The sequence below is a fragment of the Cryptomeria japonica genome, chromosome 10 (genome assembly GCF_030272615.1).
Source record: "Cryptomeria japonica chromosome 10, Sugi_1.0, whole genome shotgun sequence".
NCBI classification, from domain to species: Eukaryota; Viridiplantae; Streptophyta; class Pinopsida; order Cupressales; family Cupressaceae; genus Cryptomeria; species Cryptomeria japonica.
This window is the reverse complement of record NC_081414.1, coordinates 326941577-327013665: the sequence shown is the minus strand read 5'-3', so window position 1 is coordinate 327013665 and position 72089 is coordinate 326941577.

Here is a 72089-nt window from a genome sequence, read left to right as displayed (position 1 = left end):
CCTGAGTCTATGTCATAACATGAAGCAGTCTGGTCGGTTCTCCCGCGTGACCAATGGATACTGTCGACTCTGCATCACAATTGGGGCATATTTTGTTAGTTTTAGGGTTTTCTCCTAGGGGTTGCATTTCCTCATTTCATCCACAAATCAGGGTGTTTTTAATCTATTTTGACCTATCCTATTCTTATCCCCCTTTTCTGGATCATTCGCATGCCATTTTTGACTAAATTAGGGTTCACACTGCACAACTGTGCCTGTGTGATAAGTCCTACACCTGTGTAACATAACCTACACCTATGTCCCCTACACAAGTGCAGAAGACCCTACACAAGCACAAAATTTTCCCTACACAAGCACAGAAGTCAGTTTCTGCATTCCTTGTGGGCCCCGCAATGTCCCGCAAGCTAGTCAAATTCATAAAATTGAAAATATGGGTTTTTGAGATACATATCGCTACTCCCGCATCGTCCGGTCATCTATAGGTGTGTACACATTCCTCAAGGTGATCTGCCATTGGAAAGTTTGTCATCTCTCTACAAGTGTCCTTTTCTAGAGCAATAAATCCTCCTCTTTGGCTAGTGCAAATGAGCAATTTTCACTCTCTTTGTTTCATTTATAGATCTTTGTCAGTTCATAGATGGGCGTGCACCCTCTCCATCTTATGTTGGTTGCGGTCTTTTGAACCTTAAATTGCTTGTCCTTTGTGTATCCGATCTTTGATTGTCGGTCCATTCGATCCTATCATTTTTATCAATCAACTGGTCTCTTTTTGCATGTTTCCGACCAGTTCCTTGAGGGGGCATGCGTATGTCATTGTCAGTTGTCTGGGGCATTTTCATTATCTTTCTTTGAAACAATGCTTAAAATCACATTGTCTCAAAGAGGGGCAAAATGTAGATGTCTAAAAATGGTCAATGCTTGCGGAGTCGTACTTTAACATTTGTGCATTGCCATATCTTAGGGTTTTTGCATCGCATTAACATTTCTCCTATGATTCGCACTTGGTCTTTATCATTTGCGAGCATCGAGTCATTCTTATACATTCTTCATTCATCTCACTTTCAAATTTGGTCTTGTCGATAACAATATTTGTCATGATTTTGGTCAATCTTATCCTGTCGTATCAATGTGCAAGCTCATTTGTCATCAATCTTGTTGTCTTGTGATCGATTTGTCATCGATCATTGACATTTTCAATCTTGTCGTTTTGCAATTTATTTTGTCATCGATCCTTGTCTTCTTGTCAATTTTGTCATTTTTGCGATCAATTTGTCATCAATCGTCGCCTTTCTCAATTGTGTCAATTTGGATCAATTAGTCATTGTTCCTCGTCAATTGGCACATTTATCAATCAAATCTCTTATCAGCATTGGTCATTTATCAAGTCAAAATCATGATCAAATCGAATCAACGTCAATTATCTTTTGTCAAGACCTAATTGTCATTCTTGCATTTTCTAATTCATCTTCTAGGGTTTCATTATTTATTCATAATATCTTGTTTGTCATTTTCCCTCTAGGTTAAATAATTTATTTATTTATCCTAAGTCTTCTTGTCACAATTAAATGTTTATTTAATTGGCTAACTAATTCCTCCCTCTTTGTGAATTAATTAATAAATGAAAAATTGTTAATTAATTCACTTAATTCCTAATTTCCTCATTTCCTAATTTCTCCTAATTCTTAATTTCCTAATTTTCATCAATTTCTAATTCCTAATTTCCTAATTTCTATTTCATCTAATTTCAATTCTCTCGTATTTTCCTCCTAATTTCATGGGAATGACATTTCAATTTGTCATAATATGTCATAATTGACAATCAATCAATTTTGACATAGAAATTTGTCATAATTTTGTCATAATTATCAATCAATCAATCTTGCATAGAAAGTGAAAATTTGTCATAATTTGTCATAATTGACATTCTTGATTTGCAATTTCCATTTGAATCTTATTCATGCTAATCTTGTCATCTCTCCAATTTGTCTATAAATTCGATGAATTTCTTCAATCCCAACTAATCACTTTTTCGAATCGATCCCCAAATCAATCACGCTTCGAGTATTCTTGCACTACTATCTTGTCTACTTGCTTTCATATCATGCTTATGCACTAGTAGGTGAGATCCACAAACAAAGCTATTTGAAGGAGAAAGAAGGACAATGGAGCCACATGAAGGAGACATCCAAGTTTGCAATGGTTTGTGTTTGGATTGATGCCTTGTTTTCATGTCTTTATTGAGCGTAATTAGGATTTGTCATTGCAATTGAGCTTTCATGTTTGAGCTAGCTTAATATTGATTTGCTTTGATGATTTCTGATTTCCTAGCTACAACTGCATCTCTCCAAAAGGTGTGAGCAACCTTTCCTTGAATCAATATTGTTCTTGCTACTTCAACCATAGTCCAGTTATTCCTCTCTGCTAGGCCATTCTGTTGTGGAGTCCGAGGGGCAGATAGTTGCCTCTTGATGCCATGTTCTTCACACTACTTGTTGAATTCACTGGAAGTGAATTCCCCTCCTTGATCAGTTCTAAGGCACTTGATCCTTTTACTACTTTCTTTTTCCACTAATGCTCTGAAAGCTTTGAACTTTCCAAAAACTTCAGACTTATCCTTCAATAATGTGACCCACATCATTCTTGAGTAGTCATCAGTGAGAATCATGAAATACCTATCACCCTACACACTCCTAGTTTTCATAGGACCACACAAATTAGAATGCACAAGATCAAGTAAATTGTCAGTAGTGAAAGGTTTACCTTTAAAGGTTGAGGAAGACATTTTCCCCAGTTGACACTCTCTACACAAGGTATTTTCCGGTTTTCTCAGCACCGACAACCCTCTAACTGCCTTGATCTTACTAGCCTTCACAATGTTATCAAAGTTTACATGGAAGAGTCTCCTATTCCATATCCAACTATCATCAAACTTGGCCATAAGACATGTACTGATATAGGTTACCTTTGGTCTGCATGCCGGTGGCCACCAATTTAGCATTCTTTCCTTTGATTTTGCACACTCCATTCTTGAATTCGAGAGTGAGACCACTATCATTTAGCTAGGCAATACTTAGAAGGTTGTGTCTGATACCATAAACCTAATACACATTGTCAGCACAACTCTTTCCATTCAGAGAGATGGACCCTCTACCTTTGAACATACATGGTGCATCATTACCAAAGTGCACCACACCACCATCGTACTCTTCCAAGGATAGAAACTTGCTCCAGTCACTAGTCATATAGTGAGAACAACCACTATCAATAATCCACTCATTGGAATTATCAAAGCAGGAGACAAGAGCCTTCTTGACTGACACATCTTCCTTTACAGCAACAAACACAATATCTTCATTTTCTTCATCTTCTGATTCCTCATCTGTGACACCTTCATCAACTGCCACAAAACAGTTTCTCTGGTTTCCTCCTTTTGAATTTCTTGAACCTTTCCTATTTGTACTTGTTGTCACCATTAAGATAGTTTATAGTAATATGTCCTATCAGATTACAAGACAAGCATTTCAAAGGGAGCTTACCTCTATATTTACTGATTCACCTTGAACAAACACACTGCTTCACTTTAATACATATACCGGTTCACAATGTTATACCAGTTCTCACATATACCAATTCTTGGTAACATACTGGTTCTCTCTTCTCAACATATTGACATCAATGACAACATACAATGTCATCATGTCCTCATATCGGTTCACATAATGCCAATAATCTCCCCCTTTGGCATTGATGGCAATATACAAAGATATCTCTCCACTTCACATGTTCTCCCCCAATTTCTGCAGATATCTTCTCTACTTAACTTCTTCTCTCCCTTTCACAACAATGCCAAAGTGGAGGCACAACCTTCCCTGTTCCATTATGCTGCTCCCCCTGAGGAGTAGCATCCTTCAACACATCAATCCTAAAAAAAAGATTGACTATGCAATACCCGACTAATGTGGAGCATATACCTTTAGTTCATCTCTTGAAGGGGCAGCACCCCTAATTCACCTCTTAAGTACATAAATGTAGCCTTTGGGAGAGGCTTGGTGAATATGTCTTCTAACTGCTCCTTACTAGAAACATGTTCTAGTGCAATCTCTTTATTTTGTACCTTTTCCATCAAGAAATGATACTTAAGCTCAAAGTGCTTGGTTCTAGAAGGTAAAACTGAATTCTTGGAGATGTTAATTTCACTAGTATTGTCACAAAATATACTTATCGGTTCAGATACAGGAACTTTGAAGCCATTTAATACATGCTTCATCCAAATTGTCTAAGTGTAGTTCATGAAAGCTGCAACATACTCTGCTCCATCTGTACACTGAGAGATACAACTCTGCTTCTTACTCATCCATGAGACCAGTCTACCACCAAGAAAGAATGCACCACCAGTTGTGCTCTTCCAGTCATCCACATTACCTGCCCAATCAACATCTATGAATACTTTCAAGTTGAAATCCTTGCTATATGGATACCACAATCCATAATCAATAGTTCCCTTCAAATACCTAAGAATCCACTTGATTGCAACCAAGTGGGATTCTCTTGGACTTTTCTAAAACCTTGCAGTAATGCCAACTGCATGTGCAATATCGGGTCTTCTATGCACTACATAATGCAACTTACCAATAATTGATCGGTATTCCTTCTAATTAACCAATGTTGAGTCATCCTCTTTGGATAGTTTACAACCAGTCACCATCGGTGTACCAACCGGTTTGCTATCTTCCATGCCAAAGGTCTTCAACACCTCTTTGACATACTTGGACTAGGTGATAAAGATTCCATCTTTCATCTATTGAATCTATAGTCCAATGAAGAACTTAATCTCCCCTATGAGTGACATCTCAAACTCTTTATTCATCTCATCTACAAACTCATAAATCATCTTGTCATCTCCACCAAAGATAATGTCATCAAAAAATACCTCACAGATCAGGATCTGTTCTCCTTCAAATTTCAAGTAGATATCTCTATCTTCGCTTGTTCTCTTAAATCCAATCTTCACAAGATGCGAGTGCAGGCATTCATACCATGCTCTAGGTGCTTGCTTTAGACCATATAAGGCTTTATGTAGCCTACACACCATGTCATTGCCTTCAGATAGGGCAAACCCATCTGGTTGCTCTATATACACCTCCTCTTCAAGTACACCATTTACGAATGCAAATTTTACATCCATTTGATATACTTTGAATCCTTTAAAAGCTGCATATGCAAGAAGCATACAAACTCCTTCCAATCTAGCTATAGGAGCAAAGGTTTCTCCATAGTCTTCTCCTTCTTCTTGGGCATATCCTTTACACACCAGTCTGGCTTTGTTTCTTATCACTGTACCATCCTCATTCAGCTTATTTCTAAAAACCCATTTGGTACCGATGACATTTTTATGCTCCAGTCTAGGTACCAAAGACCATGTACCATTTCTTTCTATATGGTCAACTTCCTCTTCCATTACCTTGATCCAGTCTTCATCTTTATGTGCCTCTTTGAATGATTTAGGCTCAAATTCAGAGATCATACATGACTTTTCTCTGACCTTTCTTCTTGTAAGGATTCTTGCATCCTTATCTCCTATGATTTGCTTAGGATCACGATTTAGCTTGACATACCGAGGAATGGTCTTAACAAATTCCTCTTGCTTTTCTTTTTCATCGTCATCTCCATCAGTATCAGCATCTACATCTATCGGTGTAGGAACACTGTTACTGGTACTTGGTTGACTGGCACCTGCTTCCAAGAAGGTTACAACTGGTTCATTTATCGCTTGCTCACTGCTAGTTTCCTTAGTTTTCTTAGAGGTTTCATCAACTCTCACATTGATGCTTTCCATAATTCTCTGAGTCCTATTATTGAAACACTTGAGAGCTTTGCTCTTGGTGTAATACCCTAGGAATATTCCCTCATCAAATTTCACATCAAATTTGCTCTGGTGTTCGCTCCTCTTGATGTAACATTTGCTACCAAACACTCTAAAGTGGCTAACCACAGGTGTCTTACCGGTCCAATACTCATAAGGAGTTTTATCATTATCTTTCTTGATGAGTACCTGGTTCATTGTGTAGACTGTAGTGCTTACTGCTTCTCTCCAAAAGGTGTGAGCAACCTTTCCTTGAATCAACATTGTTCTTGCTACTTCAACTATAGTTCGGTTATTCCTCTCTGCTAGGTCATTCTATTGTGGAGTTCGGGGGGCAGATAGTTGCCTCTTGATGCCATGTTCTTCACAGTACTTGTTGAATTCACGAGAAGTGAATTCCCCTCCTTGATCAGTTCTAAGGCACTTGATCCTTTTACTGCTTTCTTTTTCCACTAATGCTCTGAAAGCTTTGAACTTTCCAAAAGCTTCAGACTTATCCTTCAATAATGTGACCCACATCATTCTTGAGTAGTCATCAGTGAGAATCATGAAATACCCATCACCCTACACACTTCTAGTTTTCATAGGACCACACAAATTAGCATGCACAAGATCAAGTAAATAGTCAGTAGTGAAAGGTTTACCTTTAAAGGTTGAGGAAGACATTTTCCCCAGTTGACACTCTCTGCACAAGGTATTTTTCATTTTTCTCAGCACCGACAACCCTCTAACTGCCTTGATCTTACTGGCCTTCACAATGTTATCAAAATTTACATGGCAGAGTCTCCTATGCCATATCCAGTTGTCATCAAACTTGGCCATAAGACATGTACTAATATAGGTTACCTTTGGTCTGCATGCCGGTGGTCACCAATTTAGCATTATTTCCTTTGATTCTGCACACTCCATTCTTGAATTCTAGAGTGAGACCACTATCATTCAGCTGGGCAACACTTAGAAGGTTGTGTCTAATACCATCAACCTAATACACATTGTCAACACTACTCTTTCCATTCAGAGAGATGGACCCTCTACCTTTGACCATACATGGTGCATCATTACCAAAGTGCACCACACCACCATCATACTCTTCCAAGGATAGAAACTTGCTCCGATCACCAGTCATATAGTGAGAATAGCCACTATCAATAATCCACTCATTGGAATTATCAAAGCGGGAGACAAGAGCCTTCTTGTTTGACACATCTTCCTTTACAACAACAAACACAATATCTTCATTTTCTTCATCTTCTGATTCCTCATCTATGACACCTTCATCAACTCCCACAAAACAGTTTCTCTAGTTTCCTCCTTTGAATTTCTTGGACCTTTCCAGTTTGTCCTTGTTGTAACCATTAGGACAGTTTATAGCAATATGTCCTATCTGGTTACAAGAAAAGAATTTCAAAGGGAGCTTACCTCTGTATTTACCGGTTCCTTTAGGAATTTTACTGGCAAGAAGAGTTGCAAATTCCATCGAAATCTCCTCATCATCCATTTCTCTACTCTGTCTTGGTTCACCACTAGTGCTTGCTTCTTTTCCTTTTCTGGATGTTACAACTAAAGCTTTGAAAGCTGATTCAGTCTTTTGAACACTACCATAAAAACTATTTATCTCATAGGCTTTCAAATTTGCAATGATGGAGTCTAGGGATACCTTAGTCTTGTCCATTGATCTCAACTCCTGAATAGAAACAACCCTTATTGCATAGACCGGTAATAAGGATCTCAGAACTTTGCTTACCACAGTGGAATCTTCCATTTTACCACCTGCACTCTTGATATCTCCGACAATATTTTTGATTCTTATTCCATACTATTGAATGGTCTCACCTTCAACCATCCACATGTCTTCAAACTTCCCTCTAAGGCTTTCTTCCTTAGCTTGTTTTACATGCTCATCACCGCCATAGATATTTTCAAGAGTATCCCATACTTCTTTGGGATTTACTTTATTTTGGACATCAATAAACTCAATGTCAGATAAACTACTAATTAGGGCTTCCATGACTTGCCCATTCTCTTGCATCTCTCTCTTTTGGTCATTGGTGAGAGTACCGGAAGGGGCAACATAAGCATTCTTAACATAGCTCTAGTGTTGAGCACCCATGCTTCTGATGTATATCTTCATTCTGTCTTTCCATATATTGAAATTATCTATGTTGAACTTTGGACCTTCCCTCTTCATCATTAGACTGGGATCTTTTCCTCAAGCGGTTAAGCTTATAACACGGAGGACCTGGAGGATGCTCTGATACCAATTGATAAATCAATGATGAATAGATAGTACCAAACCGGTACTAAGAGGGGGGGTGAATCAGTATAGACAAAAACACATTCCTAAAACTGGTTTGTCGGCAGACACTATGCTTTGGCAGACAAACAGTAACACCAGTCTTAAACAGAGTACAACCGGCAAAAACTAGAATAAGTGAGACAAGCATAAACCAGTTGACAATTATCTTTTCATACAATCTAATACTTCATTTCCATTTCACCCTAGTGCATGAATAGGTCATCTACCATCAAAATATATAAATAGCTAGATCAACATGATTTACCTTTAGACACAAATCATTTAAACCATCACATGAATAACACCACACATGACACATAGATTTTCACATGGAAACCCAACTGGGAAAAACCACGGTGGGGATGAATACCCACAAGCTATTTTTGAACTCTTTAGAAGTCCACTCTATTAGGAGCCTTGTTCGGTTAAAGACTAATACAATAGGTTCTATTAGGAACCGATCTTGTTAGGGATCACCCGGTTAAGGGATGGCTAGAATACCCGGTTAAGGGTTAAACCCTGTTAAAGGTTACCTTGTTAGAGGATTTCAAGAACTCAATGGTTTTGAGTCACCCTGTCAAAGGATTTACAGTAAGCCGGTTAAATCTACCTTGTTAAGGGATTTTCCAACTATTGAAGTGGTTAGAGATCAACAGGTATTACAATGATCTGGTAACAGCACTCAATGCCAATGTAGATCTACTTTAGCTCCTCTTCACCTTCTGCACTTACACTCTATAGGTATCACTTCTCTCCTTTGGTCTAGCAAGAATCACGTATCACTTTACTTGGATACACACACACAAATTTTTCCAACAACCTCAGAAAGAAACACAACATCGACCTTATAGGAAACAGATAGGTTGGTAGCATAAACCCTAAACCCTAAACCTGTTAGGTTAATCAATTCAAATGGTTTGATCCTGACCATTGAGCACATCACATTGAATGCAACAGTCTTGAATCGATCTCAAGACGTTCTCCATCATTCATTTACCACTGCTTTCATGGTGATTGATAACCCATCACGCATTTTCACTGTTTACAGACTTCACACATTCCCAAGGTAGATAGGAACAATATCCTTCATGCAAGATCCTTCATGTGCACAAGGCTGACATGGCAACATGACCTGTTCTTCATTACAATGCTAACTTATCACACAAAGTCACTAGTTGAGTCACATAGGCTTGAAGCACTTCAACTAGAAACCCTAAAGTTGAGACTCCCAACTAGTAGTCATACAAAGGTTCCATGTACCGGTTCCCATAACCACATGCCGATTCACCTTGAACAAACACACCGCTTCACTTTGATACATATACCGGTTCACAATGTTATACTGGTTCTCACATATACTGGTTCTTGGTAACATACCAGTTCTCTCTTCTTCAACATATTGACATCAATGACAACATACAATGTCATCATGTCCTCATACCAGTTCACATAATTCCAACACTTTAAACATCCTTGAGAAATAACAAAACCAAGGTAAACTAACTCTATCTTCAAAAACTCACATTTTCCAAGGTTGATCTTGAGTTGAGCCTCCTTCAACTTCTTCAAGACCATCTCCGCATGCTTAAGGTGTTCCTCCTTGGACATTCTAAAGATCAAAATTCATCAAGATACACAATAACAAATCTACCAATAAACTCAACTAAGACTTCATTCATGAGCCTTTGGAAGGTACTAGGTGCATTGGTGAGACCAAATGGCATCACCAACCATTCATATAGGCTTGCATTGGTTGTAAAGGTTGTCTTCCATTCATCACCAGGTTTGACTCTTATATGATGATAACCAGACTTCAAGTCTACCTTTGTGAAGTAGATTTCTCCACCTAAATTATCCAATAGTTCCTCAATCCTTGGCATGGGGAACCAATACCTTATAGGGATCTTATTTATTTCTCTTGAGTCAGTACAAATTCTCCATTTTCCTTCTCTTTTAGGCACTAACACAGTAGGAATAGCACATGGACTCAAACTCTTTTTAATAAACCCTTTGTCCAAGAGTTCTTGCACTTGTTTGGCGATCTCTTCATTTTGACTAGGTGTCATTTTATAAGTAGATTTGCCCTTGGTATCAAGTCTATTTGATGATTTACATCTCTCAGTGGAGGCAAAGAATCAATCATATCATCTCCTACAAATTCTGCATATTGTTTTAGTAAACCTTGCACTTCTTGAGGCACTTCACTCATTGGATCTGCCTTAGCTTCATCTTTAGGCTTCAACACTATAGCATTGCCCTGATGAACATCTTGCTTTAATACTTTGAGAAACTCTTTACCTCTCATCAGCATCATAGTTGATCCTATTTTCTTTTCCTCTTTTGGATCAAGTAAAGGATCCATCTGATATTTCTTGCCATTCTTGGTGATGAAATAGTTGTTCTTTTCTCCATCATGACTGGCTCTCGCATCATATTGCCATGGACAACCCAGTAGCAAATGACAAGCATCCATAGGAAATATGTCACATAGTATTTTGTCTTTATACTAACCAATTTCAAAGTCCACCCATGTTTGTTCATCAACTAAGACATGTTTACCCCGATTGAGCCATGATGCCTTGTAAGGAGTGAGGTGAGGCAATCTTTTCAATTTGAGTTTATCCACCATTTCAACTGAGACTATGTTCTCAGTGGAACCTGAATCCACAATCACCTTACAAATTGTCCCATGTGACTTGAAAGTGGCACTAAAAAAAAATTTCTTCTGTCGTGGCTCTTGAGATTGGGGTATCTTGAGCATTGTTCTTCTCATCATTAAGTTTTCTCCATTTGTCACTGGCCCTGCCTTGCTAATTGGAAAGGGGTCACTTTGAGTGTCCTCCTCTTGCACCAATTGAGTCCTTCTTTCATTCATGTATGAGCTTGTTGAACTGGAGGCTTTTCCTGGGCACATACTCATGGTATGTCCAACTTGATTGGAATGATAGCACCTACCGGTGAAGACTGTATTTCCTCTTCCTGAGTTTCCAAACTTGCCCCTAAAATTGCTCCTTCCTCTAAAGGATCCTCTAAATGTTCCTCTTTGTGAGTCCCCACTACCTTCTTGGTTGTGCTACTCTTCATTTCTTGATGTATTCTTCCCTCTACCAAAGGTTACTCTACCTCTAAAGTTTTTACCACCTCTATGTTTCTGATTTTGCTCACTTCTCCTCTTGATCTTCTCCTCTGCCCTTAATGCCAACTGAAAACACTTGTGAACAATGTCTAGTGTGAGGACACTTATCTCAACATGTATGTTTTGTATAAGGACATTCATGTACCTGGCCAACTTCTCTACTTCATTCTCATGCTTCCTAGCCCTCAAACTAAGTTTGTGAAATTCCTCAATGTATGCATTGACATCTACTTCCATTTGTTTCAGATTTTGCAGTCTCTTGTGGATTTGAACTTCATAATCCCCTGGTAAGAATTGAGCCTTAAGTCTTATCTTCATACACTCCCATGAAGTTATCTTCTTCTTACCTTCTTGAACCTTTTCTTCTTGCATCATGTTCCACCAAACCAATGCTGACCCTCTCAATCTTGACTTGGCCACATTGACTCTTTTCTCCTCTGCTACCTCCTTATAATCAAAGTGATTATTTAGAGCCTATATCCAATCTAGAAACTCCTCTCCATTAAAATTTCCTCTATAGGTGGGTAATCCATCCAATTTATCCTTGGATATGGATTTGACTACATCTAAGAATAGCTTTTGGTCTTGAGGCATTGCTATTGTTGCTTGTTCCTCTCCATCTTCCACTTCTTCATATGTCTCATCTCCCCATCCTGTCTTAACCTTCCCCTTCTCCTTCTTAACATCTCTAGTTCCTTTACTTCCTTCCACATCCTTTAATCCTTCTATCACCTCTGCCACCAACTATCGAATTACTTCTAATCATTGCCGTTGGAGGCATTGAACTTGCTTTTGATTCTTCACAATCTGACATACACCAAATCTTTCAAAGAATGGCTCTGATACCACTCTAATGTAGATAGTCTTGGAGCTTTTCCTATTCACCTACTTGGTTTCTTTCCTTACTCAACCCTCTAACTCCTCAACCCCATCCAATGGCACTTGATTGGGGTTTTGCTATCTAGACCTCCAAGGTCTAATCCATTTTGGCCAGCCTCCAAGGTATAGCCACTGATCTTAGACAATCAACTCCTCCTATTGAGGTTGTCACCTCAATCTCTCCACACCACTCCTAGGGTGCCAATAACTCCTGCAAGGATCATAACACACCAACTCATACAATGGGTTCAATATGCATTTAGATAGTGCCTTTGAAGTATTTTATGGTTTTTAGCACCTTTGGTCCCATCGCCAAGTTTTTCCAACCTCACTTTGACTCTACCAGTTACAAATAGGCCTAATTCAGTTAGCCCTCCTATACCGGTTTCCACGGCTTATTTTATAACTTCCCACACAAGGCCACAAACAAATTCCAGATTTGAGTACCCTTTTAAGAGTTGCATACAATACTGAACAATTGCATATGGTTTTCCATACAACTGTGGGAACCAAAACTGCCCTATTTTCAAGGGTTTAGGCCTACCCAAGTGATTGGGAAAGATGTCTTTGGAAAGATTCACTAGTAAAATAACCTGCTCAAATAAATTGAGGATCCTTAAAGAGTATTAATAGGGCTTTCAAACCATGGGTTCATTTCCCTACAACCAAACCACACATGCTCAGAATTGACACATCTTCTACTGTCCTAACTCACTAACTCCCAACAGTGAGCCTAGGGTTTCATTGTAGCTCCTCCATCAAGGCCTACAAAACAAAAAAACCTACTCTAAACTTATGTACAGACCTTAACCTATCATTCCACTTTATTTCAACAAGTTCCATCAATGGATGCCCAGGTTAGAGTCATTTTACTCTTAAACCTTACTTTGCAAGGGTTTTACACCTAGTTACAAAGAATGGATGATATCTCTACAACTAAAGACAATCAGTCATGCTAATCAAACTTATTGGAAGGTAAATTCAATAAACTCTCATGCCCTACAATGTGAGCCTTCTGTCAATTCCACACTGGACCATAACAAAGCAACAAAAAAGAAGAAAACTGTCAAAACGGTGAACGAAACAAGATTTCTTGAAAACACAAAACTTGTTCTTGCATTCCAAATTCTCCAAACTATACAATGAAGTATATTTTGTCTTATATGTTGATGGTTTAGTTGGTTGAACCAACTTTGCAACGCCGATCATAAAAAATGCAACTTTTGCAAAATGTTGTAAAATGTTGCTCAGCAACTTTTACATCTTTTTGACACCTAAGATGCAACTTTTCTTTATAGTGCATTCCAAGGCTTCTGAAGGCCCTCAAGAATCCTATAAGTCCTAAACACAAAACAATAGACCCCTATTACATGTTGACAATGATCTAGAGTACTACTCTTGTGATCAACCTTAGCATTACAACTTCTTAGGCTAATAGCATCCTGAACACAAATGACACAATCCAAAGATTGGACAACTCAACCATGGCTCTACTAAGTCCCAAATGGTTGGTCCATTATTACATCACAAAATAAAACAAACAAAAACTTAGAAGAATAGAAAATTGCATGCTTGGAGTGTTAGGTGCCCTACACCACTGTGTCTCACCAACAAGCACATTATTCCATCCATTGGAATGTGTGTTTTCATTTGGATTCACATCCTTTGGATTTGTCTGCTCCAACTTATTGGAGTTATCAACATTATTATTATTATTTTAAATGAGGTCAACATAGCTTATAGGCTAAGAATCAAGAGAAGCCAAAGGGGGACCTCATCAAAATAACATACTTTGATGGTAACTTAAGAGTATTCCTTCGTGATCAGCATAGCACCAGTGTCTAGAGGAGGATACACTAGTGGGGGAGTGTGGTCCCACCCTCCACAGGCTCCATGTGCAAGAATCAGAGGGTTTGAAATTTAAAAAATTTGAGCGGAAAGTTGCAGAGTGGTTAAAATTGTGTTAATGTAATAAATAGGTTAATTTTGTTAAGGTTCAATTAGAGATATGATTACATTTAAGATTAAGTTAGGGTTAAAATCATATATATAAACATTAGGATTCTTATATTATTATATTTTAATTATTATATTATTAACATATTATATTTATATACTATTAATACATGATATATTAAATATAATTCAAAAATTAAGTTTGGATTATGTTTAAGTTATGCATAAAGTTGGTGTAAGATTAGGCTTAAGTTAAATATGTTAAGGTTCAATTAGAGATATGATTATATTTAAGATTAAGTTAGGGTTAGAGTCATATAGATAAACATTAGGATTCTTATATTATTGTATTTCAATTATTATATTATTAATATATTATAATTATACTAGAAAATTATTGTATATATTTATATGTATTTATTATAATTATTATTTTATCAGTAAGGGGTTGAAACCATAAATGCTTTTGACTGGAGCTATGAACTACTGAGGCCACATTGTTTAGGGACCTCATCCTCAGAGCTATTTGGCATTAATGCCCTTATATCTCCTTTTTCCCATCCTCTGCTCCTTATCTCTCCACTCTACTCCTTATCTCTTTGTTCTGCTCCAACTTGCATCCACAAGGCTCGACCGAGTGGGAATAGGGTTCGACCCAACACATCAACTTGCTACGATTCGAACTTGGGAAGTGGCATAAATTCCACCTTGCAACTTGTTGTTGCATTGCAGGGACATCCTCATATCTATTATTATTATTATGTTGTTATTTATTAATTTATTATTATAAATACTATATTATTTTATTATCAAATTTTTATATCATTAAATTGCATGAGGATAACTAAAATAATATTATAATTATTTATATTTCTTATATAATATATACGTTTATTTATTTGTATAAAACTTTAAAAGATTTAGATACAAATTCTAAATTATTTGTTAAATATTGATTTATTGGATGTGTAAAATAATTTATTTTTAAAAAATTAAACATACTAAATATTATCTTAACAAAAAATTGCCTTTAAAAATTCATTTAGATAGTGGATACGTGAAATCTGGTAATACAATGTAAATTTTTTGAGCCAATTAGATTTGAGAAAATTAATTTTTGTAATTGAGAAACTTAAAAATCATGCATCTTAACTCCTTAAAAAATAAAAAATAATATCAAAAGAAAACAATCATAGTTCTTATTGGTAGAGAAGCAATTGAATAATAACGGGTTAACAAAAACTGATTGCAACCAATTGTAATAGTACTAGCCTAATGAAAAGTACTAATAATACTATTTTATTATTATATTATATTAAATGATGAGTATACGATATTATATCATTTTAATTTTAGTTTAATGGAAAATTACAAGATTTAACAAACAAAAATATTGGACAGCAATCTAGTGAAAAATTTAAACATAATGAATATTGTCTTTACATGAACTAAAAAATTGTAATTAGATGTAAATTTTTTGAGCCAATTAGATTCGAGAAAAACAAGTGCCACATAGTGGTGAGTACTTGTTGTTGTAATATTGTAATAGAATTAATAATATTGTAATATTGTAAAATAACAATGGGAGACATGAGATGGGCATAACGCACCAAGTTATTGTCATCGCTACTTCACTTGGCAACACTTCATGCAGACCAAGGCAGTCGTGAAACATAGAAGGTACATATAACATGCAATTTTTGGATTTTCACTATTTCGGAGGGAAACTTTTCATGCTGACCGAGGGCTCCGAGAAATTGTAAAATGCACATAATATGCATGTTATTGATTGCCTAGCCTTTTCACCATTTCACGGGTCAACTTTCTGCTTTGACCAAGAGCTCTGATAAACTACGAAAAGCACATAATGCGTGTGTTATTGACTGTCATCAAAGACTTTTTCACCATTTCACGGTCAACACTTTTTGTTGACTACGACTTTCTGCAAAACTATGAAATGTTTTGATGACTATGGAGGTGAAGTATTGGGGCCCACTTTGTCCTCATGGTCATCGGTATTTAAGTGGCTCGCTATGATGGGTCTGTGGGGATGATGTGTTTGTGTGGGGCCCACAAGGAAGATTGATGGCTTTTGCCATTTCATGGAGTCAACTACCAAAAGGGTTTAACCGCAAGTGATTCTACGAAGGGTTTTCAGGTCGGAATTAGAGTGCATAATGCATGTGTTATTGATTGCCCAGATTTTTCACCATTTCACGGAGTCAACTACCAAAGGGATTTAATTGCTAGAGATTCAATGAAATGGGGTTTTTAGGTCATTTTGACCGACAAACCTCATACTAATAAAACCCTAAGTATGGGTTTTGAACGACAGATATGATTTTGTGGCCACGTCTGCATGTTGATAGGGAAGATAGTTTATGTGGCTATTTACCAAGTTTGACCAGGTGTTTTGGATGTCGAATGAGAAGATTTTAGTGACTCCACTGCATATGCCAATAGGAAAGATAATCCACGTAGTGGTTGACAAGGGTTGACCAAGTGATTTTGACATAAAAAATGAATACAAGTGGCTTCTAGATGGTCGAATATAAAAATTAGTATGCCAAAATTATAGAGACGTTGCATTTAAAGGAGGTAATTGTTGATCTAATCAGCCCAGGAGGATGAATGCATTAATGGTGAATCTGTTGCATACTGGTGTGTGGCCCGATAGGATCATTAGAAAATATGTCAAATCTAATAGGCATATAAAGATTGTGAAACATAGTAATCTGAGTACAAAGGATGATCCCAGAACATAATGGATGCATTTAATGAAGGTGATTGGCTTGAAATGGAGAATAAAATATTTTCTAGTCATGATTCCTCAAAAGTTAAAAAGAATTATTTTTTAATTTTGTTTTGGAGGGAAAACATTATTGGTACAGAGATGATCAAATAGAGAAGTGGTTTATGAGATTTGACAGGTGTGATGAAGTTGGTAGAGGCAGATAAGTGGATGGAGATAAAAAAAAGAGAGAAGAGAATTCAGACAAAAGGAGTTGTTGAGTTGTTGAAGTGTAGAGACAAGAGAGAGTTCAGTTGTAGAAAGAGATATAGAGATTAGAAAGAGAAAGAAATAACAAAAGTGAGCAACAAAATTAGAGACTAGAGAGTGGAGAGACGAGGCAGGTAAAACAATGGATTAGTCACACAGAGTGGGGCAAGAAAAGAAGTCTGATTTGCAGAGACAAAAAGGTAGAATTTGTAAGTGTTACGAAACACATTTGTAACAAGGTTTTTCATTGTATTGTAAAAATTTGATATTATTGTATTTCTCTGAGTGGGTGCTCACAGAAGGGGCAAGCTCTCCTTGAGTAGGTGCTCAAAATTTAGGGGTTGGTGCTCCTTTAGTTGGATCTCAAAATCATCAAGGGTTGATTCTCCTTGGGTTGGTGCCCTAAATACATTGTAATCAGTGATTTTATTATAAGGATGGATTGGAGCAATAGACTCCCGCAGCTAGTCTCATCGAGGTTTTTCCCATATTTGGTTCTCCTCATATATCTAGTGTCAGGTGCTTTGCCTTGTGTGTGTTTATGATTTTAATTTATTTGTTTCTTTGGTTCTTACACACTCTAAGTTTTCAAGGTTTTAAAGATACACTATTTCACCCCCCTCTTAGTGTCCTATTGTGTTCCTTCAATTAGTATCAGAGCTCTAGGTTTCCTATTTGAAAATCTTTCTTTATCTTGGGTAGATTCTGGTTAGTGAACATAATGGCTAGGAATGAATCCTCCTCTTCTAAAGCACCTATATTTGATGGCACAAACTATCACTTCTGGAGCAGAAGAATGAATACTTATTTATCCTCTTTAGGCTTTGATGTTTGGATGTCAGTAAAAAATGGCTATACCATTCCCCCAATACCCCTTATAGATCCTAATGCTAAAAGATAATATGAGAACAATGCTAGAGCCAAGAATGCCATCCTTAGTGGCTTATCTGATACATATTTTGTCAAAGTTATGAATTGTACATCTACAAAATAAAATTGGAACAAGCTACAAAGAATCTATGAAGGAAATGTCAAGGTAAAGGAGGCCAAACTTTAAAATCTTAGAGGCTAGTTTGAAGGACTTAAAATGAAGGAAGAAGAGAAAATATCTAAATATATTCAAAGAGTAGATGAAATTGTAAATGCCATAAGAGGAATTGGAGAGGATGTCACAGATAAATTTATTGTCAAGAAGGTTCTGAGATCATTAACCACTAGGTATGACATAAAGGTATCTGTAATAGAAGAAGCTAAAGACCTAAAAGCTTTCTCCATGGATGAATTAAATTTGGCTACCTATCATCTTATGAGATGAGGACAATTGGTAGTGAAACCTCAAAGAGAGAAGTTGCTTTCAATACTACAAAGAAAGAAAAAGAAGAAGCTATCAATATAGAGGAAGATGATTTTTATGCTGCTATAGCCAACTTTATAAGGAAGCTCAAAAAAGGTCCAAGGAAATACAAACATAAGCTCCCTTTCAAATTTTTCAATTATGGTCAGATTGGACACTTTGATTCTAAATGTCCATATAAAGAAAAAGGAGATAATGAGAAGCACAATATGAAGACCTTTGGTAGAGAAAAGATGAAGAAATCCTAAAAACCAAGGAGAAGGAATTTTAGAAGGAAGAACAATATTTACACCATTGAAGATGATGCCATTGATGAAGAAAGTGAGTCTGATGAATGTTGTAGTGAGGATGAAAGAGAAGTCAATCTCTTTATGGCACATGGAGAGTTGCATGATGAACATGTTGTTGATGATGAGGAAGAGGAAGTTGAAGTTGAGGTAGATCTTGAAGGTGAACTTGTGAGTGCACTTGAAGAGCTCAAAAAGGTGGGGAAATAATAAAAAAAGGTTAAGTATGCTATTGTTGAAGAACAAGATAGATTGTACAAATGTCTTGAGGAGTCTGACAAAAACATTTCAGATCTGAGAACACAATTGGATGAAGCTAAGAGAATGTATGAGGTAACTAAATCAGATTTAGAGAATGAGGAGAAGTATCAAAAGATGGAGGAAGAAATTGTGAATCTCATAAAGGAAATTGAAAAGTGCAAAGATGAACTCAAGGTGAGAATAAAGTATGAGGGAAACATTAATGCACTAGATAAAATGTTGAACAAACAAAAGCACTCCAAAGACACAGTGGGTGTTGGGTTTGATGTTGGTCATGTTGGCAATTGACACTCTATTGGTAGGTTTCACTATGTTTTCATTGATGGCAACATGATTTTGGGTTCTGGCTTCATATGGTTTATTAGCAGGCACTTCACAGATTCTACACCGGTACTGACACCAACACTTGTAGGTCAGAAGATTTCTTTGGTCACCAAAAATTCAGGCTGACATGGTATAGTAAAGGTTATCGGTATTGAAGGCCGACTTATCTTGGATCCAGCATCAACAACTTTTTTTAATGTTTATTCATTTATGTTATATGGCTAACATGTAATCTGATATTGTATATATCTTTGTAAGCCGACATAAGGTATAAATTTGTATAGGGTATATAGGGGAGATTGATTAGATCATTTTGAATATGAAGGATAGAGATATGGTGATGGATATGTAAATGTAATATGATGCAAAATATATTAGAGAGACTATGAATGTGAGGAATTTATTGTAAGGGTTATTCCAGTAAAGGGGTTTAGGGTTTTCATCGAAACAAACAGAGCTTAAACTGGAATTGTATTCTGGCGAAGAAGATGCTATCTTAGTAGTTCACACTTCTTTGGATTGTTGTCTAGAATTTTATGTAGTTAATGAGGCTCCTATTGTGATTGAGCAATGTGCTCTAGGTTGTAAGCCTTCCTACAAATGCAGGCCCATCATATATTGTAATATCTCTTCATATGGCCAGTGGATTGATATTGTGGGTCACAAATCCCACCGTGGTTTTTCCTCATTGAGGTTTTCCAAGTATAAATTTGTGTGTTATGGTTCTCATTTATGTGTTTGGCTTATTGGTTTCTTTATTTCTTTCAATTTTGTTTATACTGGTATACCAGTTGGTGCATGAATGTTTTGTTAAGGTTAAAATATATTATTTTGGTATAACACTGATTTAGCCCCCCCTCTCAGTGTTATTGCTTTCCAACAATTGGTATCAGATCCTTGTGCCTCGGAGGAAGTTTAACAGCTTGAGGAAGATCTTGAAACTGAAATCATTGAAAATGGCTTTGGAGAAGCAGCTTGAGATGGTACTTGAAGATTATGATGTTGAATGATTGAAGAACTTAAAGCTACAAGATGAGTTGAATTTTTCTAAGGAATTTATTATTATCCTACAAGAGAGGCTATCATTTGTTCAAGCTAGGAGGAAAAAACTTTTGCAAAATCAAGATGATGAAGAAAAAAATGCACTTAAGGAGCAATGTCAAAAATTGAGTCAGGAGAACATGGTTATGAAGAATAAAATGCAAGCTATAACTATGAGAATGTCTAAGGAGATTGAGGACAGAAAGGAAAAGGAATAAAATCTTGTTGTATCCCTGAAGAACAAGCTTGAAGAATGTGGTAGGTTGGTTCATGAAAACGATATGTTGAGAACTGATTTGGTACAATCCCAGAGTAGTGAGCAAGATCTTGAGAGACAAATGATAATACTAAGAGATGATTTAACTACTGCAAGTGAGTACAAAGAAAAATTTAAGATCAACTCAGCACAGTGTGATGAGTTACTGAAGAGATAGAGGCAGATTGGAGATTTCAGTGGACTTGGATTTGAGCAAGGACAGAGTTTTGGTATTGCTAATGAAGATCAAAACCATAAGGCACCGGTAAGACAATTCAATGCTTATAAATTCAATGGTAGATGTTTTGTTTGCAATAGATTTGGTCACATGTCTAAGCAATGTAGAAACATAGCAAATCATAACCCTGATTCTGCTTTCGATAAATATTCAAAATGCAATAAAACTGGTCATAAGACAGAAGATTGCAAAATGAATGTAAAATGCTATGCTTGTGGAAAATTTGGACATATGGCTAATCAATGCAGGTCAAGCAATTTCACCAATTTTAGCAAAACAATTCAAAAGAACAATGTTACATATTATGCATGCAATGAAATTGGACATATTGCTAAGTTCTGTAGAAGCATAAATCCACTGGTTAGTGTAGACACCTAAAAATGGTCAATGCTTGTGGAATCATACTTTAACATTTGCGCATTGCCTTATTTTAGGTTTTTGCATCGCATTAACATTTTCTCCTATGTCACGCACTTGGTCTTTATCATTGGCGAGCATCGAGTTTTTCTTCTGCATTCTTCATTTATCTCACTCTCGAATTTGGTCTTGTCGATAACAGTATTTGTCATGATTTTGGTCGGTCTTATCTTGTCGCATCAATGTGCGTATTCATTTGTCATTATTTTGGACATCGTCAATCCTAATTAGGGTTTTGTCCTCCTATCAATCTTGTCATCTTGCGATCGATTTGTCATCGATCGTTGTCATTTTCAATCTTGTCATCTGGTAATCAATTTGTCATCGATCATTATTTGTCTTTCTCAATTTTGTCATTTTGCGATCGGTTTGTCATCGATCATTGTCTTTCTCAATTGTGTCAATCTGGATCAATTAGTCATTGTTCCTCATCAATTGGCGCATTCATCAATCAAATCATTTATCAAGTTAGAATCATGATCAAATTGAATTGATATCAATTATCCTTTGTCAAGACCTAATTGTCATCATTGCATTTCTAATTCATCTTTTAGGGTTTCATGATTTTATTCATTTAACCCTATTTGTCATTTCTCCCTCTAGGTTAAATAAATAATTTATTTATCCTAAGTCTTCGGGTCATAATTAATTGTTTAATTTAATTGGCTAACTAATTATTCCTCTTTTTGTGAATTAATTAATAAATGACAAATTATTAATTAATTCACTAAATACCTAATTTCTCCTAATTCCTAATTTCCTAATTTTTCATCAATTTCTAAATTTGTGAATCAAAATAATATGTTTTAAAGCTTGGTGCAGAAGAGATATCAAAGATAAGGAAATTCTCAAGACAACATATGACAAGGTTTAGACCTTCTACACTTCGGGCTTACTCAGAGCCCAGGTGGGTATACCTTTGTGAATTAAATTCATGCTTTCGAACATAAACCCACAGTAAACCAGTCCAGAAAACCAGTGGGTCTATTCACCTTGAAAACAACTAAAAACAAAGAATGGAAATTTTACTTATGTTCAGCATTTTTTGATCAACAAAAGTATGCAATAAACAAATTCAATTTAATACCAGTGCCTTATCCAAGGTCACAGAGTCGTCTAAACTCAAATAAGACTCCTCAAACAAAACATCTTTATGCTTCCCGTCGACTTGGTTTCTATCAATCCTTGTATATGCCTAACACCTACAAGAACTCAAGCGTTATAAATCAAGCAATGGTCATCAGAATTCAAAGTTCATTCCAGAGAGTTTACTGGTATGAGTGATCCCCGCTTCTTTAATTTCCCTCCTAAAGAGAAAAGCTAACGAACACTTATACTAAAATTGCTTTGCAATTCCATTCAAACAGAATAACCCTGGATTATTCAGAATGAAAACAGTAAACAAATTTGCGAACAAACTTGAAGACAACAAATTAATAAATAAAAAATTATTAATTAATTCACTAAATTCCTAATTTCCTCATTTTCTAATTTCCTAATTCCTATTTTCCAATTTTCTAATTTTCCTAATTTCTAATTCAATTTCCTCCTATTTTTCTCCTAATTTCATGGGAATGACATTTCAATTTGTCATAATTTGTCATAATTGACAATCAATCAATTTTGACATAGAAATTTGTCATAATTTTGTCATAAATTATCAATCAATCAATTTTGCATAGAAAGTGCAAATTTGTCATAATTTGTCATAATTGACATTTTTGATTTGCAATTTCCATTTGAATCTCTTCATGCTAATTTGATCTTTTCTCCAATTTGTCTATAAATTGGATGAATTTCTTCAATCCCAGCTAATCACATTATCGATCTAATAATCACTTCGTCAAATCAATCACGCTTTGAGTATTGTTGAGCAATCATCTTGTCTACTTGCTTTCATATCATGATCATGCACTAGTAGGTGAGATCCAAAACAAAGCTATTTGAAGGAGAAAGAAGGACAATGGAGCCACATGAAGGAGACATTCAGATCTACATTTGGTTTGCTTAGCTTTAATCTTAAATGTTTTGTATTTCATGTCTTTATTGAGTGTGTTAGGATTGATCATTGCATTTGAGCTTTTGTGATTGAGCTATGATTAATGTTGATTTGCTTTGATGATTTCTGATTTCCTAGCTACATTAATTGGTGAACCCGACGTGAACTAACCCCCTAACCATGCTTTTGAGTGCTTTTGAGTTGATTTGCAGGTCAAAAACCCAAGAAACAGGGTAGTGCAGGGTTTTCTGGGAACTTTTGTGCCTGTGTCAAGCCTTTTGCACCTGTGTCAAGAACATTCTGTGCCTGTGTCAAGCATTTTTCACCTGTGTCAGACATTCTGCGCCTGTGTAGGACTAGAAACAGAGGTAAAAGACATTGTTTTTCACTAGCAAATTGTTTTCTTTTGCATTCTGTTTCTACTTTTTTTTGGTTTTGTTGGTACTGATTCTCTGTGCAGAACCTTGGCATACGCATGGCAAAGATAACAAATAAAACTACTAACACATTTTTGTGTAGGTTCGATAGTCAAAGACTAAACATATCAAACTTCTGACTTGGGTTTTGCAGGTTGCCTTGGAATACAACTAAACTTTGTGTTTGAAATTAATATTTAGGCACCTAGTATGATTTCTAAATAGGATGGAACGAATATATGTTTTCTTTGATTGTTGAGTTTGACATTGGAGTAGGAGAGTATGCTCTCATCCTTCTTAGGGTGATCAGAAATCCAGATCTTCAATACCATGCTCATGTTTTTGATTGTGTGTCACCTTTAGAGGGCCTGCCTTCTCGACCATTTGCTTTTGCAAGAAAGTGATAATCGTGAGAAGGGAATGACCCAAAGTGAGTACAGCTAGAATACACTGGCATTCTAACTCACTATAAACAAATACCTGATGGGTGAAAGCTTTGAAGGAAGGGTTACGTGGGAATTGCAGTTACTTGGGAAGTGATGACCCTTGAACTCTTTCTCATATCAACATCTAAGTAGGACCTCATGGTCTAAATCATGCTTGCGTGACTACATTTGCTTGGTATCTTGATGGGCTTAATTTCTCAATCACGCTTGCATGACATCAAGGAGTAATGCTTAACAGAAAACCTTACTAAACACCTTGTATTTAGAGGCCAAAAATCCTTCTAGTTTCTTGAGAAGGACAAGTTCGGATACTTGGAAGAGATACTAAGTTTTCCATGGGGAATTTTCCATGGGGACTGATGCTTGGCTGCCCTAAGAAGTGAGTGTCATGGAGGGGAGCCCGTGGGGTTAAGCATCTATGTATTCTCCTTGAATCCCATAAGAAGTCTACCTCTCAAGTACCTAATGTCCTTGCCTACCATAAGAAATGTGTTAATGAGCATGATTGTCTTGAGTCTAAGTTGAAATATCTTTTCTTCTTTGTTTGCTAAAAGTTGAATTGCATCTCAAGACAAATTGATTCAAAACAAGGTTAAACACAAGAGTATTTCATTCAACAAAGTTCAAAACACCTTTAAACATGGTTGTCAAACATTTTTCAAAATCTTGTCTCAACATTCATGTCACTTAGATTTAGGTTCATCCTAGGTTTGCATTTTGCAAAGTCATTGTCAACTACCAAGGTTAGGTTTCACCTAGGTCATACTCCTTTGCATATCAATAAGGGTCATCCATTTGTATGTGTCCTCTTGCATTAGAGTAACACCATTTCATAATTCAACCTTAGGTTTTGCCTTAGGTTGACATTGTCATACATTTGCATTTGCATCCCTGTCCTCATAACATTCGGTCACATTTGCATACCCTAGGTCTCTTCATCAAGCTTAAGTCATTATCATATCATATTAGGGTCATTTGCATAGTAATTGTCCCTTTGCATATAGTGTCAAAACTAGGTTTTGTCATACTTGAGTAATCCAAATCTTTCATAAACCCTAAGTCATTGTTAAGAAGTCTAGACCTTATCAAATCTTCTGTCTTTTGTCATCAATGTCATTTCGTCAAACCTAGCTTAGTATCCAAGCATATAGGGGAGACATTGTCATTTTTTCCTTTTGTCACTTGTTCCTTTTGTCCTTTGAGGTCTAGACATCATTTCAATTTCCTAAGGGTCTCTTTTAGATTTGCATTCCAAAAAGTTTGTCAAAATCTTCAAAAATAACCAAAAAACATAGGTTGCATTCTTGCCATAGATTGCATTTTCATTTATTTAGTTTGCATTTAGTTGCATATCATATATTGTCCTTGAAAATTTTCAAAAATATTGCATTTGCATAAGTGACATGCCTGTTGAAACAAGATCAAAATCTAAAAAGATGGGTGAACCAGCGTATCAACCCATTGACAACATATCAAATTCACAATTTCAAACTAGTCAAACAGTACAAATTGAAGGTTTATCAAACACTACCACCATATGGAATGGTTCAACTTGGACCACCTCCATTATATGAACCAGTGTTTGTACCTATGAAACCAGGACATGGGAGTGTTCCACCAACACCAAGAGGAAGTGCACCTTTCAATTGAAATCAACCACACCTACAACATGACATTCAAACTCAAACATTATATGAGGAACAAACTCTTTCACAAGGATTTGGTTTAGATCAAGGCATTCAACAAGAAATGAATCCAAATGTCCAACCAGATTCTTCATCTGATTCTGATGCTTCTAATGATGTTGATATGTTCCTTAAAGATCCTAAGATGACAAAAAAGATGGATAAATTCTTGAACAAGGTCTTTAAAATGTTCCCACAAAAATATCTTAACATGATGAGTAATGTGACCTCCTCAAGTGAGCAATTCAATGTGCAAAAACAACAAGGCAGTGAGCTATTAAGTTTCTCTCCGCATCCAAATGAAGAAAATATGCAACAAGAAACTCAACCTACCTTGATGAGTAAACATGCTTCAAAGGCATTGACAATGACTATTCCTCAAAAGTCACCATTTGAGACAATAAATAATCCATTATTCAATACAACACCTATAACACAAGATCAAATGAAGACCACCCAAATATTGACAACTATCCCTCAACAAGAAGTGGTTCCTTACATGCATAAAATTGGATCAACATCTAAGATGCAAGAAAGCTTCACGACTGGAATGCCTGATATCACCAATGTCCAAAACAATTCCATGATGCAACAAAGTTCTTATGTCCCATTAAGCTCAATATATTTGCCAAACAATATTGCAACAGATCCTTCGGTAATGGCGACACAAAGAGCTACGGATAGTGGTTTGCACCAACAACAATTGTTGCAACAATTGAGTAATACACAAAAGGTGCAATCGAATGTGCAAACAAGCAATGTCCAACAACAACAATATCACATTCGACAACAAATTGCAGCGCCTTCTGCCCCATTACAAGTTAATGCAAACTTGCAACCATCACAATGGATTGGACAAAGAACACAGCAAGTTAATGCAAGTGCCATACCCCATCTTAAGGAGAAACAACAAAAACCACCTAAACAAAGTTTTTTGCAAATGATGGGATATACACCACAACAACAATTGGCACAAAGTCAACAAATTCCGACTTGTTAGCATCAACAACAACATGTGCCTCAATATGTGCCAAGACAAACAAGCTATCATACTTCACAACCGCAATTGGCACTTGTGCAATATCAACAACATCCTCAATTGCAATATCAACCTAGGCTACAAGAAGCATAGCAACAATGTTAATATCAAGGCATGGCACAACCACAACAACAAGGGATGTACCAAGAACATTATATGTCGGAGATGCCAAAAATGACCATTTCAAAACATCAACAACCGATTGGAAACATGATGTATCAGCAAAGAATACCCATCGGGATTAATGATGGACCTCCAAAATCTGATACAATTGTGCAACAGCTTGAGAAGTTGCAACGACAAGTTGATGCATTAGAAACTAAAGGAACAAAGAAGTTGTATACAGATTAGGATTTATGTCCTAATCCATTTGATAAGAGCTTATACATGCCTCCATTCCCTAAACATTTTGAGGCACCTAATTTTGAGAAATATAAAGGGAATGGCAATCCAAAAGATCACATTCGAGCATTTTTTGCAGCATGTACTGAAGTGAGTTATGAGGAAACATATTTAATGCGCTTATTTGCATGAAGTCTCACGGGACAAGCCATGGATTGGTATTCGCATCTGCCAAGAAATATAAAGACTTGGTCTGAATTGGCTCAAAAGTTTATATCTCACTTCACATTCAACATTGATAGTGACGTGACCATGTCAGATTTATGCAACACCAAGCAAAAGCAAGGTGAGCCGTTAGTGACTTTCTTGCAACAATGGCAAAGCTTGTATAGTTGTTCTTCCCTAGATATACCTGAAGAACAACAAGTGAATCTGTTTATCCAAAATTTGGTCCCAGAAATGATGTATGAACTACAATTGAAAAGTCCCAGTACTATAGAGAAACTTATTAAGAAAGGGATGAATATTGAAACTACTCTTGTAGCTAAGGGAATCATTAAGCTTAACAAAGACAGTGACAACACGAACAATTCAGGGGACATAAGTAGATTTTGGTATAAGAACAATAATGTCACTAATGATGGAGTTGTTGATGCAAGAGCGGTGAATGCAAATCAACCCCCATTCACGATCAAGAAATTGAGTGTTCCTAATATGTCAACTATGGAACAAAATCAAACACCAGTGAGCAATGTTACTCAACAACAGCATACTCAACAATACACTCAACAATATAATCAACAACAAGGCCAGCAACAAAACCAACAACGCAAACCTTTTCGATTGCGGGATGGGCCTCCTCGACAATTTACACCATTGGGAGAGCCTATTGAATCAGTAATGAAACAATTAATACAAGCAAAATTTATCAAGCTACCAGATATCAAGGCAGAACCTGTGGTAAAGCTGCATTGGTGGAATGATAGTGCCTATTGTGAATACCATCGGTCCAAAGGACATAAAACTGCATCATGTTTTCAATTGAAACATATGATTCAAGACTTGTTAGAGAAAGGAGTAATTGAGGTAGATCCACCCCATGCGACCTCTAACATTGATCATACTATTTTCAAAACTCCTTTGCTTGATCATGACAAGGGTAAAGCATCTTCTTCAAACTCTACCCAAATAGCAAATTATGCAAATATTGGTTATAACAATGTCATCAATTGTTTCAGAGCATCAAATGAGTATGTTTCCACCCTAAGAATAAAGGAACAAGATCCTTCTTGTGCGGTCACCACTCGTCGATCTAAAATAGTCCTGAAAGGAGCTCCAATAGCTCCTTCCAAACCAACTCCTACAAGTCAGTATAATCTCTTGGATCATCTAGGAAAGATACCTGCACAAATATCAATCCTTGAGTTGTTGAAAATGTCCCCCATGCATCGTGCAGTCCTAGATAAAGCTTTAATTGAGTCCACTATCCCGACAGACATTGATGTTGACCAGTTTCAAGCTCGAATTGGACATCTAGCTGTTTCCCAAAATGTCACATTTTCTAATAATGATATCTCGCCTGATAAGCTCCCTCATAATGATCATTTACACCTTGAATTCTTTGTCCATAATTGCAAAATCCGACGAGTCTTGATAGATGGTGAAGCGGGTCTTAATATTTGTACCTTGAGAGTGGTCATTGGCCTTGGATATATAGAAAATGACATTAATGCTTCCAGAAGAATAACAATCAAAGCATATGATGATGTTGAGCACCCATCTAAAGAGATAATTACATTGCCTATCAGAGTCGGTCCAGTGACAGAAAACACTTTCTTGCAGGTCTTGGACCTTGATCTCCCTTACAATATGATTCTTGGCCATCCATGGATCCATGCAATGAAAGCAATTCCATCCACCTATCATCAATGTTTAAAATATCCTTACAATGGAACTAAGATAACAATTCCAGGAGATCCTAATCCATTTCAATTTTGTGCTGCCCTAAAGGATTCTCCGTAGGGGCAAGTCCCAGTCAATAGAGAGGCCAAATCACATAGTTATGTGGATCCTAATGAATTGTTATATGCTGTCAAAGGAAAATTGAAGATACAGGACCAAGGATGCGGAGAATATTCAATGGATCAAACATTCCTCATTGGGAATTTACCAATATCTCCAAAATCATATGGCAAACCGCATTTATTGCAAAAGTAACCTAAGGTCATTATTCAATATCAGCCTCCCACTACATTTACAAGATGGGGTGAACTTGACAAAGAAACTTTAGATGATGATGTCATAGATTGGCTTTATAAGGATCCAACTAAGACCCCACCTATCAGGTTGCTGGTGGAATGATATGGCAAAGGATTTACTATGCTACAAAAGAAAGGATATGACTGTTGTAGTGGCTTAGGCTTGAACAACAATGGAAGGCTAGAACCTGTTATACCCAAGATGTGACCTCCAAATTTAGGGTTAGGTTTTGTACCATTGTGAATTGGATCCTCATCTACCAAAGTGCCCACATGTAGAAAAGGGCGTGACTCTGATGATGAAATAACACCTGAGGATACCCGACCCGAAACTGATTCCAATGAATGGGAGTGGAGTTCTTTTTCTTCTAGCTCCTATGCCCATGACAATATTTTCCTTGACCCTAATAATTTGCCTATGGAAGACAAACATGAAATAAATCCTCTTCCTAAAACATGTCCTAATGCTTGGATAGAGTCATTCTAGGATCCAAGCTCCGAATTAGATTCAAGCAGTTCGGATAGTGATACCACAGATGTTTACATCTTTACCATATCAGCCCTCTCTCTCCTTAAAACCAATGATGACATGCCCCTCGTCTATCCCTAGCTTATCCAACATGACCAACAAGAACCACTCACATTGGACTATTTTCAAAATGACGAAGCAATTGCAGAATTCCTTGGACTACGGGAAGGCATACCGCAAGGTGATCATAAGGCAGGATTTGCTATTGACCTAGATTCCACAGCATATTTTGGGGAGTCAACTCCATCTTCCAGTCATCAAAATGAAAAAAGAAAAGAAAAAGTAAAAAATCAAAAGAATAGATCTTTGAGTGAAAACCGTAAGGCACTCTCTGATCTTGCAAAAGTAAAAATAAAAGATGTACCTGCGGGTGAAAACCTCTCTGAGGTGCCCAAAGGTGGAAGAGTGGACATACCCCTATCAAGTCAGGATAAATCAACATTGCTTGTGGAAATGACCGAGGAAATCAATTTGGGTACACCTGACAACCCTAAGGTCATTCATTTTGTTGCTTCTCTATCAAAACAGGAAAAGATAGATTTTGTCAACTTCTTTCTTGAGAAGAAGATTGGCTTTGCATGGTCCTATGCAGATATGCCTGGCCTCAATCCAGAATTAGTCCTTCATCACTTGCCATTAAAAGCAGATGCCAAGCCTGTTAAACAAAAACTTAGAAAGATGCATCCCCAGGTGGCTCTTTTGGTCAAGGTAGAACTGAAAAAATTACTGGATGTGAGCTTTATCAGACCCATCGATTATGCAGACTGGATTTCAAATTTGGTACCAGTTAGCAAAGTAACTGGGGGCATCAGAATCTGTACAGATTTTTAGGATCTCAATAAAGCATGCCCTAAAGATGATTTTCCATTGCCAAATATCGACATCATAGTTGACATGACTGCTAGATATGAGATGCTCTCATTGATGGATGGTTTCTCTGGCTATAACCAAATTTGCATTGCTCCTAAAGATCAGCATAAAACTGCATTCACATGTGCTTGGGGTACTTATTGCTAGAATGTGATGCCCTTCGGTCTTAAAAATGCAGGCGCAACATATCAAAGAGCGATGACGACAATTTTTCATGATTTCATGCATACTTTGATGGAGGACTATGTTGATGACTTATTATGCAAATTTGTCACAAGAGATAGTCATTTAGCTATCCTGGGCCCAATATTTGACCGAATGGAGACCTACAAGTTTAGACTCAATCCAAATAAATGTGTCTTTGGTGTCACAGTTGGCAAATTACTAGGGTACATTGTTTCTCACAGAGGCATTGAAGTCGACCCTGCCAAGGTTAAAGCAATAATGGATATGCCTCCTCCTTCTAATCTCCATCAACTACGTAGTCTACAAGGAAAGCTCCAGTCAATCCGCTGATTTATAGCTCAGTTGGCCAACAAATGTCATCCATTCTAGCATCTATTGCATAAAGGTGTCACTTTTAAATGGACTGAGCAATGTCAATTAGCCTTTCAAGCTCTCAAGGACTATTTGCTGTCGCCGCCTATTTTTGCCTCCTATAGAAAGAAAGCCATTTATATTGTATATTTCTGCAACTGAAACGGCACTAGGAGTTCTCTTGGCCCAATAGGATGAGAACAGCAAAGAGCGAGCTATTTATTATATTAGCCGAACACTAGTAGGCTATGAGCTGAATTATTCAACTATTGAACGGGCATGCTTAGCAGTGGTATTTGCAACACAAAAGCTCCGACACTATATGTTAAATCACCAAACATTGGTGGTTGCAAAAATTGATCCCTTGAAATACTTGCTTAGCAGAGCAGCTTTGACGGGTCACCTAGCAAAGTGGGTTATGATCCTTAGTGAATTTGATATTGAGTATATGGAGCGAAAGGCGATAAAAGGACAAGTCATAGCAAATCAACTTGCAGAGGCTCCTATTTATGATGATCATCCCATGTTGACTGATTTTCCAGATGAATCAGTCTTTTCTCTCACATCTTCTAATGAATGGAAGTTATACTTTGATGGATCCCATACCAAGTTTGGGTCCGGAGCCAGCATCTTGTTTGTCACCCCTCAAGGTGATGCTATTCCCAAGTCCTACAAAATAACTTTTCATTGTACCAATAACATTGCAGAGTATGAAGCACTGGTCACAAGACTCTAAGTAGCAGTCCACTAGAATATCACACATTTGCAAGTCTATGGAGATTCTCAATTAGTCATCCAACAAGTGAATGATGACTACGAAACAAAAGATGAAAAGATTATTCCCTATAAGCATATGGTAGATTTCTTCAAGACAAAATTCATGGCTATCCATTTCAGTCAAGTTCCAAGAATGCAAAACAAGTCGGCAGATGCGATGGCTATGATTGCTTCCATGATGAATATGCCCCACAATATGGACAAATGTGATTTTTTGGTCGAACAATTGCTTGTCCCTTCTTTTGACATTCCGACAGCAGATGTGATGTGCGTTCTTGTTGGTCCCAACTCCCTGTGGTACAATCACGTATATCAATATTTGAAATCCCAAACCTTACCACCTAACCTTTTCGCTAACCAATGCTGAGCCTTCATCCGACAGATAGCCAAATATGTCATCATCACCGACACCCTTTACCATCATTCCTTTGACTATACCCGCCTCAGGTGTTTGGATTCTGACGAAGCACAAACGGATTTACACGAGGTTCACGACTGTATATGTGGGGGCCATTTCAATGGTCTGAGCTTAGCCAAAAAGTTGATTCATGTTGGGTATTATTGGCCCACTCTGGAAAAGGATGTTCACAATTTTGTTAAGAAGTGATACAAATGCCAGATCCATGGAAACTATATTCATGCACCAGCCCAAGAGCTTCATTCTGTCATATCTCCGTGGCCCTTTTCTCAATGGGGATTGGATCTTATTGGCAAGATTCACCCGATATCTGCAAATGGACACAAGTTTATCATTATAGCCATGGAGTATTTTACAAAATGGATCGAGGCTATCCCCATGACCTATATCACTGGTGTGCAAATTTCAAAATTCCTATTGAATTATATCATATGCCGGTATGGGGTTCCCCTTTCCATAGTCACAGATAATGGTCGTCCCTTCAAGAATAAAGATGTCAAGGAACTCTGTGAAAAGTTTCATATCCAACACCGTTTCTCCAGTCCATACTATCCACAGGGGAATGGTCAAGCCAAAGCATCAAATAAAACCATTATCAAGATCCTGAAAAAGGTTGTCAATGATACTGGTCGAGATTGGCATGTACAATTGAATCCAGCACTATGGGCTTATCGCACTTCTATCCGCACACCTACTGGCGCAACACCTTATTCCTTGGTGTATGGTGCAGAAGCCATTTTACCCTTGGAAGTGGATATTCCTTCCTTGCATTTTTCCTTGCAACATCTGATTGATGATGAGATGCACAAAGTCTCTTGGTTGCATCAGCTTGAGATGTTAGATGAGAAATGTCAGTCAGCCTTGACACATTTGCAAGCATATCAAAACCGTCTCTGTCGCTCTTATAATAAGAAGGTCAAAGGGTGACACTTTGAAGTGGGAGATATGGTTTTAAAGGCAAACCTCAAGAATGCACTATCTACTGACATCATCAAAGGTTTGAACCTAATTGGGTTGGGCCTTTCATAGTGACTACAGCCTATGGCTCGGGGGCATATCAGCTTGCCACTCTAGAAGGTGAGCCTTTGTCTGATCTTGTCAATAGCATGCACCTTCGCAAGTACTGGGCATAATTTTCTATCAGCCCTTCTTCAAGTATAATCCTGAAAAAATGAAAAAAAATCAAAAAAGCAAAAAAATACAAAAAAATCAGAAAAGCAAAAAAATACAAAAAAATCAAAAAAGCAAAAAATACAAAAAAAAAAAGCAAAAGAGAAAAAGAGCAAAAAAGTAAAGAAAAATGATTCGTCCTCTAGTGAAAACCTAGCAAATAGGCGCTTTGGGCAAGTACCATGGTGAAAACCTGGCAATCAGGTGCCATGTGTAAGCGAGATCATTGCTCTGTCATCTGTCATGACTATGCTTTCTCTCGGTCGATTTATCATGTCTATCTTTGTCTTCACCCAATGTTCAGTTCCAGGCCTGTGATTGGTCAACACCATTGTCTTGCATACTCCAGTTTCTTGAACATATGTCTTTCAAATGAGCATTGAGTGTGTTCCCCTTGTCATGATCAATCACTAGAACTTTTGAAAAAATTGAAAAATGTCCTGAAATAATTCAAAAAAATTGAAAAATGTCCTAAAATAATTCAAAAAAATTGAAAAATGTCCTGAAATAATCCAAAAAAATTGAAAAATGTCCTGAGAAAATCCCTAAAAAATCATATAAAGTCCTAAAAAAAATGAACACAAAAAAATTGTAAAATCTTGAAATGCAAAACAAAAAAAAAAATGATCCCTTTGTGCATAGACAGATCGCTGAGCATACATCCAACGACACACAATCAAACACTGTGCTTTAAATGAAATCATGCATCAACAGATGAACTTTTCAATCAAACCAGACATTCAAATTGATCAAAATTGTCATATCAATCAACCTCAACATCATTTGTCCTTGTCTCTACTATCATGGGTCTTATACAAGGTGTGGTATACTCAAAACCAAACTGTGTCCTATCTTAGACGAGGTACCACATTCCCTAAAACCAGATAGCACGATCATCCTATCAACACTTTCAACTTTTGACAATGAAGATCAAGATGTTTGTTTGACTTGTTGGAATGTGTGCATCTTATCTTTTTATTGATTTATCTTCGATCATGTTCCTATGTTGCTCAATGATGTCACTGAGTGATTTACAGTGGCCGAGATGGTTCATGGTCTGTTTCTTTTTTGTTGTGATTGTTGTTTATCTATGATGTGTCTATCTTTTGCAAAAAGGGTTGCATTTCAGCTTTGGCCTTCAATGCCATGATGCTACGCATCCATTTTGCTACATTAAAATAAAGGTTCTCACCTAAAAAGTGCATTACTGAAAGCAAGTTTTTCTTCGTCTCTAACTGTCCTTTGTCTCATTTCTTCTTGCTAACATTTCTTCCGTCAGTTCAGATAGTCAGTTCGGTCTAGTGCTCTAATTTTTCCACACACATATGCTACATCCTGCATCCATTTGGTTAGTACATTTGCATCATATCAAGTATCACATCAAGCATTTTATCCATTTCATATTATAAATGCATCAAAAACACATAAAAAAATACATCCATACATGTTCCACAATGGTACATAAATAGTGCATAAGTCATCCATACATTAAAAAAAAACTATCAGTCATCACACATTGCATCCCATCATATCGATGCATATCATATCATATATCACAATCATATCGGAGTACAAAATTGGACTGTCTGTCCTAAGTATGGTCCGCAGGCTGACTACATAATGTCAAACTATATCTGTCTCTGTCCTAAGGAGTACGTGCCTCTATCACTGGGTGCTCCCTCTGTCCTCCTCATCCCTGCCATGTCTCAAGGATGATGTCCCTCCTGGTCCTGGCTGTGGTGGTCTCATAGGTCCACTCACCCCCATGCTACTCACTAACCTCCAAGAGCGTGCCCTGCTCTCTGTCCTCAATCGTGCCCGATATGAAGCCGCTCTCTGCTTTGGTGGGACTGCACTCTCATATAGTGTCCTCCAATGGCGTATCTCCTCTCCGGTCTCTACCAACATTTGTGCCATCTCCCATGCACTGGTATCCCTAATCGACCCAATATACTCAGTGACTCTCTGTTCCTCTCGCTGTGCCTGAGCTATTGCTGTATCTCGAGCCACTATAAGTCTAGCTATCTCTGCTCTGAACTGATCTTTCTCTATCCACAAGATTGCATTCTATCTCTCTAATGTTGCAATATGACCATGCTGACTCGCTATGGTAGCCCTGCACATCTCCATCTCCTCTATGCTAGCTGTCTCCAGCTCTATGGGTATATCCTGCAATGCCTCATGCTCGCCTGAATCTGGCTCATCCTCATCATCCCCCTCCTCATCTCCATCCTCGTCATCCCCCTCACCCTCATCACCATCCTCATCCTCCTTGTCCTCATCATCTCCCTCCTCCTCTCCTATGAGTGGGAAGTCCTCCTGTCTCCTCGGTACTGGAATATCAGGATATGTCAATGGCACTAGCCGTCATCATGCAAACCATCTCTCATACTCCTTTGTCATCCCGATGTCCTCCACATCTGATCTCCAATTCCACTATCTCTGTTGTAGCTGTGAGAAGTCAGCATATGCTATGTGTGGCTGAATCATACTCCCCCACTGACTCGTCTCTCTGTGAGATCGGGCAAAGTGTGCAGTCCTCCTAGGTACATCCTGCCTCTCTCCAAACTGTCGTCTAACTCTCTCTAGAAGGTACATCTCAATCACTCTCTATCAATTCACTGGTCGCCCAATCAGGTACCTCTCCTGTCTACAATATGGTAGCTCATCACTATCATCTGACCATCTTGGGAAATCACGATATGGACTCCATGTGAACTCTCTCAGTCTGTCTAGCTCATGTCACCAATACAGTATGTATCCAAACAGACCTTGTCTCAGTGCTCCAACATAGCAATACACATATGGTTGGTGTGGTAATACCTGTCTCTCTGCAATCGGTCGACATATGGCTATGTGCTTGAATGCCCATACTTGTAACAATGTGACTCCATAGCTCAAAGTCTGCACTCCTTGATATGCTATCTAATGCAACTGAAAATATAGCATAGCAAGTACACATGGTCCCCATGCGTACACCATCCCCTTTTTTGCCGTCCACTCTAGCACTCTTCCCCATCCAATAGGGAATCCATGTCCTTGTCTATCTCCTGCTAGTAGACATGCTATCACCACATATCATCGATCATACTCTGATGCCATGGTCTCCCAGCCGATCTCCCTCTATGATATCTAAATCATTTGTGTCACACTCAAATAATCTGCACATTGCATCTCTCCCTATCACTGGGTCATACTCTACCATCTCTCCATGAATTGGAACGCGGAGGATACGCCATACATCCTCCAGTGTCACAGTCACCTCTCCAGTCGCCAGATGGAAAGAGGTCTCCAAATGCCATCGCTCTGCTAATGCGATAAGCAGTCTTGTGTTTTCCCTAATCTCAGGCATGAATGTGATATAGTATATTCCAATTCCTACTAATGTATCTCTGTCTGTGCTCCTGAGTCTATGTTGTAACATGAAGCAGTCTAGTCGGTTCTCCCGCATAATCAATGGATACTGTCGACTTTGCATCACAATTGGGGCACATTTTGTCAGTTTTAGGGTTTTCTCCTATGAGTTGCATTTCCTCATTTCATGTCTAAATCAGGGTGTTTTTCATCTATTCTAACCTATCCTACCCTTATCCCCCCTTTCTGGATCATTTGCATGTTGTTTTTGACCTAAATTGAGTTACCAAGGCACAATTGCGCCTATGTTTTGTATCTAGTGCCTGTGTCACATGTCTTGCACCTGTGTCCCCCTACACAAGCATAGAAGACCCTACACAAGTGCAGGATTCACCCTACACAAGCGTAGAAGTGAGTTTCTACCTTTTCTGTGGATCCCGCAATGTCCCACAAGCGATTAAATTCATCAAATTGACAATATGGGTTCTTGAGATACATACCGCTGCTCCTACATCGTCCGATCATCTGTACGTGTGTACATGTTCTTCGAGGTGACCTTCCATTGGAATGTTCATCATCTCTCTGCAAGTGTCCTTTTCCAGAGCAACAAATCCTCTTCTTGGGCTAGTGCAAATGAGCAAATTTCACTCTCTTTGCCTCATTTATAGATCTTTGTCAGTGCATAGATGGACGTGCACCCTATCCATCTTATGTTGGTCACGGTCTTTTGCGTCTTCTTTTGTTTGTCCTTTGTGCATCCGATCTTCGATTGTCGGTCCGTTTGATCCTATCATGTTTATCGACCAATTGGCCTCTTTTCTGCATGTTTCCGGCCAATTCCACAAGGGGGCATGCATATGTCATTGTCAGTGTCTGGGGCATTTTCATTATTGTTCTTTGAAACAACGCTTAAAATTGCATAGTCTCAAAGAGGGGCAAAATGTAGACACATAAAAATGGTCAACGCTTGCGGAATCATACTTTAACATTTGCGCATTGCCTTATTTTAGGTTTTTGGATCGCATTAACATTTTCTCCTATGTCACGCACTTGGTCTTTATCATTGGTGAGCATCGAGTTCTTCTTCTGCATTCTTCATTTATCTCACTCTTGAATTTGGTCTTGTCGATAACAATATTTGTCATGATTTTGGTCGGTCTTATCTTGTCGCATCAATGTGCGTATTCATTTGTCATTATTTTGGACATCGTCAATCCTAATTAGGGTTTTGTCCTCCTATCGATCTTGTCATCTTGCGATCGATTTGTCATTGATCGTTGTCATTTTCAATCTTGTCATCTGGTAATCAATTTGTCATTGATCATTGTTCGTCTTTCTCAATTTTTTCATTTTGCGATTGGTTTGTCATCGATCATCGTCTTTCTCAATTGTGTCAATTTGGATCAATTAGTCATTGTTCCTCATCAATTGGTGCATTCATCAATCAAATCATTTATCAAGTCAGAATCATGATCAAATCGAATTGATATCAATTATCCTTTGTCAAGACCTAATTGTCATCCTTGCATTGCTAATTCATCTTTTAGGGTTTCATGATTTTATTCATTTAACCCTATTTGTCATTTCTCCCTCTAGGTTAAATAAATTATTTATTCATCCTAAGTCTTCGAGTCACAATTAAATGTTTAATTTAATTGGCTAACTAATTATTCCTCTTTTTGTGAATTAATTAATAAATGACAAATTATTAATTAATTCACTAAATACCTAATTTCTCCTAATTCCTAATTTCCTAATTTTTCATCAATTTCTAAATTTGTGAGTTAATTAATAAATGAAAAATTATTAATTAATTCACTAAATTCCTAATTTCCTCATTTTCTAATTTCCTAATTCCTATTTTCCAATTTTCTAATTTTCCTAATTTCTAATTCAATTTCCTCCTATTTTTCTCCTAATTTCATGGGAATGACATTTCAATTTGTCATAATTTGTCATAATTGACAATCAATCAATTTTGACATAGAAATTTGTCATAATTTTGTCATAAATTATCAATCAATCAATTTTGCATAGAAAGTGCAAATTTGTCATAATTTGTCATAATTGACATTTTTGATTTGCAATTTCCATTTGAATCTCTTCATGCTAATTTGATCTTTTCTCCAATTTGTCTATAAATTGGATGAATTTCTTCAATCCCAGCTAATCACATTATCGATCTAATAATCACTTCATCAAATCAATCACGCTTCGAGTATTCTTGAGAAATCATCTTGTCTACTTGCTTTCATATCATGATCATGCACTAGTAGGTGAGATCCACAACAAAGCTATTTGAAGGAGAAAGAAGGACAATGGAGCCACATGAAGGAGACATTCAGATCTACATTTAGTTTTCTTAGCTTTAATCTTGAATGTTTTTCTTTCATGTCTTTATTGAGTGTGTTTAGGATTGATCATTGCATTTGAGCTTTTGTGATTGAGCTATGACTAATATTGATACTTGCTTTGATGATTTCCGATTTCCTAGCTACAGTTAGTAATGGAGGATCAAATGAAAAAGGAAAAGAAAAGGTTAGTGAAATCTGACAAGATCATACTCAGAGATGTGTTAGGAAGACTAAAGAACAATCATCAGATGGGAATGTCCCGGTTACTTATCTGACAGAAGCGGCTGCTCTTGCATCGGTAGTGAGCTCATCCATTAACTAAGTCAGATGCCTTAGGTGTAGGCAAAATCCATGAAGATGATGCATATGCCCCAGAAAGAGGTTCTTGAAGATGTTCCAGATATTGGAAAGGATTATCCAACATGGATACATTCTAAGCGAGATCCGATATCTTTCACCGGCAATCATTTATGTCAATGGAAGATTAGGATTTTTCTTGATGGATAAAAGGTTGAATACACTTTATTGTTAATCACCCTACATTTGAGTGATTTCAGAGCGATTCAGAGTGACTAAGTGTGATCAGAGGCTATCAGATTTCTTCTTGAGAAATCACACCCACGTCTGGAAGAATATGTTGAAGGTTTTCACCGAGAGCAAAGAAGAGGTATTTTTCTTGAAACATGGAAGCAAGATCATCTTTTGTTTCTATTTTTGTTGCAAAACCAACTATAGTGGAGGTTAAGGACCACCCCAAGCCAATTTTCAAGCAGTATCCACATGTGGCTACCAAGGAAGACTCGGTTGGAGCGTTTTCTCGTGTTCTAGAGGGAGTGGTGTATGTAGAAGATGTAAGGGCATACATTCACTGTCATATATAGGACTTAGGAACTTTAGAGATCAAGGGGATGTATATGAATGAACTAATGGGAGAAGCTCAAATTATTAAACCGACATATCAACACATTGAAGATCTAGGGTTTGCAAATATTCTTGATATTCCAGAGTTTGAGGATGAAATAATTAGATATGTACTCAGAATAGTACATGGGGAATTCATGTGGCTGGACAAACCTTATAAAATCACTAAGGAAGCCATCTAGAAAATTATAGTCTTACCATTGGTAGGGCAACATCTGGATAAGAAAGTGTCAAACAACTTCATGAGGCAGATCACCAGTGCCACATCTAACAAGAGATCGATGAAAGTGAGTACTATCATCGACATCGATATTAAGTTTGGCAGCATGGTCATAGGATACAAGGTAACTCAGTCAAACTGACTAAATTCTATTTCCAATTCATGTATTTTGGTTGCATATAAGATGATGATAGAAAATGTAAAGTTATATCTTTGCAGTTGGATGCTTGAAGAGTTATTGATCAACTTAGGGAAGATTAAAGGTGAGAAGAAAGTCACCTTCCGGTATGGAAATTTGTTAGTCTACTTGATGTTATACTTTTTGAATGATACACCCAGTTTTGGTAGGAAACAATGGCCTTTTGACATTCCCATAGGAAGACAGTTAAAACAAACAATTTTTGCATTAGGAAGTCAGAGGGATGATAAGATATGGAGTTATTTTAAGGCTTTTCAAAAATCTATGAGGTCTAGGATAAGAATACCTAAGCATATAGTAGAGAAATACTCTACTGACATATGTTTTATGGTTAAGAAAGATGTGACTCTCATGGAGGTAGTCAAGCCCTGGAAGATTTGGATAGAGGAAATGGGATATGAGGTAGATGCACGGATTCTTGATGCCTATGCAAAAATGCTAATTGATGTAGAAATAGATGAGGCAGAGAAGCCCCATGGAACTGCACAACAAAAGACTCTAGAGGTTGAAACAGAGTTCAATAAAGAGAAGGGAAAAACAAGAAGGAAAAGTAAGAAAATTTGTATTGGAGGTCTCAAAGGACATAAAGGCACGTATTGATGTTGCCTTGGAGAAAGGGAGAAAGAGGAAGATCCAGTAGTTCACATTGAACCTGTTACTGCAGATTCTGAAACAGAGGATAACACACCATTAACATTCAAGAGGGTTGTTAGGAAGAAACTGAAAGAACCTAAGGTAGAAGAAAAAAAGCAACTTCTTAGAAAGGTCACAATTAAGTTACCGGCACATAAGCAAGCACCTAAGTCTACACCTACAACTGCATTCAGGACTGTCAAGAGGAAGAAGAAGGATGACACTAATTCTGGTAAGGTTACACCTAAAACTTGTGTAGAAATTGTTGATGAAATAACTAAAGATGGCATGCTGTAGAATGTTAAGTTTTATTATGACAAATTAGAGGTTGATGAGAAGAGAGAGGTAGAGGAAGAAATTATATTGTATTTAGATATTTATAAGAAATCCTTAATAGAGATAGAAAATCAAATACCAGCTGAGTTATAAAACATGTTAGATGCTAGAAGGTTATCTGCTATGCAAGAAGATAAACACATTAAAATGCAAGAACTTTTAGCTATCTGTGTTAGCATAACTCCAGATAAAATGGAAAATACAATTGAGGTTGCAGATGGAAAGGTATTCAATAGAAAACACAGGATAACTAGCCTGATGCTAGGAAGAATGAATGGAGTAATAAAGGAAACTCAGAAGGCTTGGATTAAATTTTTGGGAGAACACAAAGGATTATTTACTTCACCGGAGACAAAGATAGATACTCTAGATACATCAATTGAAGGGAAAGAAAAAGGGATCATGGGTAATCCACCCTTAGTTTTGAAGAATATCAAGATAATGTAAATTGAGCCACCGGTAAACACAAATGTACAGACAAATACTGAAACACCAGTTAATACTGAGAACATTGTACAAGATACTAACATTGAGGATAATTGTCCTCTGGATACTAATGTACAGGTTGAGGATATTATTCCTAGAGAGGAATCGGTAGTTGCACAGACTGCACCAAGTGGCAAAGCCTCCCAGTGCAAGTGGGGAGGTAATAAAGGATAAATCATCAGAGAAAACAAGGGAATCCAACAGGGAACCAGTTGTTGGCACATCATTATTGACAATTGACACTTCTCTTGTGGAAAAGAAAAACATCACAAAGATGAGTCCCACAAAATTGATGATGAAGGGTTCTTAGAAACTGATGAAGGGGGGAACCACAAACATGGGGATTATAGATCAATCCATCACTATTTTGCACAGATTGGTCCCAGAGTGTAAGATTGAAAATGAAGCAAGCCCTTCCAACAAGCTTAAAATAATCACTGAGCACATATCAAAATACTTTCAATCCTTACAACAGATCTCTAACAGGCAAGCACTTGAAAGATTCACTCAAGATAAAAGAGACGATTTTGATCAAATCATTGAAAGAGAAGAAAAAGATTGAGGAGAAGTTAATTCCAATTGAGAATTCTTTGAAACAATTTACAAACATATACAAGGTATGTTGCAATACTGAGATACTTACTACAAATGTAGATAAAAAGATAAAAGAGATACAAGAGAAAATTGCTAGTACTGCTAACTCTTTTGATGGACTAAATTCACTAACAATGTCAATTGATGGACAAATTTTGACTTTGGAGAACCAAATTTTTTCTCTTGAAAAGCAAAGAGATAAAATCATTCGGAGCCAGAAGTCAGAGAGGTTTGGTGAGTCCAAGATTGGATTCACTCTGTTTACATAAGAAAGAATGCATGGATATGCTAGGAAATCCCACATCGACAGAGGTCAATGAGCAAGAATATTTTTTATATTTGTTGAGTGGACTTGTATATATCTCCAGTACATTCAAAACTGGTTGGTATAATTATGTGGAGTTACTGAAGAAAGCTTATCCCGAAATCTTGAAACTGGTCAAGCTCTGGTAAGACATTTTTGGAGGTATTCATTGTGCAATACTTACTCTTTGACATATTTATTTTTGGGAATTGATGTCAAAGGGGGAGTGTTATATATGTGAAAAAGGACAAATGATTACATACATTAGGGGGAGTTATAGAGTTCTTGGAATTTTGGAGATATGGAGTATTTTGCATATTTAGCTCAGGGGGAGCAGGGCAGGATGAAACTGATAGATGAAAGCATGACCATTTTTTACATGAGTGTTGCCATCAATGCCAAAGGGGGAGAATGTTGGAAATTAACACTCTATTGGTTGGTTTCACTATGTTGTCATTGATGGCAACATGGCAACATAATTTTGGGTTCCGGCTTCATATGGTGTATCGGCAGGCACTTCACAGATTCTACATCGGCATTGACACCGACAGGTTAGAAGATTTATTTGGTCATCGACAATGCAAGCCGAAATGGTATAGTAAAGGTTATCAGTATTGAAGGCCGACTTATCTTGGATCTGGCGTCGACAACTTGTTTTAATTTTTATTCATTTATGTTATATGGCTGACATGTAATCTAATATTGTATATACCTTTGTAAGCCGACATAAGGCATAAATTTGTATAGGGTATACAGGGGAGATTGATCAGATCATTTTGAATATGAAGGATAGAGATATGGTGATGGATATATAAATGTAATATGATGTGAAATATATCAGAGAGACTATGTATGTGAGTAATTTATTGTAAGGGTTATTCTGGTAAAGGGGTTTAGGGTTTTCACCGAAACAGGCAAAGCTTAAACTGGAACTGTATTCTGGCATAGAAGATGTTATCGTAGTAGTTCACAGTTCTCCAGATTGTTGTCTAGAATTTTATGTAGTCAATGAGGCTCCTATTGTGATTTAGCAGTGCGCTCTAGGTTGTAAGCCTTCCTGCAAGTGCAGGCCCATCATATATTGTAATATATCTTCATATGGCCAGTGGATTGATATTGTGGGTCACAAATCCCACCGTATTTTTTCCTCATTGAGGTTTTTGATGTATAAATATGTGTGTTATGGTTCTTATTTATGTGTTTGGCTTATTGGTTTCTTTACTTCTTTCAATTTTGTTTATACCGGTATATCGGTTGGTGCATGAATGTTTTGTTAAGGCTAAAATCTACTATTTGAGTATAACAATGATTTAGCCCCCCCTCTCAGTGTTATTGGTTTCCAATAGGTCAATTCTCTAAATGTGAAGACTCATCTAGTAAAGAAATACACTTCACCTCATCAAGTGAAAATGGAAACAAACAAACTTTTATAGTCACCAAACCCACTAAGAGGAAGACATATGTTGTTGCTACAAAGAAAAAAACATGCAGATCTAAAAGGAAAAGCCAAGGTAGATGATGGAGGCTTCACAAAGGTTAAGGAAACAAGGAAGAATTCATGAAGACTGAGTTATGTTGTTTCAAGGAGACCAATGAGAAACAAATTCAACAATACTTGGTATGCACCCCAATTCCATGGCTACTGCTATAAATGTAATACTTATGGTCATAGAATTGCTGATTGTAAGCTTATGCGTAGGTCTCCTCCTAGTTATGAAAGAAGGAATCCTTTTGCTTCTCTTGGAAATATTGATATCATTTGTTATCATTGCGATGGTGTTGGTCATAGAAGTTATGAGTGTAGGAGAAAAGTGTCTCAGTCCTATAGGAATTTCTCAAGTTCAGCATTCAATAGAAATGTTAAATGTTATCAATGTCAAAACCTTAGTCATACAGAATAGCATTGTAAACTTAGAGCAGCTAAACAAAAGAGAAAAACAAAAGGTAGAGTCAATTTTGATTGTCCAAACTACCTTACATGTAGAAAGAAGGAACTTATGGGTAGTAGATAGTGGCTAATCCAACCACATAATCGGTGACAAGAAAATTTTCATTAATCTTGAATATTGGAATGAAGGCTCAATAAGGATTGGAGACAACTCTTAAATCAAAATAAAAGGAAAGGGTAAACTAAGCATACATGGAAAAGTAAAATATCATAATGTATATTATGTGGAAGGTCTAAAAGACAACCTACTGAGTGTAAGTCAAATGTGTGACAAGGGATGCAATTTTACATTTGATTCAAAAGGATGTGAAATTAGAAAGGAAAGAAATGGTCAATTAGTTGAAGAAGGAAAAAGGACTGATGGAAATGTCTACAATTTAAAAGAATGTTTTAAATCACAATGCATGATGGGATAAGTTGATGAGAGATGGTTCTAGCATAGAAGATTAGGTCAAATTAATTTTGACAATCTTGTTAAGGTGAGCAAGAGAGGGCATGTTAGGCACATACCTCAGATTATCAAACTAGTAAGAACTTTTTGTGATGAGTGTATTGTTCATAAAAAATGATTAACCCAAGTTTACCTACAATTGATTCTATTAAATAGCCAATTTCACTCTATAGAACACGTCAAGACTTGGACAACATAACATAGGACCCTAATTGATCCTCCTGCACTTCAGGTTCTGCTAGACCTAGGGGGGACACCCTTTTGATGCATGAAATTAACTCATTTACTCACCATGACAACATCAATGAAGCAGATATACCATTCCACAAGCTCAACAAATTAGATAACACATACAGATTGGCTGGATCTTGTACAAATAATGGGTGAAACAGAGCTTTGGAAGGATAGAACACAAACCCCTAAACATAAAGGGAAATAGATTTGTCTTTAAAATTGTAAATATGAAACTATCCCCAAATCTGCAAGACTAGTGCCTTGTTCATTGGGCAACAGAGTTATACATAGAACTGCAAATGTGCATCCTAGTCACAAATTGGTTCCCCTTAAATGATATTCCTGCATTAATACCTTATACTAATCCATTACTCAATGTATTCACAGAATTATCAGATCTGGGACACATCTTTCATTTATTCATGACTGATTACAGAGTTTAAAACCTTCATTGAAGGATACCCACAAGCAATCACACAACCTCCTTGAGGATTCAATTCATAATAATGAAATGCATACACAGAGACAATACTGTGGGAAATTTACTCATGCCTAACACAAGTAAGATCTGCAACTAGAAAACAATATATCATCCTACAACATAACCTCTATACCCTGAAAAGATCCATAGTATTCTACACATTTGGGTCAAGAAATTCAGAAATGGAAGCCATGAAAATTGGAGCACTTCCTCCAAAATTCTGGAACCATTATAATTGAGAAGAAATTGGATTAAGAAGGAGAGGGAAAAAGATTAGGTCTGCAACCGAAATTGCCAAGTGTCTCTTTTCCAGCTGAATTTCAATTCCTTCATATTTCCTATGGAAATTGCTCTTGAAATATCCCATATTTGTTAAAACAAACTTAATAATTGCATTCCCCATCCCGAGAGCTTTCCGGTGATATATAATACTTGCCTATTTAACCAAAAAAAAGGGACCTCTGGGCGAATTAATCCACTTTATGTGCACATCATTTCAATTTTTCAATTTTTTATATAGTTTTCAACTATATATTTAACTTTGATTTTTACCAATTTTTGGCTCCTAACGTCCTGCCACATGGCTGTCTCTAATTTGCTGATAGGGTCCACTGGGTGCCACCTCAGATGACACCTCATCAATCCACCACCTCACTACCTCGTCACTGCCACTGGACTGCCACGTGTACGCCACCTCATCACCACCTCAGCTGGACCTCCACTTGGACCTGCCACCTATCTTTCACCATTTTGCGATGGCTAACGAGCTTGCATCTTCGAGTCACGAAGTCACTCTGGTCATCAGATCTTGCTGAACCTACAGGGTCTTTAACCTTAGCTTTTTGCATGTGCTTTTCTCTATTTCACAATGGTTATTCTTCAAGCATCTTTCCTTCACGAGATCGCATGCACTATTTGATCTCCTCAACTTGCTCACTTGTTAATCTTCTCTTTCTCTACAAAACTCACCTGCCTCAGGATCCATGCCTATGTGGGGTCCACCTGATCTCCACTTGTCAGCCTCCTTAGTCACCTCAAGAAGCGCGCCCACGTGCGTGGGGTCTACTTGGGTGCCCAATTGGCACCATCCTTCAAAAGCCCTTGAGGCTTTGACACTATGGATGAGTGTGTGTTTGCTTATAAATACCAAAAATATCCACTCCCTAGCCAATGTGGGATAAACAGTTTTGCCTGAAAATGCATTTTTTGTGTTTTAATGGCAGGGAGGAGCTGCTCTCTTCTTTGGCGCCTTGCCTGGGGGTTTCAATGCCCTTTGTAATCATCCATGACCTGCTACTTTGACATAGAAATGAATTTGGTTGGAATTACATTGGTTTCCTTTATTACTTTGCTTGAGGTTTTAAAATACCTCTCCAAACACCACATTTTCTGCATTAATTTCAATTGCCAAAGGTTTATTGCCTGCCAATGTGCATTTGTTTGGGAGATTCAATGAGTTTCATACTTACCAATGCATTTACTTTTCTCTTTTTTTCAAACTACTCCAAATGTCATTCAACATCTGCTGAAGTTTTTATGGTCTTTACAAAACCACGGAGGCCAAACACCCACCAATAGTGTTTTCCTAAAGGTTTCATGTCTTGGTCTATAGCCACGGTGAATTTGTTGAAAAGTTTTAACACCCCAATCAACAACCACACAGCCCATTTCATTTTTTTAAAAGCTCAAATGGTAACCACACAGGGAGGGCTGCCATTGCTATTTACTTATGTTTGCACAACAGGGGGGACATTGGAAAAGTTGTGGAATTTGGCTTACACCTGCCAATAACATTTGCATTAAAATTTATTGCCGCCTCTCTCCAAACACTGGGGTTTTCAACGAATAGCAGGGAAGAGAAGAATTTGTTTGAAATTCCAAATGTCCCCCTCCATTATCATTGCACAAAAGAGGACATTGCTGGCAATGAACTGCAAATTGAATTTGTTGAGGTTAATTTTAGTCTCAAACACCGCATTTTCAGATCCTCATCCCATTTCTTTAAGGCATTTAAAAGAGATATCCCATGTGACCTTATCTATGAATCAACAGTCATTTCATCACTTGGACATGGATCCAATTTCACAGATTCATCTAAAGCCTGATATATGAGACCATCGTCAAATCCTTCCTCTGGTAACATGACCATTGCTAATGATACAATCTTAAAATGCACATAAAGTTCTGGATGGAATGAATGGAAAACTTTAAACTCCAGAGTCCCAAGTTCTGCTGAAGAGTAAATTTGGGAATTTTACATATTCTAATTCTGAAAGGATATTGAACTCCATCATTTCAACATCTTCTTAATACTTAAATCATATAACATATGACTTAAAATAACAATTTAAACTTTGCCTGAAAAGATGCCTAAAGCTACAAGTCAGGTCGGGCCTCAAAGTGGGTCCGACTAAAAAAAATTTCGTTTTCATGGAACTAACCTTTGAAATACCTCACGAACCTAAAAAATACCTCTGGAATCAATTGACACCATTTTCGGATCATTAAACAGAGTTTCACGACTTTCAGGCGCATGCGCCACATTTTCGCATTTAATCACGAAGATGTAATTTTCAAACTAGTCAAAACACCTTTCTGGACCTCACCATCTGACAAGCGTGTACTCTGATATACAAGAATGACCTCTACCAAACTGTTTCTCAAGATGAATCTCAAGTGAAAAGATATTAATGCTCAAAAATGACCAACTAGCTTTGTTGACATTGCGGCCTTGATGAAGTTAATGCTCAGGCAACTCATGATGCCTTTCTTAAAAATATCAAATGATCTCCATAGACCCTCAAATCTGAGACATAGGTACCTTGAAGTACATATCAAATCTTAGAACACTCAGTTCAACCAAAAGACTGACTGGGTGCAAATGGCGCGCTCATGAAAATGGCTACTTTAACTGATACGGTAATGAAAGTATGGATCACTGAAACAAATGGCTCAAGAAACCCTTTTGAAAACCGATCAAACAGATTGGCAGGAGCTTGAAACTGGAAACATAGCTTTTCATTCACACCAAAAATAGGCTAGAACAAACATTCTGACATGACACTCACTGAGGCAATTTTTACACATGCAAAAAAGGGCTCCGACTAGCAGCAGAAACAGGGACTTGTCAAACCATACAAACTGCAAACAGATTGAACTTTGAAAACTGAGCAAATGGATTCATAAAGACTTGAAAATTTGCATGCTAACTCACATTTATGCATATAATTCAATCTATTTTTAAATTCTTCATGACGATCAACAGGGAAAAAGATATAAGCACTCAAAGTAGGCTACTTGGTAAAATCTGCATTTGCACCTAAAATGCACTTTCAGCTCACCCCTTGAAATGGGTACCTGATCAACTGATCCAAACTGAATTCTAAAAGTTGCAACATATTACATAGGCCAAATGAAAGGTGTAGGACATGCTTCCCAAGCCTTACCCTTTGAAAATTAACTGGCTCCATTTTACCCTCTCTAGGCCATTCAAACTGACTCATTTTATGATCATTTGGAAATGCAGAGCAAAAATTTGAAATGGGCCTCAAAAATTGACTCAAATTTAATGAGTCCCAATAGAGTGTCAAATAGGAAAGCAAAGTAAAGTGAGTTTCAAGACAAAGGAGTACTCAACTACAAGGCCTATAGAGCTTGTACTTACTGATTTGTGTGGTCCTACTAGGACAAGAGCACTCAATGGCGAGAAGTACTTTATGCTGCTCATAGATGATTTTTTAAGAATGACATGGGTCACCTTATTACAAGAAAAGTCACATGCATTTGAAAGATTCAAAATTTTCAGTATATTGGTTGAAAAAGAAAGTGGTTATAAATTGAAATGTCTAAGATTAGACCATGGAGGTGAATTCACATCAAATGAATTTGAAGACTATTGTGAAAGACATGGAATCAGAAGATAGTATTCAACCCCTAGGACACTACAATAAAATGGTTTTTTGGAAAGGAGGAACAAGGCAGTCAAGGAAATGGCAAGTACAATATTAAATGAAGTGAATTTGTCTGATGTTTATTGGAAAGAGGCAGTGCACACAACTATATACACCTTAAACAGAGTTCAGCTAAGAGTGAACAACATAATGACACCTTATGGGTTGTGGTATGATAGGAAACCATCAGTTAAGTATTTCAAAGTGTTTGGTAGTAAGTGTTTCATCAAAAGAGATGAGGATGGATTGGGCAACTTTGAGTCAAGACGTGATGAAGGTATTTTCTTGGGGTACTCTACTCACAAGAAGGCTTAAAAATGCCTAACAAGAGTAGTTGATAGTATTAATGTTAGAGTTAATGAGGATTTACACAAAGGAAGACAGAACATGGTAAATCTGATTGAAGAAACATACATTGAAGATGAAGAGCAATCTAAAAGTGAACAATAAGAAGCACCTAGCAAAGCTCCAAATAGGTATGTTCAAAAGAATCATCTAGAGGATCAAATTATTGGCAATAAATATGAGGGTGTGCAAACGAGAAGAAGACACACAAGGAACAATGAGCAAGTTAATTGTTTCCTCATGACTGAAATGGAACCAAGGATTATAATGAAGCCAACACGAGTGAGAAGCAGATGAAAGCCATGGAAGAAGAGTTGCAGCAGATTGAAAAGAAAATGACTTGGGATCTGTTGGATATTTTTGGTCATTACTTCTGGTAGGATATGTTGTTGTCATTGATGTCAAAATATTCCTTTGATTTTCTTCGATGTGTTTGGGAAGATCTTATGATCCGATTTTGCAGTGTTGTTTTGCTAATCACTATTTTGCAAAGTTCAATATATCCTCTGGTATATTTCGGTGTAATCAAATCTTGTGTTGAGATCATGGGATATTTCTTGGGATGGTCTTGTGTATCTTCATTTTAGATGGATCATGATTTGGTGCTCCACAAGTTATCTTTCTTCATGATAGTTGTTCATTGGTTGTGTTCTTGAGCTTTCAGACGTTGACAGATGAAGATTTGATAAGTGGTGTTGGTGTAGCTATTATTGATGATTCTAATATGCTTGATGGTATTTCATAGTCATGTCCTATTTGTTTTGGTGATCTGCATTGATCATTGTGCAAGTTATTGGTGGTTCCTATCAACCACCAATGGTTTTTTGTGTTATGCAGTATTTCTGGTGGTGTAGCATGTTGCAGTTGATCTTGGCAAGATTTTTGGTGGAGTTGAGAATTTGGGAATTTTAATTAGGTCCATGTTATGTCATGTAAATCATTATATTAGTTTGGTGGTTGATCCTTGTATCATGCTATTTAATTTTGTAATTGAGGGTTGAAGGTTTAGTCAACCTTATTATCAAGGTTGATGATTTGTATATATAGTTGATATGTTCATGTAATTTAGGTGTCGATGTTATGTGTGTTGACTTGAATTTCATCCTCAGAATGCTACCTGCAACAAGTTAGTTTCACAAAATACCAATGGAAATGCTACAGGAAATCCAAACTCAACCAATGAAACTACATGAAGTATACATAAAATAAAATACTAATATTACCTTCATGGCTTATGTCTCATTGTGTCCTAACTCCACCATTCCTGGTTGCAGATGGTGTGCTCTCAAAAAATGCATTGATGGCTTCCAAGATGGCATATGAAGAATGGACTGATAACTTGCAGTTAACTGATACTATGATATGCAATACTACATGATTATGCTAAAATGATTATGCTAAATGATATCTTCTATTTTCTATTTGCTATTTGCTTCAAAATTAAAACTCACGGATGCATATGATTAGCTTGCAAAATGCACTTGAAGTCTCTTGAAGTCTAACTCTCTCTCAACTGAAGCTCTTGATTTTATAGACTTTGAGAGGATTAGATGATGTGGTTTAGATCAACGGTCATGATTAGATCTGTAGATTTGAATGGCTGTGAGCAAAGGTGAAGGTTGAGAGAAAGGGGGAAGGAGAAGACAAGTGTCACTCATCTCACCTTGACTAGGTTGCTGACTGAGGGAATCTAGGGATGGTCGGAGGAAATTTAGGCATGATAGGAGAAGTGGACTCAAGTCCTTCCTAAGATGTAGAGGGTGTTGGAGAAAACATAGGAAATGGTTATGAAATATGTGTACGTACACAATTTTCATTAAATTTGGTGGTTGAAGCTAAATAATGAAAAAATATTTAAGAAATATTAATTTCCTTAGCCACATGTTTGATGAGTTGGCAAAGGGGAAGATGAAGTGGAGATGGAAGATGAGTTGGAAAAGGGATTAAATAATTTTGAGAATTATTTAATATTTGAGACTATAGGATAGGAGAATAACCATTAAATATTGGTTATTATAATTGTTTGGAGGAGATAATTAAATATTGGATATTTAATTAACTTGGTTACAGGAATAATTAAATATTAGATATTTAATTAATTAGAAGAATAGGATAGATGAATTAATTAATAAAATATTAATTAATAGAAAGACATGAAAATGAATTAAATACATTAATCTTTTCAAATTAACTATTTAATAGAAGAATAATTATTAAATAAATATAAAATAATTATTTAGTTGCTCATAGCCAATTTTTATGTGTATACATTTTGCCCCTCTTTGAAATGATGTGAAGACAACATTGTTTCAAAGATTAAATCAAGACTTGATAATGTGCCTAATAGAGATGAAAATCCTGATTGTGTGCCCCCTCAGGAGATTGATCGTGAAATTGTCAAAAATTCTGGTTTGAATGATTAATCTCATGATAATTGATAAAAATTTAGTCAATTAAATTCATTTGGAAAAAATAAATTAAATTACCTCATTGAAACTAATTACTCTTCAAATAGTAAATATAAAATTAACCAACACTAATTTTAATTTCATTGTTATCCTTGTCAGCTTGTGGAGAAAATATTCTTGCTAAGGTGGCGAAATGGTGATTCTAGTGGAGAACCATCGATTTGAGCGTGTTCGGTGTTATCAGCGACTTGTTGAGCATGGATATCCGGTAGGTATCTTATCCCGAGCTTTATTTTCAAGTTTTCGTGCAAAATTTCATGATTTTAGCGTGTTTTTGAATTTTTAAATTTTTTTGTATTTTTTTGGCGTTAGGTTAGCGCTTTTGCAATTTGTTTTAGCGCAAATGCATTTTGGTTTAGCGCAAATGCATAGATTAGCGCATATGCTCTTTCTGTTAGCGCATATGTTAAGAATGTTAGCACTTATGCATAGTTTTGCACATATGTTTCGTTTGTTAGCACTTATGCTCATTAAGGTAGCACATTTGCATGGGTTTGTGCATATGCTTGTATATTTAGCACATTTGTTCAAAAGGATAGCTCATATGCACTAGTTCAGCACAAATGCCTTTAGATTTAGTACATTTACTGTAGTTTTAGCACAAATGCTCAATAGAATAGCGCTTTTGCTCAAATTTGATATTTTTAATAAGTGCAAAGGCTAAAAATCACTTTGATGATTGGATTTAACATTTTAATACACATTGATGATGAAATAGGGACTTGATTGAGCGATTACGTTCCTGATAGATTGATAGATAGCTTTCATTGCTAGATCAATAGATTGATAGATTTGATTGATTGATTGATTTGATTGATTTGATTGATGATTGATCGCTTGATCAATAGATTGATAGATTGTTGATTGATAGAGTAGCTCTAAGAAACCAATTTAGTTTTTGATGTAAGAAATTAGCAGAGTTTTGATTGAACTCAGTGATTGATAGAAAACCATGATTGATAGGTTTTAAAATGATTTGATAGCTTAAGTTGCTTCAATTTGATTTGATAGATAAATAGATTGTTGATTGATCACTTGATTGATTTGATAGATAGATAATGATTGTTGATCGATTTGATAGATTGATTTATAATTTGATTTCTTCAATAAATAGGAGAAACTTGATGTTCTCTAGTGTCAGGAGAAATTATCGGCAGTGCATCATTTAGTTCTAGAATTGACCCAAGCAAAGATTAGACACATAGATGCTTGTGGTTTACGCCCTTTGTTGTATATGCCTAAGATTACGCATAATAGAGGATTATTGATGGCGTTAACTGAGAGATAGCACAGTGAGCATAACACTTTCCACCTGCTTATGGGTGAGATTAGTGTGACTCTTGAGGATGTCTACAGGATTCTGCACATCCTAGTGACTAGCAAGTTAGTGCAGTATGATTTTCAGGATCAGGTTGGGACAAAGGCTTTTTAGATTCGTGTTTGCTGATGAGAGCATTGGTAGAGGAGAGATCTGATGGGTCGATATGGTGATGTATTATGAGGCTCTTCTTGTTATTCTTGTTGGTCTGATTGGAGGATTTATATGTCTTGATAGGAGATCATGAGGTTTTTCCATTGGATGGGGTGAGATTCTCCTGAGTATGATGCAACATCGTACTCGATATGCTTGGGGTGTTTGCATGCTGGCACATTTATATCATGGTCTTCATCAAGTAGTGTATGATGAGAGTGTGAGTTTGTCTACAAGATGCACTTTATTGTAGATCTGGTGCTAGGAGCACATTGCTATTACTTGGCCTATCCATCACAGAGTTTGTGGAGAGAGGCAACCATATGTATATTTTTATGCAGGTATCCTTACTCAGCATAAGCTGGGTAAGATGGAGTATTGGCAGTGGGTTCTTGATTCATTGGATAGCATTACTTGGAGATCGTATGTTGATTGTGAGCCATGGATGGATGATGCATAGACATTACCATTTATCATGTAGAGTAGACATCTCATTGGTCGGACACCTTACATTATTGAGCGACAGTTGATTGGTCACATTTTGAGACAGTTTGGTATCATCTAGCCTATGCCTACTAGTGTGACGGTATATGCTCGGCGATACAGAGATAGGCGAGATTGGGGACCCTCTTTGTCATTTGTGATTGCTCATGTAGAGTTTTTTTCTACTCTGAGAGTGGCTTATGATATGAGATTGCACATTCTTGATCCTGGGGTTATTGCAGATTATGCTTAGTACATATTAGCTCATCCATTTCCTCGCATTACTAATCCAGTAGATCCTCCTCCCAACTCAGGAGATGAGGATGATGATTCAAATGATCTAGTTTTTAGGAGACTGAGATGGAGACGAGAGCTCAGAGCTGCTCATGAGGCTAGGGGAGGTGGAGATGAGGGTGGGGATGGAGGTGGTTGTGGGAGGAGACCTGGACGGAGGGTAGGTCGGCTGAAAGTCAAGGACCGTTTGGACCGGCTAGCAAGATTGAGAGAGCATGTCCTATGGGTGGGAGAGATGTTGGATGGATTGGGAGGGAGCATGGTAGGGCAGGTATGAGATCATCGAGAGGGTTTCCATTGACAGGAGGCAAGATGAGTGGACTGGATGAGGGTTGCAGGAGAGGTATTGATTTTGGTCAGATTCAGCCCGATCCTAGGGTTATTGCAGCGCATGGTGGAGATGATGAGGATCCTGAGGATCACGTTCCCTTGATTAGATGATGGGTTCGGAGAGTTACTCGAACCAAGATTCTAGTAGTTGGACAGGTTGGTGGTGAGGGGAGTGGGGTTCATACACCACAACAAGATTTACCAGAGCAGGATGCACCAGTACATGATATGCCAGAGCAGGATGCACCAGAGCATGATGTGCTAGGGCAGGATACCATTGACATCCTGAGAGCATAGATTGATCAGCTTTGACTAGAGGTGTAGACTCTTATGACTGAGAGGGATAGAGCTGTTAGGAGACAACAAGATACTGAGGGCCTTCTTGATCACATTCAGCAGGTTGGATTAGGTACTCTCTTGGCTGACACTATTAGAGCATTAGTTTAGGCTAGGAAGGAGACTTCCCACTGGCAATGACGATATGAGGAGGTAGTTGTAGAGAGCCAGAGAGCGAGTAGTTAACATACTACCATGTTGATGGACACTAGTAGTGGTGGGGTCATGGGACCTCCTCAGAGGAGTGGTGAGCATGGGAGACAGACATCTGGAGGATCCTCTTGCCCACAACCACAAAGATGGACAGAGTTAGGTGGTAGTGGTACAGGACAGCCGTGACTTGATGTGGAGGCACTTATATTGTTTATCTAATATCATTCTATACTTGGACTTTTTATTGTTTTATACGCAGACGTGGACTCTATATGATGATGATATTTATTATGCATGTTATTCTATTTGATGATCTATATGCTTTGATTATATGGATGCAGTGATTATATGGATGATGTTTCTTTATGCATGTTATTCTTTGTGATGATGATATGGATGCAATGATTATATGTTTTTGTTTTGATTTTTGATTTTGAGGATCTTGGATGCAAATGAAAATGATTACTATCTTAAATGATGCAAATGCAATGATTTATATGGAATGTAAATGAATGATTGATTTGCTTTTGATGATGATGCAAATGATCTATATGAAATGTTTTTGTATTTTAATATGTAATGTTTATAATGATTTATGAATCTAAGTGCAAAGATGCAACTAAATGATCATTAATGGAATGATAATGCAAACTATAATGATGATACACTATATGATGAAAAAATGCACTTAATTGAATGCAAACTTATGCAATTTTTTAAATGCAACTAAATGAAATGGATAATGATTAAAAATTATTCTAAAATGAATGTACCTATAATGATTAAATGCAAATTATTTTTGTTTGTCCAAATATATTCAATTTCTATTTATGACCATTGATCTATTAATGAAATGATATGCTTATAATGCAGACGAATAATGAGCTAATCTAAAATGATCTAACTAAAAATTGTACTACCATTCTTCATATGTTATCTTGTAATAGTGCTTTGATTTCATCATTGAGCTCTAAAATGTTGTAAGAAAATACAAGCAACTTGACATAATGATTCAAGATGACCTAAGTATTCCTTACATGGATTTTGATATAGCAAGTTAATACAAGCAACTTGGTATAATGGATCAAGTTGACCTGAGTATTGCTTGCAGAATAGACAAGGAGTATCTCCTTTCATGCATGACTTGGAACGTCCTCCTTGATCTTTTGCTGATCATATCCCGAGACAAGTTCATACTGTAGTAAGAGATAAACCACAGACATCAATCAAAGTAAATAATCATGCCCCATCATAGCTTCTCTAGTCATGGACATCCTTGAGTTGCATAGAGTACATGATTAGCAATAAAATCAAGATATAAACACTGAATCTTGCATGTCATTCACATGTTCTTATGGTCATTAACTGATATAATCATCTTGATGAATGATCTTTAATAATCCTGTATTACTTGCTGATCGATTCTTTGTTTTCCTAAGTTTCATGATTCAGCTATTGATGAAATGCCTTGATTGTCATTGCTTTGTTGCTCATTATCTGTTTCAACACCCTAGGTGTTTTTGGTTTTTCTAAGTTTTCTGAATGTTTTGGATTTTTCAAAGATTTAAAAGATCACCTTAGCAAAAGGAATTAGGATTTTTCCCCCAGCAGAAACAAAAATTTATTATGAATATATGAATTGATCAAGATCCTAACCATGGAGGGATACAAATGCAAATTGATTGATTCTGATAAGGTCCAAGACAGTGACTACGATAAGTATATCAAAGATTGATAACTGTTGGTAAGCTGCATATTTCTTGCTAAATGGTTCAGAGCAATGAATGTGAAAGATGGAATGAATAAGCTAAAATATATGGAAGTGATAGATGTGATAGGATGGAGTGGATAGGTGCACAAAGTGATCTCATAGATGGAGGAACCTACTTCTTAGATAGCACCTGTTTACCAGGTGTTTTCACCATCTAAATTTATTGCATTTTTTTGGATTTATATGCTTTTTATTAATTTTTTCAAGATTGTATATCTCAAGCATAGAATTTCTTGAGATGGATAGAATTGATAGGTTCATCAAACCAATCACCTTCAAAGGTAGATAACTTGTATGCTCTTGATCCATATGTTGCTACTATGACAAAAGGTCCTAGACAATTTGGTTCAAATTTTCCCTTCTTTTCCTGGTCTTGTTGATTTCTTGGATTCTCCCTTAGAACTATATCTCCAATCTGGAAAATACGTGGCTTGACTCTGTGGTTATAGCTTCTTGCCATTCTTTGTTGGTATACTTTAAAATGTTTGTATACAGTGGGTGCCAAAATGTGTCGACTTGAATTTCATCCTCAGAATGCTACCTACAACAAGTTAGTTTCACAAAATACCAATGGAAATGCTACATGAAATCCAAAATCAACGAATGAAACTACATGAAGTATACATAAAATAAAATACTAATATTACCTTCATGGCTTATGTCTCATTGTGTCCTAACTCCACCATTCCTGGTTGCAGATGGTGTGCTCTTAGACAATGCACTGATGGCTTCCAAGATGGCATATGAAGAATGGACTCATAACTTGTAGTTAACTAATACTATGATATGCAATACTACATGATTATGCTAAAATGATTATGCTAAATGATATATTCTATTTTCTATTTTCTATTTGCTTCAAAACTAAAACTCATGAATGCATATGATTAGCTTGCAAAATGCACTTGAAGTATCTTGAAGTCTAACTGTCTCTCAACTCAAGCTCTTGATTTTATACACTTTGAGAGGATTAGATGATGTGGCTTAGATCTATGGTCATGATCATATCTGTAGATTTGAATGGTTGTGAGCAAAGTTGAAGGTTGAGAGAAAGGGGGAAGGAGAAGACAAGTGTCACTTATCTCACCTTGACTGGGTTACTGATTGAGGGAATCTAGGGATGGTTGGAGGAAATTTAGGCATGATAGGAGAAGTGGACTCAAGTCCTTCCTAAGATGTAGAGGGTGTTGGAGAAAACATAGGAAATGGTTATGAAATATGTGTACGTACACAATTTTCATTAAATTTGGTGGTTGAAGCTAAATAATGAATTAATATTTAAGAAATATTAATTTCCTTAGCCACATGTTTGATGAGTTGGAAAAGGGGAAGATGAAGTGGAGATGGAAGATGAGTTGGAAAAGGGATTAAATAATTTTGAGAATTATTTAATATTTGAGACTATAGGATAGGAGAATAACCATTAAATATTGGATATTTAATTGTATGGAGGAGATAATTAAATATTGGATATTTAATTAACTTGGTTAAAGGAATAATTAGATATTAGATATTTAATTAATTAGAAGAATAGGATAGATGAACTAATTAATAAAATATTAATTAATAGAAAGACATGAAAATGAATTAAATACATTAATATTTTCAAATTAACTATTTAATAGAAGAATAGTTATTAAATAAATATAAAATATTTATTTAATTTCTCATAACCAGTTTTTATGTGTATACATTATGTATGTATTATATGAAAGAGGTTTATGTGCAAACAAAATATTTATCCTTCGATGTTGAGATTGAGGAGAGATTGGTGTTGCAGAGAAGATATTTGTTCTTAACTAGAACTATAATCAAGCATTTGGAGATGTTGTTCCTTCAGTTCATATCTTCTGGATTATAGTCTGAATATTTTTGTAAGTCAGTGAGACTTCCCTGAGGGTTGTAGCCTTCCAAGCCATTATCTTTTGAGCAGTGAGCTCTAGGAAGTGTGCCCGAATACATGTGCATTCCCCATTGTAATATTTCACATACTACTGCAGAGTATCATTTTACTGTGGGCGGGTTCCCACTGTGGTTTTTCCCTTAACCGGTTTTTCCACGTTAAAATATTGGTGTTGTGTCATGCTCTCAATTTGCTTATCTTTGTTGTTATTGCAGTTTATCATATCTATGTTTTGTGATTAAGTTTTATGTTTCGGTGAAGACTATTTCAGCCCCCCACCCTCTCTCAGTCTTCCTTCTTGGTTGCTGCTAACAATTGGTATCAAAGAGAGATACTTCGATAGAAGCTTAATCTTTTGAGGATATCTGGGATGGCATCTCAAGGTGTTATCTTTAAGAAGGATAGTCTGAGATTTGATGGGAGTAACTATGCTATATGGAAGGACCAGATGGATGTGCACTTAAAATGTCTTGGAGAATATTACTGGAACATTAAAAAGAATGCCTATATTATTCCTTTGAATGGACCAACTACTCCTGATGAGATCAAGGAAGATGAACATATTATTAAAGTGAAGGAAGCATTGCATAGTACCTTGACTGATTTCTGAGATGACAAATGTAATGGGACTTCAGACCACACATGAGATCTGGGTGAAGCTTGAGATTATGTATGAAGGTGATAAACAAGTGAAGGTTTCTAAGTTGTAGAGTTTGAAAGGAAAATATGAGATGTTGAAGATGGGAGATGATGAGAATATACACTCTTTCATGGCTAAGGTGAATGATCTTGTCCTAGGTATAAAATGTGCTAGTGGAACCATTGAGGAAGATGAAATTGTTGCTAAGGTCCTGAGATATTTTCCTCTTGCTTATAAACATAAGGTTAGTGCTATTGATGAGATCCAGAGTGTGACTGTAGTGACAAGAGATATGCTAGTTGGAAAGATTGCTGCATTTGAGCTAAGTGAATTTGGATAATCACATCGAAAGTCTAAGACTGTATTTAGAGCATATGCATCTATATATGATAAGAAAAAATATGATCCGGATGAGTGCAGAATATCTAGATATGAAAGAGAGAGAAGAGAGATGGAATAGAAAGAGAGAGAGTTGGATGAACTTGAAGCACTAATTGCCCAAAGATTTCCTACAGGAGTTGGTAAGTATGATGTAAAGTTGCCTTTAAAATGTTTCTCTGGTAATAAGATAGGACATTTTTCTTCTAGATGCCCAGAGAGAATGGCTTAGTATGACAGACATGATAAATTTGATAAGCATGATATGAATGATAGATATGAGAAGCATGAGAAGTATGATAAGCCTTAAAAGCCTAACTAAAAGTATAGGAATCAGAAGAACTGTTATTATGTTATTGATGAAGGTATTACAGATGAATAATCAGAAGGAGATGAAGTTTTATTCCTTTCCAGTAAGGAAGATGGATGATGTAGGAACATCCCTGGTTCTTGGCAATCTTGCATCAACCAAAAATATTTCCTTTTTACTTTGCTTTTGTTTTGCAGTTTTAGCATTTCATTCAGCATTTTCTAGCATTGGCTCACCAGATCTTGGGGAGTTGGATTTTGCTTGAGGACTTGATCTACCTTATTCCTAAACCACAAAGCATTTGGATCATTTTTCGTCAAGTTATCACTACCAGTTTTTTAGACAATTTTATGGTACCGATTGCCTGGACCTATTTGCATTTGTAATCTACCAAGATCTATCGGATCCCTTCCATAGCTTGCGGAGCCCTGAACGTTGATTCTGATGTTCCTTGGTGTGTGGCGAGCCTTCCCTTTAATCTACACTTCATCCTTTGGATTTTCTGAAGAAATTTCTTTGGCGGAGGCCGACCTTGTTGTTTTTACACATTAGGTCTTGTTTTTCGACATTGATCCCTTTTTGGGCCAACCAGATCCCCTTGGATCATATAAACCATTGTAACTGAGCATTATAATGTAGATAAGTAGAAATAAGTCAAGATATAAAACATAGAAGATAGATATTATTAATTAAGGTTCCAGTTGTGACCCGTTCTTTAATTAAGCATGTTTTATTAGGCTAGTGAGCCGGTTTCTATAACCCAGTTGTTACCGGTTGATTGTAAACAATTTTTCATGACATAATTTATTTATTTTTGCACTCCATCATATCATTGTGTTTATGTTGTGTTTACTCTTGTTGACCAGTCTAAATTGATCTCTTTGAGGTCCCTCCCACCAGTGACTACATTGAGTGGTATTAGAGTGAGCTTTTATTTTGGAGATTGCGTTATCCAGAGAAATTTTGTTGTAGGGTGGCATACTATGGCACCGACCTATAGTTGCAGAGGAATGGAGTGGAGATGGTGCGAAGAGGAAATAGGAATGGTGGAGTGCATCGGAATGCAGACCCTGTTGTGATGGAAATGTTGCGAGGACTTGCAGCCTGGTTGGAAGTCACTGAGACAACCTAGAGAAGAGGCTGACATATTGAATATGTGAGTGAAGATGAAGGAGAAGAAGCCCCGACTAGAAACAAGTAAACCCACCGGTGATTGATCCAGATGAAGAGATTTTTTTCAGGGTTTTGAGTAGGGTGAATACTAAACCTCATTTTACCCCACTAGAATATGATGGAAAGTTGGATTCAAATGAATTGATGGATTGGATCTCAGAGGGGGAGAAATATTTTGATTTTGAGAACATTGTAGAAGAAAGAAAAGTGAAATATGTTTGTACCCGGTTGGAAGGTCTTGCATCTCTTTGGTGGGAGCATTTGCAGGTTTATAGATGGAGAAGAGGTAAAGATAAGATCAACACATGGGATCGAATGGTTGCTAAGTTGAAATCAAAATTTATGCTAGCTGATTATCAAGTAAATCTGTTTTGAAAGTTGTAGAATTTGAGGCAAAAGGAATCTAGTGTGAAGGAGTACACTAATGCATTTTACAAGTTGAATATCAGATCTGGACATGTTGATGATGAAGTTGAACAAGTTGCAATATATTTAAATGGATTATGGATGTCTATACAAGATGAACTCAGTTTGATCAAATTGCAGAGTGTTGAAGAAGCTTACCAATATGCCCTGAAAGCAGCAGAGAAACTGAACAAAAGACATGAGAAGAAGCAGAGAGGTAAAGGTGGAAGGTTTTTTGGAGGAATATTTCAAGGAGGAAGAGGATATACCAAAGGTAGAGGAACCTATATAGATCAGAATAAGGACAAGGAAGTGAGCAAAAAAGGTAATTCATACCAGAAGGATGATAGAAATTTCTACCGGAGGAGAGAACCGGATGGCTACCGGAATGAGAATTTTGGAAAAGATGACAAAAGACAAGACAAGAGAGTGTTTAGAGGAACTTGCTATAAATGTGGAGGATAAGGACATCGTTCTTTCAAATGTAAGAAGACAGAGAATACCGAAAGAGCACCAGTGGTGGAAGAAGTCCACACTGGTTTAAGGAGAGATCTGTGTCATACTGGAGGAGATGAAGAGCCCTTGCACAGGAAGAATTTGTTCAAGGTCAGATGTAAGGTATCCAGTAAGTGCTATAAATTTGTTATTGGTATTGGTAGTTTGGATAATCTTGTTTCAGAAGAGATGGTGAATAAGTTGAATTCAGAAAGATTTAAATACCCTAAGCCTTATTAGATAGCATGGATTCAGGATGAACATAATTTGTTGGTAAGTGAGCAATGTTTGGTGAAACCAAAAATTGGGAATTATCATGATGAAGTCTTGTGTGATATTCTGCCTATGATATTTGTCACCTTTAGTTGGGTAGACCTTGGCAGTTTGATAGACAAGCAATACATGATGGGAGAAAGAATGCATACACTAATGTGGCCAATGGGATGAAGAAAACCTTGTTGCCCTTGGAGGATCCTTTGAAGAGTGAATTATGTATGAATGCTAGAATCTCTTTGGTGGATGGAAGGAAATTCTTGGATGGAATGAGACATAAGAATGTGTGTTTTGCTTTAGTTCCTAAGAAGACTAAGAATCCTGAACATAAAGAAGAACAATTAGAAGAGATAAAAGAGTTGCTGACAGAGTATGAATACATCATTTTAGATAATGTAACTGATGGATTACTGCATGTGAGAAGTATCACTCATTGCATGGACCTGATTCCCAGAGCTAGTTTTCCTAACAAAGCTACACACAAGATGACACCGATAGAGAATGAAGAGTTGAATAGACAAGTGCGGGAGATGTTGAAGAAAGGTTTGACCAGAGAAAGTCTAAGTCCTTATGCGGGTACCAGCAGTATTAGCACCTAAGATGGACGGAGGATGGAGGATGTGTACCGATTCCAAAGCAATAAACAAGATCACAGTGAAATACCGATTTCCATTGCCTAGGATGGATGACATAATTGACTGTTTGAGTGGAGCCAAATACTTTAGAAAGATAGAATTGAAGAGTGGATATCATCGGATCAGAATCAGAGAAGGAGATGAGTGGAAGACAACATTCAAGACAAATGAAGGACTATATGAATGGTTGGTGATGCCTTGTGGATTGACTAATGCACCGAGTACTTTCATGAGGCTGATGAATGAGGTATTGAAGAAATTATTGGGTAAGTTTGTTATTGTATATTTGGATGACATTTTGATTTTCAGTAAGACAAAAGAGGAGAATTTGTTGCATTTAAGACAAGTTCTGTAGAGCTTGAGAGAAGAAAAGTTGTTGATAAATCTTAAGAAGTGTACTTTCATGAAGGATGAGTTAGTCTATTTGGGATTTGTGATATCTAAGGATGGTTTGAAGATGGACCTTGAAAAAGTAAAAGAAATTATCGAATGGCCTACACCAGAAAGAATTGGAGAGGTAAGATCATTTCATGGATTGGCTAGTTTCTAGTGGAAGTTTATTAGAAATTCCAGTTCATTTTGTAACCCTATGACTGAGATGATGAGGGGAGATAGGAAGGAATTCAAGTGGACCACTAGAGAAAACAAAAGTTTTGAATTTTTGAAGTGGAAATTGACTGAGAAGCCTGTGTTAGCTTTATCAGATTTCAACAAAGTATTTCAAGTATATTGTGATGCAAGTGGAACAGCAATAGGAGCAGTCTTGAGTCAGGAAGGACGAGAAGTAGCTTATTTTAGTGAGAAATTGAATGGTGCCCAGATGAGATATTCAGTGTATTATTAAGAATTTAATGCCATAGTTCAAGCCTTGAAGAAGTGGAGACATTACCTGTTGCCTAAGGAGTTTGTGTTGTATAAGGATCATCAAGCTTTGTAGTATTTGAATAGTGAAAGTAAGTTGAATCAGAGGCATATGAGGTAGTTAGAATTTTTGTAGAGTTACACCTTTGTGTTGAAGCATAAAAGTGGAAAATCTAACAAAGTTGTTGATGCCTTGAGTAGAAGAAGGAATTTGCTGACAAAGATGAGAGTGACAACATTAGGATTTGAGGAGTTGAAAACCTTGTATGATGATGACCCAAATTTTGCAGAACCTTGGAGAGCATGTAGAGAACTGGTTACGGTTGATAGAAGAAAGTGGTTGGATTACTTCATTCAGGATGGGATGTTATTCAGAGGAGTTTAGTTGTGCATACCTAAGAGTTATATGAGGGAGAATCTAATAAAGGAGAAACATAGTGGAGGATTAGCCAGACACTTTGGTGTTGATAAAACAATAGCATTGGTGAGTGAGCATTACTTTTGGCCCTAGATTCATAAGGATGTTAGGAAATATGTGCAAGGTTGTAGAGTTTGTCAAGTTGTGAAGGGTAGTAGTCAAAATGTGGGATTGTATAAACCTTTGACAGTACCAGAGAGACCTTGGGAAGATATAAGCATGGATTTCATACTTGGATTTTCTAAAACACAGAGAGGGAATGATTCTATATTTGTGGTAGTGGTTAGATTCTTGAAGATGGCTCATTTCATACCTTGTAAGAAGACATCAGATGCAGTGCATAAAGTTGGCCTATTTTTTAAGGAAGTGGTGATATTGCATGGATTACCTAAGAGAAAAGTTTCAGACAGAGATACTAAGTTTGTTGGTTATTTTTGGAGAACACTTTGGAAGAAGATGAAGACAGATTTGAAGTTCAGTTCTACTGTTCACCTACAAACTGATGGATAGATAGAAGTAGTTAACTAGAGCTTGGGAGATTTGTTAAGATGCTTAGTTGGAGACAAAACCGGAAGTTGGGATTTGATTCTTGTACAAGCAAAGTTTGCCTACAATAATTCAGTAAACAAGAGTACCGAAAGGACACCTTTTGAGATTGTTACCGGAGCACACCCCAGAGGTATATTATAATTAAGAGGTATTAGCAGTGAAGACCAGAGAAGTTCAAAAGCAAAATAATTTGCAAATCACGTAAAGGACTTACATATTTGAGTTAAGTAGCATTTGGAAGACATCAACATCAAGTACAAGGAGAAGGCAGATGAGAATAGGAGACATAAGGAATTTGAAGTTGGCGATGAAGTGATGGTATATCTGAGAAGAGAAAGATTCCCGATTGAAACTTATAAAAAGTTACAGATGAGGAAGTTTGGACCTTGCAGATTTTGAGAAATTTCAGTTATGGAAATGAATATGAAGCGGGGTTACCAGATAGTCTGTGTATTTCACCTAGATTTAACATTGCATATCTACATTAGTATCATGAACCAAAATTTAGTGAGGATAGTATTGCAGACTTGGAGAAACAGTTTCCCCAGAAGGAACTAGATCAGATTGAAGACATTTTGTACAATAGGATTAGGTGTAGTACCTGGAATAGTCAATATAAGGAGTATCTTGTAAAGTGGAAAGGCAGATCAGTTGAAGATTCATCTTGGATTTCTTAGGCAGAGGTAGACTGCCTTGGTTTTCCTCTAACCCAAGAAAAGTGAGAGACTCACTATTTTTCAACAACCCCGGATGTCTAATGCAGGAGCATCCCTGGTTCTTGGCAATCTTGCATCAACCAAAAATATTCCCTTTCTATTTTACAATTTCAACATATCATTATGTATTTTTTGGCATTAGCTCATCAGATCTTGAGGAGTTGAGGACTTGAACATCTACCTTATTCCTAAACCGTGGAGCATTTGGATCATTTTTTGACAAGTTATCGCTACTGATTTTTGAGATAGTTTTCTAGCACTGGTTGCCTAGACCTATTTGCATTTGTAATCTACTGGGATCTACTGGATCCCTTTCATAGCTTATGGAGCCCTGAACATTGATTCCAATGTTCCTTGGCATGTGGTTGGCCTTCTCTTTGTTCTACACTTCATCCTTTGGATTTTTTGGAGGAATTTCTTTGGTGGAGGCTGAAGTTGTTGTTTTTACACGTTATGTCTTGTTCTTCGGCATTGATCCCTTTCTAGGCCGATCGGATCCCCTTGGATCGTATAAATAATTGTAATTGATCATTAGAATGTAGATAAGTAGAGATAAGTCAAGATATAAAACATATAAGATAGATCTTACGATTTGAGGTCTTGGTTGTGACTTGTTCTATAATTATGCATGTTTTAGCAGGCTAGTGAGCCAGTTTCTATAACTCGGTTGTTACCGATTGATTGTAAACAGTTTTTCATGACATAATTCATTCAGTTTTGCATTGCTTCCATCATATCTTTGTGTTTTCATTGTGTTTACTCTTGTTGACCAGTCTGGATTGATCTCTTTGAGGTCTCTCCCAACCAGTGACTGCACCAATGGACCTGTACCTATTGATTCCACAAGTTGCTCTATTGAGGAGAAGGATTTAGCTATTAAAGTTAAAGACAAAGATGAATGGGTGATTAAAAATGGTTGTTCACTATCGGTATATGTGCAGAATATGTTGACATGATGATATTGTGTTGTCATTGATGTCAATATGCTGAAAGAATGAACCGGTAATATGCTCAAGAGAGAACCGGTAATATGCTGAAAGAGAACCGGTAATATGCTAAAGAGTGAACCGGTAATATGATGAAGAGTGAACAGGTTTATTGAAGTTAAGCAACTGGCAAAGTGAACTGATATAATGATGAGAACCGGTATATGTGCAAAAGGTGAAGCGGTACGTTTGTCCAAGTGAACCGGTATATGGAATGTTTTCTATCAAGGTTTAATATGGTATGACTACTGGTTGGTAGTCTCAGCTTCAGGGTTTCCAGTTGAAGTGTTTCGAGCCTGTGTGATTCAACCGATGGTATTGTGTGATGAGTTAGCATTGTAATGGAGATTAGATTGTGTTTCCATGTCAGCCTTATGCACGTGAAGGATCTTGCATGAAGGAGATTGATCCTATCTACCTCAGGAATGTGTGAAGTCTTTGCAAACGGTGGATAACACATGATGGGTTATCACCTCCAAGAAGCGATGAAGAATGAATGATGGAGAATGTCTTGAGATCTGTTCAAGACTGTTGTATTCAAATGTAAAGTGTTCAATGGTCAGGATTGAACCGACCGAATTGCTCAACCTAAATGTTTAGGGTTTAGGGTTTATGTTATCGACCTATTTGTTTCCTATAAGATCAATGTTGTGTTTCATGTTGTAGTTGTTGGAAAATGTTGTGTGTGTATCTAAGTGAAAAGATACATGATTCTCACCGAACCAGATAAGAGGGTTGATACCTACAGAGTGTGTATACAAAAGAAAGGAACTAAAGCGGGTCTGCATTGGCATTGAGTGCTATTACCAGATCATTGTAATAACTATTGATCTCTAATCACTTCAATAGTTGGAAAATCCCTTAATAGTGTAGCTTTAACTAGCTTGCTGTAAATCCTTTAACAGGGTGACTCAAAGCCATTGATTTCATAAAATCCTCTAACAAGGTAACCCTTAACAGGGTTTAACCCTTAACCAGGTATTCTAGCCATCCCTTAACCGAGTGATCCATAGCAGGATCAGTTCCTAACAGAACTTGTTGTAACAGTCTTTAACCGGACTAGGCTCCTAACAGAGAGGACTTCTAAAGAGTTCAAAAATAGCTTATGGTTAGTCATCCCCACTGTGGTTTTTCCCAGTTGGGTTTCCACGTGAAAAATATGTGTGTCATATGTGATGTCTTTTTCATGTGATGCTATGTTGTTTTCTGTCAAGTGGTGAATCATGATGATCTAGCAAGTTATTATATTTCTGATGATAGATTACCTATTTATGCACAAGGATAATGTGGAAATGAGGGTGTAGGTTGTGTGGTAAGATAGGTGTTTCCGGTTTCTATCTTTCACAGTCTCATTATTCTTAACCGGTAGCATTTTGGTTTATGACCGATGTTAGTGATTGCTAGTCAAGTTCACTATTTGCAGTCAAACTGGTTGAGGAAAAGTTTGTGTACCTGTAATGATTCACCCCCCCTCATAGTACCGGCTCGGTACTCTCTATTCATCTGTGTGTTATCAATTGGTATCAGAGCATCCTCTAGGTCCTCTATGTTGTAATCTTAACCACTTGAGGGAAAGATCCTATTGTAATGATGAAGAGGGAAGGTCCAAAGTTCAATAGAGATAACTTTAAAATATAGAAGGACATAATGAAGATATACATCAGAAGCATGGGTGCTCAGCATTGGAGCTATGTTGAGAATGTTTATGTTATCCCTACCGATACTCTCACTGATGACCAAAAGAGAGAGATTCAGGAGAATGGGCAAGTCATGGAAGCCCTGATTAGTAGTTTATCTAACATTGAGTTTATTGATGTCCAAGATAAAGAAAATCCCAAAGAAGTATGGGATACTCTTGAGAATATCTATGGTGGTGATGAGCAAGTGAAACAAGCTAAGGAAGAAAGCCTTAGAGGAAAGTTTGAAGACATGCGGATGGTTGAAGGAGAGACCATTCAACAATATAGAATAAGAATCAAAACTGTTGTTGGCGATATCAAGTGTGCAGGTGGTAAAATGGAAGATTCCACTATTGTTAGCAAAGTTTTGAGATCCTTATTACCGGTCTATGCAAAAAGGGTTGTTGTTATTCAGGAGTTGAGGTCAATAGACAAGACTAAGGTGTCCATAGACTCCATCATTGTAAAGTTGGTAGCCTATGAACTAAATAGCTTTGATGGCAGTGTCCAGAAGACTGAATCAGCCTTTAGAGAATCTACTACACCATCTAGAAAAGACAAAGAAGCTAGTACCAGTGGCAAACCAAGACAGAGCAGAGAAATGGATGATGAGGAGATCCTGATGGAATTTGAAGCTATTTTTGCCAAAAGAATTCCTAAGAGAACCAGTAAATACAAAGGTAAGATTCCTTTCAAATGCTTCTCTTGTAACCAGATAGGACACATTGCTGTAAACTATCCTAATGGTGATAGCAACGACAAACCGGAAAAGTTTAAGAAGTTCAAAGGAAGAAACCAAAGAAACTATTTTGTAGCAGTTGATGAAGTTGTCACTGATGAGGAATTAGAAGATGAAGAAAATGAGGATATTGTGTTTGTAGCAGTCAAGGAAGATGTGTTAGACAAGAAGGCCCTTGTCTCCTTCTTTGATAATTCCAATAAGTGGATTATTGACAGTGGTTGTTCTCACCATATGACTGGTGACCGGAGTAAGTTTCTTTCTCTGAAAGAGTATGATGGTGGTGTGGTTCATTTTGGTAATGATGCACCATGTATGGTCAAAGGCAGAGGGTCCATCTCTCTAAATGGAAAGAGCAGTGTTGACAATGTGTATTGGGTAGAAGGTCTAAGGCACAACCTTTTGAGTATTGCTCAACTAAATAATAATGGACTCACTCTGGAATTCAAAAATGGAGTGTGCAAAATCAAAGGAAAGAGTGGTGAACTGATGGCTACCGGTATGTAGACCAAAGGTAACCTATTTCAGCTAAATGCTAATGTCAGTACATGTCTTATGGCTAAGTTTGAAGATGGATGGATATGGCATAGGAGACTCTGCCATGTAAACTTTGACAATATTATGAAGGCCAGCAAGATCAAGGAAGTTAGAGGATTGTCAGTGCTGAGCAAACCCAAAAATCCTTTGTGCAGAGAGTGTCAACTGGGGAAAATGTCTTCCTCAACCTTCAAAGGTAAATCTTTCACTGCAGACAATTTACTTGATCTTGTGCATATTGATTTGTGTGGTCCTATGAAAAATAGGAGTGTGCAGGGAGATAGGTATTTTATGATTCTTACAGATGATTTCTCAAGAATGATGTGGGTCACATTCCTGAAGGACAAGTCTAAAGCCTTTGGAAAGTTCAAAGCTTTTAGAGCACTAGTAGAGAGGGAAAGTGGTAGAAGAATCAAATGTCTTAGAACTGATCAAGGAGGAGAATTCACTTCCAATGAATTCAACAAATATTGTGAAGAGAATGGCATCAAGAGGCAACTGTCTACCCCCTAGACTCCACAGCAGAATGGCTTAGTTGAGAGGAACAACCGGACTGTGGTTGAAGCGGCTAGAACTATGTTGATCCAAGGAAAGGTTGCTCACACCTTTTGGAGAGAAGCGGTGAGCACTGCAGTCTACACAATGAACTAGGTACTCATCAAGAAAGGAAAGGATAAGACTCCTTATGAGTACTGGACCAGTAAGACACCAATGGTAAGCTACTTTAGAGTGTTTAGTAGAAAATGTTATATCAAGAGGAGTGAACATCAGAGCAAGTTTGATGCTAAATGTGATGAGGGAATATTCCTAGGGTATTCCACAAAGAGAAAAGCTCTCAAATGTTTCAACAATAGGACTTAGAGAATTGTTGAAAGCATCAATGTTAGGGTTGATGAAAACTCTAAGAAACTTGAGGAAACTGGTAGAGAGCATGTAGGAGATGAACCGATAGTAACCTTCTAGGAACCGGATGCAAATCAGCCCAGTACCAGTAATTGTGCTCCTACACCGGTGGATGCTGATGCTGATGAAGATGAGGATGAAGAAGAAAAGCAAGAGGAATCTATTAAGAATATACCTAGGTGTGTAAAACTCAATCATGATCCAAAGCAGATCATAGGAGACAAAGATGCAGGAATTCTTACAAGAAGAAAGGTTAGAGAAAACTCATGTATGATCTCTGAATTTGAGCCTAAATCATTCAAAGAGGCACATAAAGATGAAGAATGGATCAAGGCAATGGAAGAGGAACTTGATCAAATAGAGAATAATGGTACATGGTCTTTGGTACCCAGACCAGAGCATAAAAATGTCATTGGAACCAAATGGGTCTTCAAAAATAAACTGAATGAGGATGGCACAATGGTAAGGAACAAATCCAGACTAGTATGTAAAGGATATGCCCAAGAAGAAGGAGAAGACTATGGAGAAACCTTTGCTCCAGTAGAAAGATTGGAAGGATTTTGTATGCTTCTTACATA